General features: G+C 36.4%; 5 protein-coding genes and 1 pseudogene across 13 annotated transcripts; 1 reads left to right on the top strand and 5 right to left on the bottom strand.

Annotated features, from left to right (window-relative positions):
* Positions 1–7,054: 7,054 nt before the first annotated feature.
* On the top strand, positions 7,055–12,904 carry LOC132182385 (dihydrolipoyllysine-residue succinyltransferase component of 2-oxoglutarate dehydrogenase complex 1, mitochondrial). 3 transcript variants are annotated; one of them, XM_059595616.2, is made up of 15 exons: positions 7,055–7,183; positions 7,548–7,613; positions 7,779–7,862; positions 8,504–8,564; positions 8,679–8,703; positions 9,322–9,392; positions 9,536–9,610; positions 9,764–9,819; positions 9,952–9,996; positions 10,135–10,422; positions 10,538–10,632; positions 10,945–11,035; positions 11,146–11,256; positions 11,917–12,111; positions 12,346–12,904. In XM_059595616.2, exons 2-15 carry the CDS (start codon positions 7,578–7,580, stop codon positions 12,535–12,537), a joined length of 1,425 nt encoding a protein of 474 aa, XP_059451599.2. In that variant the 5' UTR covers positions 7,055–7,183; positions 7,548–7,577; the 3' UTR covers positions 12,538–12,904. The 3 variants fall into 3 exon arrangements, with proteins under 3 accessions (XP_059451599.2, XP_059451601.2, XP_059451602.2); XM_059595618.2 differs by having other exon boundaries at positions 7,555–7,613; XM_059595619.2 differs by having other exon boundaries at positions 7,560–7,613.
* A 1,233-nt stretch (positions 12,905–14,137) lies between these two features.
* LOC132181471 (ATP-dependent helicase rhp16) lies at positions 14,138–22,605 on the bottom strand. 3 transcript variants are annotated; one of them, XM_059594706.2, is made up of 16 exons: positions 22,450–22,605; positions 21,847–21,942; positions 20,249–21,492; positions 19,868–19,990; positions 19,706–19,779; positions 19,045–19,108; positions 18,796–18,942; positions 18,624–18,709; positions 17,919–17,988; positions 17,343–17,468; positions 16,778–17,008; positions 15,659–15,763; positions 15,420–15,572; positions 14,791–14,879; positions 14,618–14,698; positions 14,138–14,516 (listed from the first exon to the last, which is right to left on the bottom strand). In XM_059594706.2, exons 1-16 carry the CDS (start codon positions 22,493–22,495, stop codon positions 14,444–14,446), a joined length of 2,808 nt encoding a protein of 935 aa, XP_059450689.2. In that variant the 5' UTR covers positions 22,496–22,605; the 3' UTR covers positions 14,138–14,443. The 3 variants fall into 3 exon arrangements, with proteins under 3 accessions (XP_059450689.2, XP_059450688.2, XP_059450690.2); XM_059594705.2 differs by having other exon boundaries at positions 21,847–21,945; XM_059594707.2 differs by lacking the exons at positions 14,138–14,516; positions 14,618–14,698 and having other exon boundaries at positions 15,420–15,547; positions 21,847–21,945.
* A 6,410-nt stretch (positions 22,606–29,015) lies between these two features.
* On the bottom strand, positions 29,016–48,390 carry LOC132181473 (DNA repair protein RAD16). Of its 5 annotated transcripts, XM_059594709.2 has the most exons (17): positions 48,310–48,390; positions 47,996–48,049; positions 47,534–47,632; positions 45,962–47,205; positions 44,871–44,993; positions 44,710–44,783; positions 41,169–41,229; positions 40,921–41,055; positions 40,748–40,833; positions 40,318–40,387; positions 39,816–39,941; positions 37,899–38,126; positions 34,726–34,830; positions 34,493–34,645; positions 29,928–30,016; positions 29,757–29,837; positions 29,016–29,368 (listed from the first exon to the last, which is right to left on the bottom strand). In XM_059594709.2, the coding sequence occupies exons 2-17, from the start codon at positions 48,045–48,047 to the stop codon at positions 29,296–29,298; spliced, it is 2,799 nt and encodes a 932-aa protein (XP_059450692.2). In that variant the 5' UTR covers positions 48,048–48,049; positions 48,310–48,390; the 3' UTR covers positions 29,016–29,295. The 5 variants fall into 5 exon arrangements, with proteins under 5 accessions (XP_059450692.2, XP_059450691.2, XP_059450695.2 ...); XM_059594708.2 differs by lacking the exon at positions 48,310–48,390 and having other exon boundaries at positions 47,996–48,146; XM_059594712.2 differs by lacking the exons at positions 47,534–47,632; positions 47,996–48,049; positions 48,310–48,390 and adding an exon at positions 47,356–47,428.
* Positions 48,391–48,459: 69 nt separating this feature from the next.
* On the bottom strand, positions 48,460–50,240 carry LOC132181567 (F-box/kelch-repeat protein At3g06240). Its single transcript, XM_088516378.1, is given in 3 exon segments — positions 48,460–48,752; positions 48,754–49,610; positions 50,235–50,240. Coding segments are annotated over 3 exon segments (1,143 nt in total). The 3' UTR covers positions 48,460–48,472.
* Positions 50,241–50,981: 741 nt separating this feature from the next.
* LOC132181475 (uncharacterized) lies at positions 50,982–52,246 on the bottom strand (annotated as a pseudogene).
* Positions 52,247–57,196: 4,950 nt separating this feature from the next.
* LOC132183096 (uncharacterized) lies at positions 57,197–58,453 on the bottom strand. Its single transcript, XM_059596493.2, has one exon. It carries the CDS (start codon positions 58,304–58,306, stop codon positions 57,329–57,331), a length of 978 nt encoding a protein of 325 aa, XP_059452476.2. The 5' UTR covers positions 58,307–58,453; the 3' UTR covers positions 57,197–57,328.
* Positions 58,454–64,000: the final 5,547 nt, after the last annotated feature.

Consider the following 64,000-nt stretch of genomic DNA (forward strand, 5'->3'; position numbering starts at 1 on the left):
CAACAACATTCTGCCGACCAGTGAAAATCTGTTTAAAAGGAAAATTATTGACAGCCCTCTATGCCCTTTATGCCAGACGGAGGTGGAAACAGTGGGGCATGCGTTGTGGAGTTGTCCGGCAGCAAAAGATGTTTGGCTGGAAGGAAGTGCCCGACTACAAAAAAGCAGCAGTGATGAGGATGGGTTCAGCAGTATCCTGCAGAAGATGTGGGAGAGGTTGTCGGAGGACGAATTTGATCTAGCTGCTTGTGTGGCTCGGCAGATTTGGCTAAGAAGAAATAAAGTAATCTTCGAGGGTACGTTCACTCATCCGAATCAGGTGTATAAATTAGCCAAAGAACAAATGGAGTTTCATCGACTTGTTACAAGTGGTGTGCGTAATGGAACTCAAAAGGAAAATAAGATAGTAGTAGAAAAGTGGAAACCACCACCCAGTGGCAGGTTAAAGTTTAACTGGGATGCGGCTATAGACCTCAAGACAAAGTTGATGGGTGCTGGCGTTGTGGTGCGCGATTGTTCTGGAGGTGTATTGGCAGCCCAGAGTATGACAAAGCCTTATGTGTGCGATCCAGGGATAGCAGAAGCTTTGGCACTAAGGGCTGCGGTAATGCTAACGGGCCAGCCGGGTATTAGGGAGCCAATTCTAGAAGGAGATTCTCTCGAACTGGTGAATGCTATGACGAGAGAAGAACGTAACTGTACCAGATATGGTGTGGTGGTGGAAGAGACTAAGGAGCTGCTAAAGGGGTGTTCTTCATGGGAGATTTGCCATGTTCGGCGCTCTGCAAATGAAGCTGCACACACGTTAGCCAAAATGGCAGTTTCTAAGAATGTAAACCATCTATGGCTCACAACGCTTCCCTCTTGTATTAGGGACATTGTAACGGCCGAATCTTTGTCATCAGTCTAATGAAATCAGTCTTTTTCCCCTCAAAAAAAAAAAAAAAAAAAAAAAGATACTGTAGTTGATGTAAATTGATGTGGAAAAAAAAAAAAAAGTAAAAATATTTAGTATAAAAAGTTGTATGAAAAAATGAAAAAGTTTTGTTTTGTAGTTATTTTGATGTGAAAAAAAGTAAGAATGTTTGATATAAAAAAATGAAAAAGTGGTATGAAAAAGTTAAAAAATTTTGTTTTGTAGTGATTTTTTTATTTGAATAATAATAAAAAGTAAATTATATGATATAAAAAAGTGAAAAAGTTAGAATGTTTTTATGTTGATTTTTTTAAAAAATGATGATAAATAGTAACGAGGGAATTCCCTCAACTGTAACACTCGATAAATTTATTAGGATAGCTAAGAATGCTTTAGTATAAATTGTGATCTTTAAGTTAAATCAAATATATTAGAAAAATGTCTAATTTAATATTCTGAGTTTGAACTGAAAAGTTGACCGTTCGAACTAGGCTCTGATTAGTATTATGAATGATTTGTCATTCAAGATTTACTTAATTATACTTAAAAAAAAATGAATTAGTTTAATATATATATAATTGTTATATATTTGTGAGTAGGTGCAAGACTTTAAAATAATAATATAATTTTTAAAAAAACTGTACAAGTTGGTTCACGCCTATTTCAAATTCTAGGTTCTCAATAGCTATGGCTATGTTTGGCAACAGACTGGGCCGGCACTATAGCTGGAACGGCACTGTTCCAGCGACAATGCCAGCAGCAAAAATTGACTTTTTGTTTAATTTTTTTTTTTTTTTTTTAAAAGCCAGCCACCCCTTTCTCCTCATTTTTTCTTTTTTTTTTTAATATTTTGCTTTTTAAAAAAAAAAAATTAAGCAAAAAGTCAATTTTTGCTGCTGGCACTGTAGCTAGAACAGTGCCGTTCCAGCTACAGTGCCGGCCCGGCCTGTTGCCAAACATAGCCTTTGCCAAGAGAATGGCCCGGCACTGTAGCTGGAACGGCACTGTTCCAGCTACAGTGCCAACTGACACGTGGCAACTTTTTCATCTTAATTAATTATTTTTTTTTTTTTTAAAGCAAAATATTAAAAAAAAAAATGGAAAGATGGGGTGGCTGGAACCACCCCCAGATCGGCCAGGGGGTGGCTGGCCAAAAATGGGGTGGCCGGACCACCCCATTTTGGCCAAGGGGTGGCTGGAACCACCCCTGCGTTTTCCTCCTTTTTTTTTTTTCTTTTTTTTTTTTAATATTTTAATTTTTTTAAAAAATTAATTAAGATAAAAAAATTAATTTTTGCTGTCACGTGTCAAATAACATTGTAGCTAGAACAGTGCTGTTCCAGCTACGGTGCGGAGCTCTTCCCTCGCCAAACGTAGCTAATATTCTCAAATGTTCTCAAAAGCTCTCCATGCCCAAGCTGCAGATTTCGGCGCCCACAATGAAAAACTGCAGCAAAAATATTTTTATATTATTTTACCGTTCATGCTTTATAATATATACCGATTATGTCCCAAAAATTCTGCCTATAGGCTATAAATACCTCACCTCTGTACAGTATTTTTCATTTAAAAAAAAAAAAAAAAAAAACAAATTCGCTCTCCCTCACTCACGTAGTTAAGTGTTCAAAAAGAGAGGAAAAAAATGAGGGGAGAAAGAAAGAAAAGAAAAATAAGTGATAAATAAGTAGTAGAATATATATAGGCTTGGAGCTTCTTCAAGTGGTAGTGCTAGGTATAATTCTTTTATCCCTAATTTATGTCAATTCTAGTTATTAAAATTTAAATTATGTTGTTATGATGTCTAAATTGCTCGAAAAAGTGTGATTGAATATCTTAAGGAAGGATATTATATTCAATCATCCTTTTTAATACTACAAATGCGTCGTTGTGCCGCCTAAATTTTATTAGATATTTTATAATAGCGTCGTTGTAATGCCCGAGTAATGCTAGAGTTTTTATTAAATATTACATTGATATTGTAGTAATTCCCGTATGAAAATATGAAAAGATATGCTATATAGTTGTTATGATGCCCAAATAGTATTAAGATATTTAGATATATCATTATGATGCCCAATTGATACCAAGATATTGTAAACATGTCGTTATGCTGTCCAAATTTTTAGGATAAGGGCAAAGCATGAAAATAATGTTTCTCGAGGTATTTCAAGGATCCTAGGATTTAAAATGAGTCTTGGGAATAAAATAAAATAAATACATGCTAAAGTGAAAAGTAGAATATTAATGCAAAAAATGTACAAAGGAAACTACGTATAAGGAACTTTAAGCTCAAAAGGTGAGTTCAAACTTACTGACCCTGCATTATTTTACAAAAGCATGTTAAGTATATTTTATTGAGCCTAGCTATTATAATTACACGTATGAATATATTTTGAAATGTTTTACATGAAAATGTGTTTCCAAAAGAAATGATTTATGAAATGAAGTTGAGTTTTGGAAGGGAAACGAGATTTGTGAAAAGAATAATGATATGAAAAATATGATGTTATGTATGAATGCATGTAAAGCCCAACGGTCAGGGGGGGATTATGCGCCTGACACCCCGATGTTAGGAACTCATAGGAAGGGGGAAACAAAGTTGTCTAACAGCCTAGCGGTTGAGTAGGGTTACACGCTCAACACCTCAAAGCTGTGAGAGAGATAAATTATTAGTAACCTTGCGATTAAGTGGGATAACACTTAGCAAACTTCAGGAAATAAGTGGGAGTATAAATTCACTTATGATGTTATGTATGTTATGATATGCTATGTTATGCAAAGATATGTACATAAATTATGATGACTTTTAATGACGTTTTACTCATTATGTTATGAATTGTTTTACTACTTCATATTATGAAATGTGAAGTTAATTATGTAATAAGAAAATACAAGAAAATATTATTATGATTTATTACTATGTATCAAATTATTTATCATTTGGTTTACCATTTAGCCATACGTTTATTAAAACTCATTTGTGAAAACCCTGCATACATGGCTATTTAGTAAACATTGGGGATAAAATTGATTTTCAAATAAACATGGGCTCATATTATAAATTGTCAGTTTGCTTAAACTTACTGAGCCGTAGACTCACGCTTCTACTTGTAAAACCATAATGATTCTACAGATGTCACTATAAAGACTGTCGCTGAGGATCCGTACGCCTGATTAGACTTCTACCTCTGAGGCTTGCAGGAGGTTTCTGCTTTTGAAGAGCAATATTTCCATAAGTTAGTATGGTTAGTTTAGTTATATTTATAACGTCTATGACTCATTATATTGAGGATAAAGTTGTGATATCATAATGATGTATAATAGAAGCTCTGGTATGTATTTATTAGCGAGTTGGTTATAAAAAGAAAAGAAAATTTTACTACAAGTTTTCCGCTGTGTTATTTAGTAAGGAAAAAGTAGTAGTGTCACGTAAGAATTTAGATAATTTCACTTATGGCTTGCCTGGAAAAGTCGGAGCATTACAGTAGCTCCCAATTCGTCGTGGACTTTGTAGGAACCACTAATGCTGGGCTTTGTAGCTTGTCCACATTTTCAAATTCTTCCATCTAGTTTTGTGCTTTCTAAATAACCACCGTAGGGGAAACCATAGCTCCCCCCAAAACCACAACATTCCAGCGAAACCAGATTTGCCTCGCTATGGCCGCAAATAGTTGCACCTCCTCTACCTCCAACTTTTCGATAAGCATACCAAAAATAAGAGAGAAATCATCTTCCGCACTGATACACTTCTGTAGTTTCTTGGAACATTCTAACCACATGTCTTGTGCCCCTAGGCAGCTCTAGAGAGCATGCCTAGTTGTTTCCTCCTCTCTCTCACAGATTAGACAAACAGGATCCAAAGCAATATGACATCTGTATATATTGCTTTTTGTAGGGAGAGTGTTGTGGCAGGCCTTCCATAAACACATTTGCACAACCCTTGGCATTTGCACATTCCACACATGCCTCCATAATTCTTCTTTGCATCCCACATTTGAACACGATCCCTTATCCAGATCCACAAGGGTCTTAGCTAGGTGGTATGCACTCCGGACAGAAAAATTTTCATCTCTAGGACATACCCACTCCAATTTATCCTCCATCCGTGTAGGGCAAATGACCATCTTACTGATGGTGATAGCTTCATCTTTCATGAATATTTCTTGAACCAGGTTAACATCCCACCAGTGCTTATCTCTATCAATTAGGGCACTCACCCGAGCATCTTGGGGAAGAATACGAACAGGGGACTGGACAGAATACAGCGTTGGGGTAGGCAACCATTGATCACCCCATATCTTAATTGACTTACCATTGCCAACTCTCTATATTACACCGGCCTGCAACAACTTTTTTGAAGACCATATGCTTCGCCTAGCGTATGAGGGTCGATTCCCCAATTTTGAACTGAGAAACTCACCACTGGGGAAGTATTTTGCCCTCATTACTTGAGCCACCAGCGAACCAGGCTATTGGAGCAGCCTCCATCCCTGCTTAGCCAAAAGTGCAAGATTAAAGCTTTTGATGTCTCTATAGCCTAGGGTTGGATATTACTATACAGACAATAAGTTGAAATTGAATGACCATTCATATTCTTTGGTCATGTGGCAATACATGAATGACAGTTTCTCTCACTTCAATTGAATTAAATTTTATAAAATACCCTAACTTTAAAAACCATTATATATATACACACATTCTCTTATTTGTTTTTTTAGTAAATGCATTTATATTTTTACGGAAGTTGTCTATGTTAATATGAAGTGAGTCTTATGAGTATGAATTAGGATTTTCTTTCGTTCAAATAAACTTAAGACTTAAGAGTATGTCATTAGTTATATTTTAAAGACATTTTTGTTTCTAAAAAGTGAAAAGGCAAAATTATCTCTTAAATATAATTAAGTAAATACTCTTCTGTTCATTTAAATCGAAGAAAATTATGTACCTACGGTCCTACATGTACAATTGGTTCGCAAATCAATATATAATTTTTTTTTTTCTAAGCAGTCAATAAACATAAGAATAATTCGGAAAAAAAAAGTCGAAACATAAGAACGTGCATAGAGATTAGGAGTAGAATTATTGCTTTCCAGAAACAATATTTAAATAATTATTGTCTCACATAACAACGTTACCAGGCATGGTTGGTTGCACAATAATCAGAACAAGTCCGACACGACTCCTTCAGGTCAAACACTCACGTGGACGGTTCTGGAAAAATGCCACGCGGTAACCCGCGACTCCCACGGAACATTCTACTACATTCCTAATTTTCTAAATTCTAGAATTTAGAAATTATATTTTAATTGGAAAAAAAAAACTTTATCATCTTAACATATATTAATTACAAAGAATCTAACTTTTTTTTTTTTTTTTTTTTTTTTTTTCAATTACTCTTTTAACTTTATATGCTGATAAATACATACAATAATTATCTAATAAGTTTTTTCAAATCCTTTCCAAAAAAAAAAAAAAAAAAAGTCTTTTCAAATCACAATTTATTTTTTCAATGAAATAATTCATAAATTAATCATAAATATTTATTATCAATAAATACAATAAATTAATAAAAATAAAATGTTATCCATATGAGTTTGAGTTTGTGACTCAACAATCACAAATGCACTCACAATAATTTTTCTTTTACTTGTTCAACTCCGCCTTATTTGTTAATTTTTTGACATTTTTCAAGAGTGTCCTGCATTAAGAGTTGTCCCAAGCTCAAAAGTTAAAGCTTAAAGTTGAGTCCACTTTAATATATTAATACCTTTATTTTATTTGATATTTTCTCAAGGTGAGACTTAATTATGATAAGTGCACTGCTCTTGTATTAGTCTAATGACTCTAATAATCTAAATTGAAAAAATTTACATGAACCCAATTTGAAAAAATGCTTGTTCTTCTAAGGTTTTCTTCTAAATTATTTAAGAATTGTTTTATAAGATTTAGAAGATCCTACTCCTATGTCTTACAAAAAAAAAAAATCCTACTCCTATGGTAATATATTAGTATATTAATATAGATATGATAATCTCTTTTTTTTTTTTTTTTTAATCATGACGTGGGCTGCTCTTATTGGCCACCACCCAATAACCCTCCAAAAAAACAGAAAGTAAATCCCAAAATTTGAAACGCACATTTGATGGTCGTAGTCTCGTAGAGAAAGTTGGCACTAAAAGCTCTCGTTCGCCGCTTCGAATTTATACTTTTTCTTCATAGTCGTCGAAGTCTCTGATTCTGTTCTAACTCTTTGTAATCTTCTACCAGGTACCAGTTTCTCTTCTAATTCTTATTTTGTTCAATAAGATCTATGAATTTGGTTTAATTTGTTTTATATTAAATTGAAGATTTTCAATTCGGTGTCGCATTTATTTTTCTTTTGTCCGCCGTTTGGTTACCGAGAAAATGAAAAGAAAAGAAAAAGTAGATGCCTTGGAATTCAGCTGAACTGAAGTTTTTTGTGCTGATTAAAGTGATTACAGCGGCAGAGTCGATTTTTTTTTTTTTTTTTTTTTTGCTTTGATTTTCTTTTTCTGCTAAAATTTTCTTGGCAACCAAACAGTGACCATGAGATGGTGTTGTTTTTTGAGTTATTATCTATGGTTAATTTGGACCGGATTTGATATCGTAGTGATCAGGTCAGCTCGCAAGTGTCGAAGAAATGATTTGGGAGATAATTCGCCGCAAAGTTGCTTCGGTATCAATTATAATTTTGCTATAAAATTTTCTTTTTGTTTATTATAGATGGCGTTATCTTTGTTTCTGCGTCTTTTTCTAATGTAATGGTTGAGGTTTTGTTTCGATTTATTGGAGTGATTATGTTTCCAATGGATGGTTTTGTTGTGCATGTGTTAATCGGTAGCCGAAGACGTTAGGAGAGGCAGTGCAGAGGATTAGGCCTTCAGTGTTGTCAGGGGCAAGATGTTACAGGACAACTCGGAAAGAGGTACCAATGAATTATTGTTTTTAGTTGCTCTTGTAAGTTTCTGGGTGGATTTTCCGTGTAAATAATTGGAGATCTCATTGTAATATTGGTGAAATGGTTTCAATCTCTTTTCCTGAACGGCATCATATGATCATAATATATATAAGAAATGTGGATGTTGCAAGCGAATATATGTGGGTTTAGCAAAAATATTTGGTCAGTGGAATGTGGATTGAGTATGTTAAACAATGTGAAAAATTGCTCCATAAGAGTCATTGGTTTGACTGTGAATTGATGGTTATAAGCACAGAACTTGGTAAAGCTTTTCTTTATTACTATTTTTTTTTCCCCGTGATAGTCATTTGGCTGAAATTGATAAGCTGTGAGGGTCCCATACTTAAGCAGCATTTACAAAAAAAAAAAAAAAAGGGGGAAAAACTGTCTGAGCAATATCTAGGCTTAAATTCTGATAGAATATAGCTTTACAAAGCAGCTTGTGTTCATCAAAGTAAAAGAAAAGAGAAAAAAAATAATAATAATAAAATTCTTTCCACCTATTAGCTTGTGTTTGAAATTGAGAAAAATTTCTTCTCCCTTGTATATCTTGTCCTTGCCCCAATATTGTAGAAAGTTTCCAATATTATGGCTGTTGATCTGTGCAGGCTTTGCTCGCTGGGACAGGATTTGAGCATGTCCAGAGCTCTAGTTACCACACTTTTTTAGGTGATCTTTTGGAAAAATTTATTGAATGAATGTGCTACCTGCTGGGAACTTATTTACATGTGTGATTTTGTTTTCTTTTGCTGTGATTGATTTATTCAAATTCCTTTGTTATAGGAGGTCATGCCCATTCAAAGCCGAGGTCAGTGAGCTCTCATCTTTTATCTTTTCTGCCTCCCCCTCCCCCCACCTGAAAAAAAAAAAAAAAAAAAAAAAAAAAAAGAAGAAGAAGAGCTGTTTCCGACTGTACTTTCTTGTCCCCTTTTTTTTTTTGGTTAAATCCTTTCTTGAGAGAGGCGGTAAAGGTGGGTGGAGGGTGGTTTCACAGACCAACATTTTTGGCTCCAAATTTCGAGCATGTCTTAAACACCATAATTGGAAATATATGAGATATCAGACGAATCTGACTTAAGAGATTGTAAACTGACAGTCTTGGACCACTTTATTTGAAAAGCCCCTTTTGGAATTTATCACCATATTAACCATGTCATATAACATGAGAAAGCAGGTGGTCCAATACATCTGATTGTACTATGCCACACCTTTTACTTCTATAAAACTTAGGATTCTTCTTGATGTTTGCAAACTTGATCTCTTCTAGAATGAAAACCCTTTTCTGTTTTCTACCGCTTACATCCTTAATCTGGGAAGAGAATCCGATTCTTCCAAGCTAGGAATGATTGAAACATAAAAAAGGGTTCTACTCGTGAATTCCTCTGGTTTCTTGTTCATTTTGCGCCCTTTTTCTTTTTTTATGCAGGGAAGTTACAACACTATTTCAAGCTGAGCCCTTTGTTCGATTGAGGAATAGATCATTTTCTTCGGACAATGGTAATTTATAGTTTATGTGCTTGTGAGGATCCCTTATCTTAGTTTGATTTTTTCGTATGCTTTTATGTGTTTATGTTTGTGTATGCTCACGTGTTCACATTACTGGAGTTGCCTAGCTTTAACTGTTCCATCGTGCATTGTAGGAGACCTGGTTGAGGCTGTTGTTCCTTTCATGGGTGAATCTATAACTGATGGCACTCTAGCAAATTTCCTAAAGAGTATGTTATTCTCCAGCTGTGTTGTGAATTGTGATGCTTTTCATTCCTTAAGAATTTTATCGCATAATTGCATATGCTTGAACTTATATACATTCTGACATACATATGCATGAATTGAATACCTTCTGAGACTCATCTTTACACTATGAGCAGAACCTGGGGACAGAGTTGCAGTTGATGAACCTATTGCTCAAATTGAAACTGATAAGGTAAACTGCAGAGAAGTTTTTTTTTTTTTTTTTTAAATAATTGATAGATCTTTTAATTTTGAAGTATCAAGAAGAGTCATCGCTAATATTATTTACCATTGATATGGTTGATTTTTTTTTTTTCCCAACAAGGTGACAATCGATGTAGTTAGTCCTGAAGCTGGCATCATTCAAAAGGTAATATTTCAGTAATATGGCAATATGAAATAGTTGAATGTTCATTCAGCACCACTTTTTTCTGCTTAAAGTGGATTGAGTTATATTGTAGTGGTGATCCCTTTCTTTTTCCTTTTTTGCAAATGCATTTGGTTCTAGTTTGTGGCCAAGGAAGGTGATACTGTGGAACCAGGTACCAAGATTGCTGTCATCTCAAAATCAGGTGAAGATGTGACACAAGCTCCATCAGAACAGGTTGCTGCTCATCCACCACCTCCTGAACAGAAGGAAAGTGCAGAGAAGCAAATCCCCAAAGCAGAGGCCGCCCCTATCAAGGAGAAGATTAAAGAACCATCTCCATCACAACCCAAGGCAAAAGGACCTTCTCCAGCTCCTAAACACACAGCTTCAGAACCCCAGCTTCCTCCCAAGGATAGGGAAAGACGAGTAAGTTTGAGAGTTTCTTCTTCATGGAAGAAAAATACATCTTTGTATCTTTATTATGTATTCTCCTCCAATGGTAAGGAAATACTAAAGTATTATCTTGTCTTATCCTGTCTAGGTTCCCATGACAAGACTCAGGAAACGGGTTGCAACACGCTTGAAAGATTCTCAGAATACATTTGCTTTGCTGAGCACATTTAATGAGGTTGATATGTAAGTGTGAATCATCTTTCCTTTCCACATTTAAGGATCAACCATGTCTAATTTCATAAAATTTTCTTTCTTTTAAAAGTCTTCGTAATCTGATTATCAGGCTTTTCCCGTTTACACTGAATTTGACAACTGTCCTATTTTTACTGAATGTAATGCCATGCCTCAAGGAGAAAGGAAAAGACGATAAACTAATGAATATCATAATTATGGATTTCGAAGTGCTACTTCACTATGTCATTTTTTCCTTTTTGTTCCTGAAACGACTGTTATATGGCTCTCTTTCTCACTTGGTTAATTTTTTGTATAATGCAGGACAAACTTGATGAAGCTCCGGTCAGATTATAAAGATGCCTTTGTTGAAAAGCATGGAGTTAAATTAGGACTTATGTCAGGCTTCGTGAAAGTATGTACAAAGTAGTATGTCATATGTTTGAAGTGCCTTCACATATTTGATGATCTTGGAAAATGTGTACTGTTTGCGCATGTTCTTAATCTCATTCTAATTTGGTTCAGGCTGCTGTTACTGCGCTTCAGAGTCAGCCAGTTGTCAATGCTGTCATTGATGGTGATGATATCATATATCGAGATTACATTGATATTAGCATTGCTGTTGGGACTCCTAAGGTATGGCCGAATTCCATCGATTCAGTTTTGTATTTTTTCAGACTTTCTGAAACTTACCTGAAAAATGAGTTCCATTAAGTTGTCAAATCCTGAGATTAATAACTTTTGCCTTTTAAAATTCTGAACAAGTAGAAGTTTTCATTGCTTAAGATACAGAAGACATAGATGGATTTAATTGAATTGGCAGTTTAAGGCTTTTAATATTTTTTGTTCACAATTAATTGACTAGTGCCCCCAGAATTATCAAGAACCAAATTCAGTTTGTGTAGACTGTCATCTTCAATGTTATCATTTTATTTGTCGCTATTTTTTAAGAACTAGTCCTGGACCCACAGGAGGATAAAGGAAATGATTCTTTGATATCTATTACCAAATATGCTTCCGCAGATTTAATTGACAAAGCCTTATTCTTAGCTTTGATGAAGTTCAAGATACTAGCTGAAGTTATAACTACATTATATAGATAATCAAAATTTTCACGTGGTACTGAAGGATGATAAACCTTATTCTTAGCTGTTGCTAATATGCAGCGTTCAACTTACTTGAGCTGTTCTTCAACCACATGACATGAGCTTTTAGTCAGATGAATTGCAGCTTCACATCAAATTAATTATCTATATATGTTCAGCTAACAACGACGAAATTCCTTTCTTATTCAAGGGCCTCGTTGTTCCAGTTATCCGCAATTCTGAGAAGATGAACTTTGCCGATATAGAGAAGGAAATAAATACTCTAGCTAAGAAGGCAAATGATGGTTCTATATCAATTGATGAAATGGCTGGAGGTACATTCACAATATCAAACGGTGGTGTCTATGGAAGTCTTTTGAGTACACCAATCATCAACCCACCACAGGTAATGCTCATGCAATTGTCTTGGTTGCTGATTTTTTTTTACATTATTCTTTGAACACAATCCTTTCCATTTCAAGTGAAATAGAAAGGAGTTATTTAATGGTTAGGATTTACTGTTGTTGCATGCATTTAATAGTGTAAATGATGTCACATCATTTCATTTTGTTTGTTTTTTAATAGTATTCTTGTTATTGGCCGAAGTTCCACCAATTCACCCCATTGCTTATTTTGGCAGTCGGCTATATTAGGCATGCACTCAATAGTTAGCCGTCCAATGGTTGTTGGGGGTAATATTGTTCCTAGGCCAATGATGTATATTGCGTTGACATACGATCATCGGCTGATTGACGGGAGGGAGGCTGTGTTTTTCTTGCGCCGCATCAAAGATGTTGTAGAGGACCCTCGCAGGCTTCTCCTTGATATATGAAGTTTCTCTCGAATTCCCAAATTGCTGGTAATTCAATTTTAGCCAGAATAACATCTCAGCTCTAAAATTTTGTAGAGATGTCTTTTTTGATCTGCGATGCCATAAAGTTCTGAAACTACTTTAGTTCACGTGTTTACAAGAAAGAACCATGTCATGTTTTCATGCTATGGGTTCTGGATTTGCATACCAAAGTACTTTCATGTGTTCAAATTGTAGATGTCCTTTTGACTGGACAATCAATTCTTTTCAATATCATGTATAAGCCTTGAGTCTGTATAATACAAGATCCTTCAATGAAGGATTGACACAGTATATGTATAACAATGTTATTTATCTGTTGGCTGGAGTTGTTACAACTCCGTTTTTATCTTGTTTTATTGTTTTGCCTCTTCGTTTTTCCTAGGCAATGTCTAGAATTGAACAGAGTTGGCCCATTTGAACAATTAAACCCACTCCACTAAAGAAGGCACTTCCTCAAAATGACAAAGTACCATCTTTGGAAATTGGCGTGGGCATCGGAAATGGAGGTGAAAATGGGTTTTCCGCTTTCTGTACTCACCTCTGTTGGAAAGTCAAGGTCACCTCCGTTTTCCAGTGGAGGCAATTTCTGCCCTACTCCACCTCCGAAATGTCGAAAGAAGAGTTGGGCAAGGGCGATGGAAGACAAATTCATCATAGATCTTGGTCTTTGTCTCAACGCCTACTATGGCGACGCTTGGCTCTTTGGTTTATACCAATCAATACTTTTTCAGTCCTTAAAAAGAGAGAGAACATAGAAGATGATCTTTTCAATGCAACCAAACACGCAGAGAGCATAAAGAATGAAACCATTGCATAAAAGAATGAAACCATTGAGTTTCTCATGCCCAATAAAACTTGGCTCTTGCAGGACAAAATTTTCCTCCAAACTAAGTGGAAAAAACTTCTTCCAACTTGGTCTATAAAAATGGTGTATCTTGAACATGTAAAAATCACAAAGACAGTTGAAATAACTGAACATGTAAAAATCGCAAAGACAGTTGAAATAACTTTATAAAAAAATATGTGTATTTCACATATTATTAAAAAAATGAACACGTCATTTTTATATAGTGAGTTGATAAAAAATTCCTCCAACTCGGTAAAAAAGCTGTCCGCTCCAGCAGAGGGGGAGGGAGTTTTATGATAACCTGTCCTCTCTATTTCTCAGTAAACGGTTCTCTTAGTACAGTTCGAAGCCATGGTATTACAGTTCTGCTATGCCAATTCCGAAAATCTTCCGTATTTTATGTCGGACATCATAGCAGACTTGAAAGTATATATGACCATTTTGTGGTAACCGCATTGAACCCTCGGGAGAGTGGCTATTTTACCCATTTATTCACCTTTCCAGCTGGGATATCCATTTATTCACCTCTGCGAGCAGTGGAGTCTAAGCCTGTGTATGGATCTGGTTTTAACCGGATTTACATCAATCGTAATACGAAATGGTAAGAAAAACTCCAAAACGATGCGTTATAATATCAGTATATCTGTTGGAGACATACCTAAATCTCCAACTCATCGCCATATCCAGTCATTCAGATATCCAATCCAAATCTCATGTTTTACAACAAAAAACTAAGATCAACACTCTTTATTCAATATAACTAGAGTTGATTGACACGTAAAATTTTCTTTAATTGGAAAATAGGAATTTGCAAAAATATCACTAAATGTAACCCAAAATCAATCCATAACAGGATTGCTTACCTTTTGATGCCGGCTCATCTCCTACACGAAGGAACAAACATACACCAGGTAGTAATACACTTGGCTGGAAGATGATGATAATTTAATGTTAGGCTTAAAGCGAGCATCCATAAACAAGAGGAAGCAGTTGAGGCTTAGAACTGGAATTTGCTTTTCATCTAGTGGATAATCCTGCTCAGGTAACAAATAGAAATCTCAAGTCTTCTTCAGTTAATTTTCCGAGGGCCTCTGAAGAGCCACCTATGGTCCTGCAAAACACAATTATTGGGAAGAAAGGTTAGTATTGCAACAAAAACGGGTGAAAACGACTAGAATAATACATCCTCACCGCCAGACAAATGACACTTACCCTTCAAACACTAATTCCTTCTTTTCTTGCAGCTTCAGAATCCTCTCCTCAATTGTATTCTCAATAACAAATCTCACAATTCTGTAAATGTAGAGAGAAAGTCAGAATCCGCATAGAAAAGGCTAACAATTGTAAGAACTCAGGATATTGGAGTTGGGAGCAAAAAGCAGCACCTGATTGGTTTAAACTGCCCTATTCGGTGGATTCTATCTTGTGCTTGCCGCTCCACAGCTGGGTTCCACCAAGGATCCATCAAGAAGACCTAGACACAGGTACAACACAAGAAGCATACCAAGACACAATAAATAAAGAAGCTAAGGGTTTATCTATATCTTTTGGAGGCAGAGGCCACGTAAAAAGAGGCTTGGTTTAGCTAAGAGTTGAAAGAAAATCAAATTAACAACTAAAACCCAAGAACGAAAAATAAAATCTACAAATATAATTTGAAGGTAACTGGCCTGGCTCATTTTTGCAAATGCAGGCAGAAGGACATCAGTGGTAAAATCTAGAGAAGACAAAAAAGGAATAAAGCATAAAAAATTCTCAAAAATGCTTCTCAAATGCCATGAGATCTATTTTCCCAATACACAAATCAATCAATAGTCTTGAACCTGTCTAACAGAAGAAGACTCCTCATTATATAGAGCCTAAGGAAAATTATCATGGACTTTTACTTTATGAAAAATCAGCTCAAGAAATGATAAACTTAATTAATTTTTAAAAAACATGTAAAAATGCATGCAATGAAGCCTGAAGAAAATTAGATATTAAATTTAAAAAGACCAAGAAAGGAATTGCTCACTTGTGATGCAACTGTAAGATTCAGAGCAACACCGCCAGCTTTCAAGCTCATAAGGAAAATCTTGCAATCTGGGTCTTCAGTAAACCTCTTGATAGCCGCATCTCTTGCAGGCAAGGACATGCTTCCAACTAATTGAACACAATTTATACCGGACTGCAACAGGTTAAATGCATTACTTTCTCTCCTTCCATAAATTGACAAAAAAAAAGGGGGGGATAAAAATGCAGATTTTAAACTACCTTGTGAAGGGAATAATTTATAAGATCCAAGAATGATGTGAACTGGCTGAAAACAATCCCTTTTGCGGAACCATCCCTTTCAACCATGGACCTAATTTCTTCCCTCTAGAACCATTCAAACTCAGTCATACAGCATGTGCAAAACTACAACAATTAAGATAGATATGGACACACAAGAAAACATATAGGAAAATCAACAAAAAAAGAAACATTAATTTACCATAGCCAAAAAAGTTTAGATCAGGTTTTTTTTTTTTTTTTTTGGCAAAACCAATTTCTTAAAATCCTTGGAAAAGAATTTTGCCAGAGAGGGAAGTTACGGCCATATGATGCAGGAACGTAATTATTATCAAATGGTCACAAGATTATTTTAACATCATCCAATTGATGGTTTAGCAAGAAGTAGAAAAATAGAAAACCCATGCAATAAAAAAGGACACCAGAAAACGAAGAAGAAAATCAACAGAAAAATATTACTATTTTTTTTCTTTGCCCAAAAAATAATATCAATTTTGTCCTTAACACCTTATTTTTTTTTAAAAATTTGGCTGGCCTATTTGCCAGTAAGAAGATGGTTTTTGATCATATTGAAGCACGAAACAGATTTTTTAGATGATGAAAGACTATACTATCCTAGCTCCATCAATTAATGGTTTAGCAGTCTCTGAAGTTTGATTAGGCAACCTCCTAGATCAAAAGCTTTCTATTTCAGGCCTGAGAAACCTGCAACTTCTACTTCACCATTTTGCCTTTTCATGGACATAATGAATAATGACTTGCTCCTAGGGCTGATTCATTCATCACATTTGCTTTGCTATTTGAAATGTAATTTGACCACTGCTGTAGCATTTGAAGTGGTTTCTTGCAGAACCATATTTAAAAGGTTTTCTTAATTTAGAAGAATGAGCACAAAGGAAAATGACTTTCACAATTGCCTTCAAAGACCTCTATTTGTTCTCAATCATATTTATATACAAATAAAGACATTACGAGGTAGCAAAATCATGTTAAGAAATATATACTATCCAGTGGAGCTTTTATAGAATTATCAAGGTTGCAATCTGAAAGGGATGTGTGTGGAAGGAGCACATAACATTTAAAAGTTTTGTATACACATACCAAAGCCTCTATTTTTGTGCTTGTCTGAAAATCGTCAAGTTGAATTCTGTTCAGAATACTTGAGGATCTGAACCCCTTGATGGTTGTTTTAGAAGTCTGATCTCCATCATCCACATTTCTAGTCAAATCAACAGTAAGTAATTTCGAACATGAAGGGCATGAGGCTTGTCCCAAGGAAGCACAAAAATCAATCAAACAAGTCTTACAGAAAACATGCTCACAAGCAGAGACCTGTAACAATAAAAAAAGTTTCATTTATTATTATTATTTTATGAATAATAATTTATTAGAAGAAGAAAAAAAGCTCATGTATACGAAAACCTATTGGGGTTGAAAATCTAAAAAGTTATAAAATCTACAAGATTAGAGGAAAAGAAATTATGAACAAGTTTCATCTATTATCAGTATCAACTTAGTCAGATTTTATTTTATTCACTATATTATCCATCAAGAATTTTATTGAAAAGCTTTACACCCACCAAAAAAAATGGTGATTATCAATGTTTGTGCCAAAATTCCATACTAGCGAAAAGAACAATTGCAAAAACTAAATAGATGAACTTACCCTAGGATCTTCAGCTGGATGGTGACAAATACCACAAACGCGTTCACTATTGTCATTATTAACCATGTTTCCACTTCTTAGTGCAGCAGTTCTAGAATATACTACAAGGTAAGGATGATCCACTGCCTGTAGTTATACACAAAAATAGAAATTAGAGGCCTTGGCAAATGAGATTTGTCTATAGCACTAGCAGATTATTAACAGTTTTTACTTTTGAATCCACAGCACTCAGATGATTTACAGTTTTCTACTTCTGTAAATTTCAATCTTCTGCTGCTGAGTTGATATGCAAACTACTCTCTAAGAGAAGACCCATATAGATTAGTGGACCTCTAGACTTGGCCAGTCAAGCCTAACCCATCAAAGAATTCTGGAAAAAATTTCATAATCAAGAGCTAAATTTTTCTTCTGATTAAAAATGCTTGAACCTCACAAATGAGGGATCAAATTTTCCAATCAAAAGGGCACACACGATTAACGCAAGGCCCTCTCTTAGTAAATTGTTGTCCACAGAAGATATACTTTTAAAAGGTTAAAAAAGAGCTACTTTAGTTTTACAGTACAATTATCATTCACCTGCCGCAAGCGTGTGAGAAGCTCAAATATGTGAGCGTAGTTATTCATTATGGTTCCGTCCTGAACATATCTGTAAAGTATAAAGGCACATATGTGAGCGTAGTTATTCATTATGGTTCCTGCCTGAACATATTGGTAAAGTATAAAAGCACATTTATACAGACACGCTGAATTAATCTCATAAGACAGATGAAATAATTATGTGTGGTTTACGTGCGCATGCATTTACAAGTATGAACTTTGAACGAAACAACTTTTTGCCATGTAAAATTGTAGATGGCTTTCAAGAGGGGGGAAAAAAACACTCATTAGAATCACAGTTTCTCTCTTGCATTTGTTTTTCTTTTTTTGGCCCCCCCGGGGGGGCGGGAGGAAAAGCAAGGAAGATACTAGGCCCCCCAAAAATCCTGAACTTCCAGAAAAATTAATTTGAAACTTTAGCATCTAATGATGTTCATGGTAACATTTTTTTTATAAGTAATCAACAAATTTTATTAAAAGCATGACGCACCCATATGTACACAAGAAGTATACAAAAGTAAACACCTAACTAAAACAAGCAAACCCCCCCCCCCCGCGAAAAACCCCAAGGCAGGTTCCAATTGAACCAACTGACCACCAACTAACAATGACCCCACCCTAATCCATCAATATGTGGAATTTCAAAACTGAAGCACAAAGCAAAAGAGATTGTGGGTGACATACGTATTGAACTGTGCCTGACTGTCATTGTACACTGATTCATAATAATCTTGTTCTTTGATATCCAAAGTATCCCGCCTCAATGAAACCTGCAGAAAGATTTTGGGAAGAATTTAAAGATGCAAAGGAAAGAAACCCGTGGGTGGGGGGTTAGCCATAAATCACTAACACTTACAATTCTAGGGGGAAGTGCCAGGTCAGCAGCCCTGCCTTTTTTTGTGCGTCTTAGCACTATGTTCTTTAAAATTCTGTGTTTGAGCAAAATCATGGCTCTTCGTCCCCCATCACCATTTCCATATATTTGTATTGGTGTAGCCACATACTTAAAAGGATCAGCATTGAATTATATGTTAGCAAGGAGTATTAAGAAAGATGCCTCATAAACAACAAAAACAAAATGAGAGCAATGACTTTCAGGACTCACTTTATTCCACCAACAAAAATGCCTCACCGAACTATGAGAACAGTTCGAACATTCTTTTGAAGAACTGCAGGTGGCCATCAGAGAAACAAAAATATAAATAACAATTACACCAAAATTGACGAAAAAGTAATCCCAATTAATGTTCCATAACTATTAAGAATGAATAACAAAACAACATGACAACATGAGAAGAATTAAGATAAATCTAAGTAAAAGAAAACTATTTTTTATTAACAGCTACAGATTCTTGACGTTATTTCTTTTTTGCCACCTCATTTAAGCAAGATATGAACTATATAACACAGTCCACTCCATTGTTGGCTGGTACTTATATCATTGTAAACCAATTACAGACCCTAGTGTAGCACAAAGGAGAATAAGATCCAAAAATGTTCCTGAAACCTCCCAACAGTAAGAAGTTTTCAGTACAAGAAACATAAAGACATTTAAAACATTCGCTCACGGTTCTAACATATCAACTAAAACAATGATTATCCAATTCTTCAATTTGCATACAAGAAAAAATCATACCAGTTCAGATTTCTCAATTAAGCCACAACCAATTGTATGTAGTCAATCAACTCTAGACCATAGCCAATGTACACTATTACTTCTTACTTATATATTGCAGTCATAAAGAATGTTGAATTTCAAAACATACCTATGATCAAGTGTTCTGCAATCACAGTCTTTACACAAGTAATAAGAGTACGGAATTATTCGCAGGAACCGAACCTGTGCAAACAACATATTAACTATATAAGCTTGCCTGAGAAAGTTGCCTGATTATATAGCATATTTTTCGTAAATGCATTAAACTTACCAAAGAGTAAAGTTCTCCAACACGGTTCTGAAGGGGAGTACCACTTAAAGCCCATTTGTATGAAGACTCTAAAGCAAGAACAGCTTTTGCCGTATTACAATGTCTAGCTTTTATATAATGTGCCTATTTTCACAAAAAAATAAAAAAACAAAAAAAAAGGATGGTCAAACTACTTCTCAAAAGCATACTCCTAGTAGAAATTGACATTTAATCCATAACTACAACAATGGGAGGCAACAAAAAAAACTGAACAAAAACTGATCCATGTAGGACAACACTGATTGTGAGTGCGTGAGCAGATGCTTGTTCACATGGACAGAGAAAGAGAGCAAGAGACCATAAAGATAATTCCCTTATTGCAAATAATTTGTGCCAACTTACCTCATCCAGAATTACACGTTCCCATTTCACAGCATGCAAAAAGGATTTCCCTCTGGAAGAACCTTCGACACCATCTGAATTTTCATTTCCAAATCTAATTCCCATATCCTTCTCTTTGCTTTGCTGGTATGATGTCTTCTTAAAAGCTCCCTTCCTTTTCTTGCCATCACATTCATTCATCTTGTCTTCAGCAGATTCCATTTTCTGATTTGACATTACACTTTTCCCTTTTTTCCTGGCTTGTTTAGATTGCTTCTCTGTTCTAACAGCATCAGGCCCACAAAAATATTTCAAGTGCATTGACAGCTTCCTATCATAAAATGACCTGCCACAGTAAAGGCACTTCTTCTTGGGAGGCATCATGTGCTTTCTGTACTCAGCCTCAACAATAGAGTATGTTGTTATGACAAAATCATAATCTCTGAAGTGTTTAGAATTCTTCCCTCTATTGGCCCCATGATAAACAAGCACCTTGGTGCTTCCCTCTGAAGTAAACCGATCAATCTCACTCACCCACTGGCTCACAGCAACCACAGGACAAATTACAAGGGTGGCTTTAATTCCAGGCAAACCTTCGGATGGACCTGGTAATGTAGAGGGTTTATCAGGTTCACAAATCCTGTGGATTTCCCGTCTGGCAAGGACAAGTGCAATTGCTTGAATGGTCTTCCCCATCCCCATCTCGTCCGCAAGAATTCCCCCTCCTGTTGCAGACTTTTCCTGTTTCAAAGCCCAAGCCAACCATTCCTTTTGGTATCTTAGCAAGGGCATGATCAATTCAGGCGGAGCCTCAGCAGTTTCAATTATCACTTCATTCTGACAACCCAAATCAAAATCTTTCGTCAAATTTTCATCAATCCATCTCTCGTGCTCTTCTTCCCATAGATTCCACATAAGGATTGGCTTTGAACCATTTTTTGTCCTCTTTTTGTATGTCTTCTTCTTGCTCAGCCCAAGGAAATCAATTTCGACAGCTCCTTGCTGAGTAAATTCGTTACCATCTACACCTCCATGATGCACTGCATTATCTTCCCGAACCTGTTCTCCATGCTCCACCAAGTTCCCTTCCCAACTCGGTCCTCCACGCTCCACTGTTTTCTTCTCTCCCCCTTTCTTCCTCCTTTTTCTTGAAGGCTCATCATAATTCTCAAATCCATAACCATTATCTTCCCAATCATCAACTTTGGTTGTAGCTTTTGGTTTCTGGTTCAAGTCCAAATCACCTCTCCCGCCATAGTCTTCATCTATATTTTACATATCAACACTTCTCACTTATATATAAACAAGAAGTAAAATTGCTAAAATACACTACAAGATTCCATCTGGCAGACTAGTTTGTTTCATGTAAAAATATCTCCTTGAGAACACTTTTCTATAATTTTTTCTTTTTTTCTTTTTTTTTTCATTAAAAATTTAACTTACATCTATCTAGTTACCTACTTCAAATACATAAATCCTCAAGCTGAAAATACTTCACCAGCATACATTGTGCCAAGAAATTTTCCAGAACAAAGTCGGTAGTTGGATAATTCAAAATCCACAATTTTTGTAACTGAAATAAAAAATAATCCCACAAAAAAAACAAAAAACAAAAGTACCTTCATCACTGGTATCGGACGGCACAAAAATTTCGGAATCAGAGCCCGATTCGTTAGAGCTATCATCACTAAGCTGTAGTATTTCCACATCGCTTGCTTCTAGTTTAGCAAAAATAATAATAATAAAATTAATAAAGAAAACAAACAGATAAAAATACTCATTTTAGTATGAGTTTTCAAGTCATACTGATTTCGAAGTTCTGAACCTTATATCCCGTTCCCATAACAATCCAAAACCTAATGTTCAAAACTTTAATTCCTTTTCTTCTCCTTCTTCGCAGTAAGCACACATAGCTCCTTTTCACAATAATGTGCATAAATAAATAAACAAGACGAAAACATTTGAGCTTTTTCGTTATACTAATTAATCCAAATCCTAACGTCCAAAATTTCAGTTTCATTATGGTATTTCACACCTTCTTAGTAACCAAACAGGTTTAACTCGAAGGAAAAAAAAAAAAACAGTGAAAGAGATTCATACTAATCTAAAACCTTACCAACTTTTACCACACTTTCTCAGTAACCACACAGCGATAAAAACTCTCAACAACATAAATCAATAATAATAAAAAATAAAAATAAAAATTGAGTCTCAGACATTACCATCGATAGGAGATTTGGAGATTCGCCTTCGAGGACGAAGCTCCATTGCTTATTCAACAAATTAATATTTTAAAAATAAAAAATAAAAAAGTTAGGGCTTTTTAAGGCTCGGTGGAAGAAGTAGAAGACCGTTCTAATTCTGAGAGAGAGAGAGAGAGAGAGGTTTTAGAACGTGGGAAGGAAACGACGACGGTGAAGCCGCATTATATAGTGCCAAGTGGCGGGAACCACGTCAGCTTCTCCTAGCAAGTCCAACATATCACAGCCGTTTCTAGGTTGGCTTCAATGAGTCCCACTAGAAAGTCAGTTAGGGGTGAAAAGATGATTATAGCATAACCGCTAATCGTAACCATCTAAGTGGTTAGGGAAATTTATTAACGGCCTCCGCTAACTGCCTATACAGTTAACCGATGCTTAACGGTTAATAACTTTAATAACCGTTAACTGTTTTTTAAAGAAAAAATTTAAAAAAGTTTAAAGCTTAAAAAAAAAATAAAAAATTGTTTTTATGGTAATATGATAATACCTTATTACATATAACATCATTTCTAGATTTTTATATATTTAAACACAAAAACAATGGCGTTTTATGTATATATATATATATATATATATATATATATATATAAAGGCCATTAGCAATTAATGGTTAGGGTTTTGAATAGCGGTTAGCGGTTTTTTAAAAACCGTAACCACTAATGGTAACCGTTCCTAACTGCCTTCAAAAGTGGTTAGCGGTTAGTGCGGTTAATGGCAGGGGCAGATCTATGTGTTGGGTTGGGTTGAAAATGTTTAAAATTATTCATAAAATATCTATATTTTAAGAATTCACTCCCCAAAATGATATTTTTGTCCCCCAAAACATATTATAAGTTATTTTGTTTGTGTTTTTTTTTTCTTAGCCTTCTTCCCCATATCTTATTTTTCCTTGCATTTATTTTATTTGGAGTAAAAGTGTAGAATAGGATGAAAATATATGTTTATTTTATTTTATTTTAGCTTATTTTACTAATTATTTATATTATTGTGTGTTTGTGATGTCATGCAATTAAATTTAAGACTTTTATGCTTATTGTGTGTTTATGTATCTATATGTTTTTGTATTTATATAAGTTTGTGTCCCAAATATATATATATATATATATATATATATATATATATATATATATATATATATATATATATATATCATCCCCCCACACGAAAAATCCTGATTCCACCCCTGGTTAGCGGTTAACCGTGCCCGTCTTTTCACCCCTAAAGTCATATTTATGTGGACGGTGTAGATCTTAAGAAGTTTGTGAACAGACATAAATTTTAAATTTTTTTTTTTTTTCAACCTACTTTAATAAATGTCAAGTTTTTTCTAGTAGGTTTGACCGTTTGAGTGAGTGAAACTTTTCACTCTCTTTTGATTTTATATATTTAAGTTTTATAATTATCTTTTTTAATTGGAAATAGTAAGGTTGTACAATTCTGAATTCTCTAAAGTATTAATAAATCTATTTTTATTTGTGTTTGGCCAATTTATACTTTCCTTTTCTTTTTCAAGTGAAAGTACGAAATTTTGCTCATTAACTCATATGCTTAAATGCGATTTTCGTTTTTATATAAACTAGTCTATAATCCGTGTTATGTGTGGGGTTTTCATTATAATTTAATTTAATTATTTTTTTGAACGCCTTATAAAAAATAGTAAAAAGTATAAAGAATAATAATAATGAAAAAATTAACAAAAAAAAAGGATGTAGATAGATTCATTAAATACAAACAACCGTTGATCTGGCGTATGGTGAATGTTGGGTGAATCCAATTAAACCAACAATAAACAACAAAAAATAGTCATAAAATATAGTTTGTAACATACTTTTTTTTTTTTTTTTTTCTAATTTAAAAGCCAAGAAGGGGCGACTAGTGTAATTTTCCCCTTGGGCGTGACCATCGGGGTTTTCACCCGCTGTAAAATGTTATGTTTGAGCCATAGCTATTGTTTGGGAAGGCGAGTCCGTCACCACAGTATCACCAAAGTGCAAGTTGGTAAAGCCCCTTTTTAGTAGTATTTGGTTCACAGACTAGCTACTACAAGCGGGTTCGAACTCGTGATCAAATAAGAAGAAAGGAAGGGAAAATTGAACCCTATCCTCTGTTGTTTTACCAACTCAACTACCACCTTGGTGTAGTTTGTAACATACTTAACCACCCTATAATTTTATATTTTAAATTTTGGTTCCTTTTCAACCTACTTTGTTTGTTTTTTTTTTTTAAAAAAAAAAGAATTGTAGTAACTTTGTTTTTTTGTTTTGTTTTGTTTTGTTTTTTGTTTTTTTTTTGAAAAGAATTGTAGTAATTTCATTAATATCAAATAGGGATTACAGGTTGCTCATAAACAATGAGTTCATTGAATCAAAAAGGAGGATCAGAAAACTACACAGTATCTATACTTTGTTTCATTGCCATTCTAGCCAGCTCGTGAGCTACCTGGTTTGCCTCCCTGCCAACATGAGTAAACGTCTAGCGAGAAAACAGCCATGTGTTTGATTGTATAGCATCAGTAATATGCAATTGTTAGTGAATTTTTTTTTTTGCAGAGTTATTAAACATGCATATTACTAGGGGTGAAATAGCGAGCGGTTCTAACCGCATAAACTGCTAACCTCTAACCATACTAACTGCTAACCGCATATATATATAGAAACGATGTCGTATGTAGTATGATATTATGGTGTTACCATAGAAATGACATTGTTTTGATTTTTTTTATTAAAAAAAAATTTTAATTTTAATTTTTTTCTTTTATAAAGTGGTTATCCTCGACCCAAAGGCTAGGATAAAAACTTTCACCCCAAAGATCGCTCATGAAAGTAGATCTAAGGAGAAGTCAAATCCTAATTAAAAAAAAACAACAAAAATGCAATAAAAAATCAGCAAACAGCTACAACAACTAAGGCGAAGGAGACGAAAAGCTCAACTGATTTCAGGGAAGTGAAGAGCGGCGCAGCATGGTGGAGGTCGGACGGAGGCAGCACAATACAAGCAAAGGGATGGCTGGAGCAACTGAAGTGGTTGAAAAAACAAAAAAAAAAAATTAAAAAAAAAAGGGGAGGGGGAGGAAAGAAGAGGGGAGTAGGGGGGAGGGGAAAGGAGGAGGGAGTAGGTCTAGAAGCCTGATTCAATTTTAAATATGCTTCTTTCATATTTTTAAATTGCCACTTGTTGCAATTCTAAGCTATACTCTTGAATGCTTATGCTATCATATACAAAAATATATGATTCATCAATATGATTTGATTTGTATTTATTTGTTTTCTTATTTGATTTGGATATTAATAACACTTGACCTACTATATTATTTTTATGCACAAAGAATAGAATATTTATCTTTTAATGGATATATGAAGAGGTTTGATGAACATGTATACATTACTATTATTGTATAAATAGTAGATAATATTATTTTTAAGGAAAATTATAGTTTACCTCCCTAAAGTTGACAACGTTTTTCAATTCGAACATCAAAGTTTCAATTTTTGCAATCCACCCCCACAAAGTTCCAATTTTTTTCAATTCGACCAATATTATCTCAAAATTTCCATATTGCCCCCTGATTTTTATTTTTATTATTTTTATTTTTTATAAAAAAAAAAATTGGGGGTGCAAAAATGGCCAGATTGCCAAAGGACCACGAAATATATATATATATATATATATATAGGAGGGTAAACTGTAATTTTCTCTTATTTTTAATAGCATATCTATTAAAAGATTGACAAAAATTTCCTCCAAATTGGTCCGGATGAAATATCTTATAACACATTTAAAATAGTGCCAAATGTCTATAAACATTTAAAAAGCACATTAAATTTAGTTTAAGGGTGCGTTTGTGATTGCGATTTTGCTAGAATAATTTACATTTTTAAAATATATCACAAAACGTAAGACGTTTGACATTGCGATTTAAAAAGCACTTATTTTAAAATAGGAAAAAAATCTGCGATTTCTATAGGCTGACTAGAGGGTGCTTATTTAAAAAATGCAAATTTAAACCAAAATCACGATTTTACATAACAAATATTTGATTAAAAAGTATTTTTTAATATGTTTTACCAAACGTCTTTGCAATTTTAAAAAGTAGCGATTTAAAAAACGCAATTTTTAAAATCGCACTTATTGAAACCGCAATCCCAAAAGGTTCCTAAGTTAGTAAGCTGTTATTAATAACGTTAAGAATTTAATGGGCTTTTTAAATGTTTATAGACACTTAAATGGGTTTAATACTATTTTAAATGGGTTTAGAGAATATGTCCTTAAAAGATTTATTAAGTGGAAAAAGATTGTTAAAAATTTATAACACCCAAATCCAAACTTCATGAAATACGTTCAATCAACTAGAACTACCCGATCAAGAAACTCTTTGAGCAAGTTACTCATACCCTAAAATACTAGTTACATCTAAATCAAATATTTTTGTAGTTGTTCTGAATTGGTCAAAATCATTATTGAAAAATAACCTAGTTAACTTATGTGACTGAGAACTACACAATGCATTTGTAATCTGTCTCTATGCGGCCCTAGTGTCATGACAGGATCGAGATCCCCCACAATTGGGGATTTGTGAAATTTCTCTCGTACTTAAAATCAAGCAGAGTTGTGAGAGGCCCATGGGCCGCTCGACCAAGTTGCTCGAACAGGAGACCCCTCTCTCACAACTCACAATTTCCCTAACTCCAACACTCTAGGCAAAGAATCGTAGGGAATCCAAATCCCCATGAAGTCTGATTTTGTAATGCTTTCTCATAAATGGCTTGCCTCAACATGCATGCATTTGGCATAGAAAAAGAAAAACAATGGTAAAATAACATATAAACAAGAATAAACCTCCTATGCGGTCGGGTTGCAAAACCCAACTTTTGCAGCCCCCAATCATCTAATGCCACCTAAGCTAAGTGCACAAGCTTAGCTTACAACCCAATACACCCGATAAACAAACACTAGATAAAAAAAAAAAAAAAAAGAGAGAAAGAAGGAGAAAGAAGAAAAGATAGAAAGAAGTGGCGTGGGTCTGGCAGAGAAGAGAAAGAACAAATGGCCATGGGTAACTAAGTAACTTTTCTCTCTTTCTTCTTTGGATTTTTCTTATGGGTCTGGTTTTTTCTAATCATTTGAGTTCAAAATCATTTCTGATCAGTTTTTTTTTTTTTTGCTTGATGGGTTTTTTCTGATGGGTCTTCCCAGCCACTGAAATGGCGCCAGTGAAGGGGTCTGGTCGTGGGTCTCACAGCTCCGGTTGGATTTTGAAGCATTAGTTTCTAAGGGTTAACCTTTCCCTCTAAGTTTTAATTTTAACCCAAAAACTAGTTTTGAAGCATTATAATCGATTTTTGTGGCATTATAATCGATTCTTGAGGCTGAATTCGACAAGAAAGTCGCCGGAGAGGGTGACCCAAAATCGTCGAAGAGGTGGCCCACGGCTGGGTCACGGCCAGATCCAGCCGTGGGTCACGCAAAACCCACGCCATGGGTCTGGCAAGACCCACGGCTGGGTCTCGCCTGACCCGTGCCGTGGGTTTGGCGAGATCCACCGGCCATTTCTTCTTTCTCTACCAGACCCACGACATTGCTTCTTTCCCCTTCTTTCTCTCTTTCTCTTGTTTTCATCCGGTGTATTTGGTTGTAAGTTATGTTTGTGCACTTCGCTTAGGTGGCAGTAGTTGATTGGAGGCTACAAAAGTTGGGTTTTGCACCTGACCGCATAGTAAGGGCTCTCTATAAACAATTTTGTTTCTAGTTTTTGATAAGAAGACCTTTGTTATCTTCCTGCCCACTAGAAGTAAGGGAAACTTTAATTAACCCCCTAAAATTTCAACACTTTTGCAATCATTTTCCTAAACTTAAAAAATTCTCAATTTAATGTATTCAACTTTAAAAAGTTTGCAATAATACCCATCCAATACTCAAAATACCCTTGTTTACAAACTAACACATGGCCAAGTCATGGGTTCCGTGTTTTTGTTTATAATTTTAATTATTTAAAAATTAAATAATTTATAAGAGTAAAAGAGACATTTCACCTATATTCCACCCGAATTAACCTCAATCCTAACAGTAGAGATGACATTACAAACTTTTTGAAGTTGACTACACTAAATTAAAATTTTTTTAAATTTAGAAGGATGATTGCAAAAATACTGAAAATTCATAAGGGTTAAATGAAATTTTCCCTTTAAAATATATTTCTAGTAAATTCAAGTGTAAGAAAACTCCAATATATGAGAGAGAATATTGCTTTAGAAAGCAAGTACCTCAATGAATGTGCATAATTTTATGCTTTACTTTAGCACATATGAAGATTTGCTTTTCTTGTGTTGATTAATATATTTTTCAAATATGGTTTTAATAGAATAGATAAACCGTTTTATTAAAGACCATATCTCAAAAAGTCAGTTGCAAAGAAAATAGTATGATCTCAGATGATCAATCGGATGTAAATCTAAGAACTCTAATAAAAAATAAAAATAAAAACCTATATTATTCCAAATGTTGATTCTTTACAATTTTTTTTTTTAAATAAATAAATAAATAAAACTTTCTTTAAATGTAAACTAGGTATTAGCCAAAATATCACCAAATATCACCCAAAATCAATCCATAGCCGGATTGCTTACCTTTTGATGCCAGCTCATCTCCTAAAGGAAATATTTACCAGGTGGCAATCTCCAAAAAAGAAGTAGCAGGTACTAGGTTGGAAGATGATGATTTAATGTTTAGGCTTAAATCACACATCCATAACCTAGAGGAGGCAGTTGATGTTTAGAACTGACACTAGCCTCATCTTGTGGATAATCCTGCTCAGATAACAAATAGAAATCTCAAGTCTTCTTCAGTTAATTTTCCGAGGGCCTCTGAAGAGCCACCTATAGTCCTGCAAAACACAATATTGGCTAGGTCAGTATTGCACTGTTAGGAAATCCTAGAGATTTTTATTTCCTTAATAAGCTGTATCAGCATATTTTGATTTTATTTCTCTAATGGGCCATTTCCTAATAAGCTAAACCAAAGATTTTCTTACCTAAATAAGTCTCGCTTTATTCTAGAAATTCAGTGCAGATGCCGTATGGCAATAGAATGAAGAAGAAACCTAATTTTGTTAAGGCAATTGGAGGTTGATCCTGTTGAATCCCCTCGAAGTGATCGATTTCTCTTTTTTTTTTTTACTTCTTTCTTTTCTTTTATGTTTTTCAATCAATAGAAGCCAACCGGTGGAAACGACTTGAATAATACATTCTCAGTACCAGGCAAATGACACTTACCCTTCAAACACTAATTCCTTCTTTTCTTGCAGCTTCAGAATCCTCTCCTCAATTGTATTCTCAATAACAAATCTCACGATTCTGCAAATGTAGAGACTACGTTATAATCCTTATAGAAAGCATAACATTATAAGAACTCAGGATATTAGAGTTGTGAGCAAAATAAAGCACCTGGTTGGTTTATGCTGCCCTATTCGGTGGATTCTATCTTGTGCTTGCCGCTCCACAGCTGGGTTCCACCAAGGATCCATCAAGAAGACCTAGACACAGGCACAGTACAAGAAGGATACCAAACCTTAAGAAACTAGCAAGGAATTACATTCAGGCATCCACAATAAATGAAGAAGCTCAAGGGTGCGTCCATATTTTTGGAGGTATAAGCCACATAAAAGAGGATTGGTGTAACACAGAGGTACAAGGAAATCAAATTAACAACTAAAACCCAGGAACGAAAAAACGCAATCTACAAATATAATTTGAAGGTATCTGACCTGGCTCATGTTTGCAAATGCATGCAGAAGGACATCAGTGGTAAAATCATTAAAAAAAAAAAGGGGAGGGGTGGGGGTGGGGGTGGGTTGGGAGAAGGGGGGGGGGGGGGGGGGGAGAGAGAATAAAAGCATAGAAAATACTGTCCCAGAAATGCTTCTCAAATATCACAAGATCTATTTTCCCAATACAAAAATCAATAAAACATGAGTCTAACAGAAGAGGACTTCCCTCGAATCATATGGAGCCTAAGGAAGATTATCACAAACTTTTTCTTTATGAAAAACCAGCTCAGGAAATGAAAACTTAGTTATTCAGAACAATACGATTGGCGGCCTAGGTTAGACGACCTTGCTTTCGAATCTATGGACGCGGAGGAGTCTTCCCGTCTTGAGTTTCCGTTTGAGGAAAGGGAGGTCTTTGAGGTGGTAAAAGGTATGAATAGAAATAAGGCTCCAGGCCTGGACGGGTTCTCTATGGCTTTCTTCCAAAACTGCTGAGATCTGATTAAGGCCGACATTATGGGGTATTCTCAGACTTCCACACTTGTGGTAAGTTCAAAAAAAGCCTTAACGCTACCTTTATTGCTCTAATTCTGAAGAAGCTTGGGGTGTCGAATCTAAAGGACTTCCATCCTATTAGTCTTGTGAGGGGGTTTTTTTTTTTTTTTTGATAAGTAATGATGATATAAAAAGAGCGCAGAGGGGCGCAACCCCTATACACGAGAAGTATAACAAGAGAGCGCCTAAGAGGGAGAGAAATGAAAAAGGAAGTCAGAAAAGCTAATCACTAACGGAGCTAGCCAGGCGGCCGTCCAAGAGTACAGAGTGAATAAAAAGAAATGAATAAGTTCCTCTAAAGACCTAGAGGAGTTCTCAAAACATCTAACATTTCTTTTGCTCCATACACACCACATAAAACAGAGAGGGATCATCTTCCACACAACTGCACTACGAGAACGCCCTCCCGTCCACCAACAATCGAACAAGTCCCTTACCCTGCTAGGCATAACCCAAAGCAACCCGAACCGACTAAAGATAGTGTGCCAGAGAGCTCTTGCAATCTCACAGTGAAGAAGAAGATGATCAACAGACTCTCCGTTCTTCTTACACATACAACACCAATCCATAACCACAAGGTTCCTCCTTCGCAAATTATCGAGAGTCAGAATTTTGCCGAGGGCTGCAGTCCATCCGAAAAAAGCCACCCGCGAAGGCACTTTCGTGCACCAGATACTCTTCCAAGGAAACGCCTCATGATCAGTGTTGGACAAGGCCTTAAAGAACAACTTCACCTCGAACTTACCCTTCTTGGACGAGGCCCATCGAATATGATCCACAGAGCCAACGATTATCTTACAAGAATACAACCGATCAAAGAAAGCAATGACCATATCCATCTCCCAATCTTGGACGGGCCGCACAAAAATGACATTCCACTCGACAACCCCATTTCTCCAAGAAAAATTGTCCTTCATCCAAGCTTCTTTAAATCTAGCGATATTGAACAAGGAAGGGAAGGTATGCTTCAACGGTTGATCCCCACACCAAATATCATGCCAGAATCGAACTCTCGAGCCCGCCCCTACCTCAAAACGAATACCTTTGGCAAAAAAGTTCCAACCTTGCCGGATATGCTTCCATAGACCCACTCCATGAGAGCCCGAAACCTCCTTAGTGCACCACTCACCCTCCTGGTCTTCGTACTTAGCTTTTATAATCTTATGCCAAAGAGCCTCATTCTCATTCGCATACCTCCAAAGCCATTTCCCCAATAGAGCTTGGTTAAACTGATGCAACTTCCGAATGCCGAGACCACTGGAACGAAGAGGACGACAGACTTGATTCCAACTTACAAGGTGCAACTTAGGCTCATCTCCCATCCCTCCCCACAAGAAGTCTCTTTGGACTTTCTCCAGCCTTTTTGCAACACTCATAGGAATAGGGAACAAAGACAAAAAGTAAGTCGGAAGACAAATAGTCTTGTGAGCGGGGTTTACAAGATCATTGCTAAAGTTCTTGCCAATAGAATGAGAAGGATTGTGGAGAAGATCATTTCAAAGCCTCAGAATGCTTTTGTTAAAGGCAGTCAAATTTTGGATTATGTTCTTATAGCTAACGAATGCTTGGATAGTCGCATCAAGTCTGGTGAACCAGGGGTGCTCTACAGGTTGGATATGGAGAAGGCCTATGATCACATTAGTTGGAACTTCTTGTTGTATTTGCTGAAAAGATGTGGTTTTGGAGAGAAATGGTGCTCTTGGATAGCACATTGCATTTTGTCGGTGCATTTTTCCGTCTTGGTTAATGGCTCTTCGTCCGGATTTTTCAGTAGCTCTCGTGGGGTCAAGTAGGGAGATCTTTTGTCTTCCTTTCCGTTCATTATTGTCATGGAGGCTCTTAGTAGAATGATTACCGCTACTATTGACAACGGCTTTCTCTCAGGCTTTTCTATGAGGTTTAGACCCTTCGAGATGGTTAATATTTCTTACTTGTTTGCGGATAATACTTTGGTCTTCTGTGGAGCCAATTCCGACCATATTCACTCCTTGCGAGCATTGTTCGTTTGTTTTGAAGCTCTTTCTGGTTTAAAGGTGAATATGGCCAAGTCGGTGCTGGTTCTTGTGGGAAATGTGGATAATGTGGTTGAGCTGGCTGGCATCCTAGATTGTGGGACGTCCTCTCTACCTTTGAAGTGCCTTGGCCTTCCCCTTGGGGCTCATTTTAAGGACAAGTCTATTTGGGATGGCATTGTATAAAAAATTGAACGTCGGTTGGCTAGTTGGAAAAGGATATACTTGTCAAAGGGTTACCCTCATTAAAAGCACAATTTCCAACTTACCTACATTTTTCTTGTCTCTTTTTCCAATTCTTCTTGTTGTGGCAAACCGAATAGAGAAGCTTTAACGAGATTTCTTATGGGGTGGATTAGGTGAAGAATTTAAATATCACCTAGTTGGCTGGCTCAAGGTTTGCTCTCCCATCTCTGAAGGAGGCCTAGGGATTTGCAACTTGAGACTGTCTAATCAAGCCCTTTTAGGACAATAACTGGTGTTGTGCGAATGAAAGCAAGGCTTGGTGGAAAACTATCGTGGATGCCAAATACGATTGCAATTGGGGTAGGTGGTGCTTCCCGCAGGTCGCATGGCGTGGGATTTGGAAGTTCATTAGAAGGGGGTGGAGGCTTTTTTCGAGTCATACCAGATTTGATTTAGGTGATGGATCGAAGATCAGATTTTGGGATGATGTGTGGTGTGGTGAGGTGAGCCTCAAGGTAGCTTTTCCAGCTTTATATAACATTGATTGTGCGAAGGATGCACCTATGGCTACTAATATGGATTATTTGAGTAGCTCCTTTCAGTGGAACGTTAGCTTTGCTCGCTTGGCTCACGATTGGGAAGTGGATGTCCTGGCCTCTTTCTATTCCCTTTTGTACTCCAATAGAGGGAGAAGATGAGAGGGGAGGACAAGCTCTGGTGGATCCTGTCTCGTAAAGGGATATTTGACGTCAAATCTTTTTATAAGATCCTAGCATGCAAAGACAATCCCTCTTTCCCTTGGAAGAGTATTTGGCGGACCAAGACTCCCTTAAAAGTGGCTTTCTTTGCATGGTTGGCGGCTCTAGGGAAGATTCTTACCATGGATAATCTAAAGGAAAGACATCTCATCCTGGTTAATATATACTGTTTGTGTAAACTGAATGGGGAATCTGTTGATCATCTCCTCCTCCATTGTGAGGTCGCCAACGCCTTATGGAATGCCATCTTCAGTCGCTTTGGGCTATCTTGGGTTATGCCTAATAGGGTGGCGGATTCGTTCGCCTGCCGGTGGTCGGGAGGTAACTCTCAGAGACCGGCCATCTGGAAGATGATGTCTCTTGCCTCATGTGGAGCTTGTGGAGGGAAAGAAATTATAGGAATTTCAAAAACCAAGAGAAGACTATAGAGAAGCTCAAGTCCTTTTTCTTCTTTTTTTTCCCAATTTACTTGGACAGCAACTTATTAGGTCCCCTAGTAATTAGCTTTTCCGATTTTCTTGTTCTCTTTTCTCTTTCGTCTTAAGCATTCTCTTGTATACTTCCGGTGTACTAGGGTTGCCCCTTTGTGCTTTTGGATATATACAACATTACTGATTAAAAAAAAAAAAAAAAAAAAAAACTAGTTTAAGAAAAACAGGTAAAAATGCATGCCATGAAGCCTGAAGGAAATTAGAAATTAAATTTAACAAGACTACAAAGGAATTGCTCACATGTGATGCAACTGTAAGATTCAGAGCAACACCACCAGCTTTCAAGCTCATAAGGAAAATCTTGCAATCTGGGTCCTCATTAAACCTCTTGATAGCAGCATCTCTAGCAGACATGGACATGGTTCCATCTAATTGAACACAATTGACACCAGACTGCAACAGGTTCAGTGCATTACTTTCTCAACTTCCACAAAGTGAGAAAAGAAAAGATCAAAATGCAGATTTTAAAGTACCTTGTGGAGGGAATAATTTATAAGATCCAAGAATGATGTGAACTGGCTGAAAACAATTCCTTTTGCAGAACCATCCCTTTCAACCATGAACCTAATTTCTTCCCTCTAGAACCATTCAAACTCAGTCAACACCAAGTGCATAAATATAACAATTACGGTAGATATGGACACGCCAGAAAACATAGAGGCAAATCAATAAAAAATCATTAAATTACCATAGCCCAAAAAAAAAAAAAAAAAAAAAAAGACCAGTTTTTCTCTTGGAACAGATTTTTGATAGAGAGGGAAGATAATATTCATAAGGCCACATGATGCAGCAAACATAATTATCAAATGATCACAGGTTATCTTAAAACCAATTAATTGTTTTGTGGCAAGTGGAAAAATATAAAACCCCTGTAATATATAAGGACACACGAGAAAATATTTCTTTTTATAAGTGATTAAAATATTATTGAAAAACACAAAAGGCGCAAACTAAGTACACAAGATAAATACCTTGCTAGAAAGAGAAAACAAGTAAAACAATTCATGGAAACTTAGAAAATTAAGATCTAAGGCAGTTGTCATGATAAAGAGTTTGGAAGAAGAAATAATTTAATTTCAGCTCTGTCCTCTAGCAATCTTCAAAACTTCAATCAATTTTTTTTTTTTTTTTTCTACTCCAAAGACACCACGAAAGGCAAAACAGAACTAACTTAAACACAACTGCACATTGAGAACTACCTCCCAACCCTCTCCAACAAGTGAAAAGGACTACTACTCTTCTAGGCATAACCGAAGCTAACCAAGACGACTAAAGATAGCACTCCACAAAGCACCAGCAATCTTATAATGGAGAAGAAGATGATCCACAATCTCCCCACTCCTCTTACACATACAATAGCAGTTAACCACAATGACACATCGTTTCCTTAAGTTATCCATAGGGAAAATCTTCCCTAGAGTGGTTGTCCAAGAAAAAAACATCTCTCTTAGAAGAACATTATGCCGCCAAAGATTCTTCCAAGGGAAAGAGGCACTCTCATGAGGTACAAGGACCTCAAAGAAAGATCTAACATCAAACATCCATCTCTTGAACAAGACCCAATGTAGCTTGTTTTTACCTCCCAGTCTCAATCTTAAAGAATATAACAAATTAAAAAGACATCCACTTTTCAATCATGAGCCGCTCTGATAAAGCATACATTATACTGAGAACCACTAGATAACTCCAAGTAATCTGCCACTGAAGCATCATTTATGTGAGCAATACTTACAAAACCGGGAAAGTTTCCTTAAGGGCCTAATCCCCACACTACAAGTGATGCCATAATCTAATCTTGATCCATCTCCCACCTCAATCCTTGTATGACTGGAAAACTCCCACCAACCCCTCCTATTTTTTTATAACCCCACCTCATACGATCCATGAACCTCGTTAGAACACTACCCGCCCCATGAGCTGCCATATTTGGTGTCCATTACAACTCTTCATAAGGCCTCTCTCGTGCAAATAGCGCCAAAGCCATTTCCCCAAAAGATCACATTTGAACAAAAGCAAGATTCTTACCCTCAACCCTCCCTCAAAAATCAAAGACCAAACCTTGGACCAACTGATAAGGTGAAATTTGAACTTATCATCTAGCCCACCCCATAAGAAGTCTCGTTGTAACTTCTTTATGCGATTGGCAACACCAACAAGGGGAAAGAAAGACATAAAATACGTACGCAAATTGGAAAGGGTACTCTTGATTAAGGTAATCCTTCCACCCTTAGACAAATACATCCTTTTCCATCCCACCAAACAACGCTCAAGCTTCCATCCCATATCGAGAGAAGGTCAAGATACTTCAAACGCAAAGAAGACATCCCACAACCTAGAATATTGGCCAATCCATCAACATTATTGACACTACCTACAGAAACAAATTCTGACTTAGCCAGATTAATGTTCAAACCGGATATAGAAAAATATTACTTTTTTCACTTTGCCCAAAAAATGATATCAATTTGTTCCTTGACACCTTTTTTTTCTTCTTCTTTTAATTCTAGGGATGGCTATTTGCCCGGAAGAACCTTTTTTATCATATTGTAGCAAGAAAAAGATTTTTTAGATGATCAAAGAATATCCTGGCTCCATCAATTAATGGTTTAGCAATCTCTGAAGTTTGTTTAGGCAACTTCCAAAAAAAGCTTCCAATTTTGGGCCTGAAAAATCTGCAACTTAAGCTTCACTATGTGACGTATATTATTTGTCTTTGACAAGTCTTGAAGTGGGCCCCATGGCATAACCTTTTTACTTTGTTGACTTGGTTTTATAGAAACTAATTCTGAACAAATTTGGACTCCTAAGGTTAGCCAACTTTCATTCCTTTCCTATTTGATCTTGGATTCAAGCTCGTCGATTTCTGCTCTTAAAAAAAGGAGATCTCACAGTGTGACAAACAGCAAGAGAGGAAGAGACTTGGCGCTGCTCACAAGTTTTCTCAGAGTCTTGTGCCACACGAGCACTAAGAAAAAAACAGAGTTTTCTCTTTTGTGTAAAAGTGAGATTTTGGTGTATTGAGGCTTTGGGTTTTAAGTGGTTTTTTCCCTACTACTCTCTTTGTACTCCATCTTTTGATAGTAAATTTCTCTTGGTTGTCTCCGCTTGTAAATGTAGGCTTGTTAAGCCGAACCATGTTAAATTTTGGTGTCCTGTGTAATTGAGTTATTTTCATTATGTTCTTTTTTTGCTTCTTGGGGATCCTCAATTATTGTCACAACACACTATTTCCCCTTTTCATGGACATAATAAAAAACAATTTGCTCTTAAAACTGATTCTTTCTTCACCTGTGCTTTGCTATTTGCAATATAATTTGACCACTGTTGTGGCATTTGAAGCAGTTTCTTGCAAGACTAAATGTTAAAGGTTTTCTTAGTTTAAAAGAATGAGCATAAAAGGAAATCACTTCCACAATTGCCTTCAAGGAACTCTATTTGTTCTCTATCCTACTCATAGAAAAATATAGACATTACAAGCTAGAAAAAATCATGTCAAGAAATATCATGAGAAGCGGTACACAAGATATGCTATTGAAATCATTGGAGCTTCTTTTATAGAATTATCAAGGTTGCAATCTGAATGGCAAAAAAAATAATAATAATAAACAAAGAACATGTAATATTTAACAATTTCGAGTACACATACCAAAGCCTCTATTTTTGTGCTTGTCTGAAAATCGTCAAGTTGAATTCTGTTCAGAATACTTGAGGATCTGAACCCCTTGATGGTAGTTTTAGAAGCATGATCTCCATCCCCATTTTTAGGTGAATCAACAGTAAATAAATTTGAACATGAAGAGCAAAAGGCTTGTCCCAAGGAAGCATAGACACCAATTAAAACAGCATTTAATAAAAAATGCTCAGAAGCAGTATCCTAAACAATAAGAAAAAGCTTTTAGATGGAAAAATCAACCAAGGACTAGGTGTAAACGAAGTTAAATATACAAAGCAATACATAGGGTATTCAGAAAGCAAGTGCATTCTTTCAGGGCAAAAAGAAAAAGCAGAGAATACATGTCTGCTTGGCCTATTACTACCCAACAGAAAGTTGTTAAATAATACATTGCAAAATTGATGAAAAATACATTAGAGATATGTCTCCAAACCAGGGTACTGTATTAAAGGCAAAATAACAAATTTGAATACCCGAAAAACCAAGTTAAAGCATAAATCCATGTTCTCCAGCATTACATAGCCTTCATGCAGTTTCAATTTGCATCTAGATGTCAACTCCAATAGTTGACTTTTTTTTTTTTTTGACAGTCAACTCTAATAGTTAACTATGGATGTGATCCTTCATCTCATTAACAAAATGCTGGTCAACCACATATTCAGCAATGGACACACAACACTTTTTGTAGGTGGCTTGAGTTTGTGTTGCCACCACAATTTCATGTATTTTTCCATAAGATGGTCAACTTTTCCAGCTGACAGCTGGCAAGCTCATAGTTTTTCCTCTATGCCAAGGATTGTGACGTGATCCTTCTTGCCGCATTCATAGTAGCCAACGTGACCACTTTTTAGGTTTGCAGCTTCAGTTTCCTGCCGCCCAGCCAACTGTGGTGAACCAATTAATCAACCAAGTTTCATCAGTGGGTTTTCTCTTGGTGTGGGTAAAGCAGCCGACTGAATTTTCTGTCCTTTTTAATTACATCTTCATGTATTTTTCCATAAGATGGTCAACTTTTCCAGCTGGCAGCTGGCAAGCTCATAGTTTTTCCTCTTTGACAAGGATTGTGACTTGATCCTTCTTGCCGCATTCATAGTAGCCAACTTAAGTGACCACCGGTGAACCAATTAATCAGCCAAGTTTCTCTTGGTGTGGGTAAAGCAGCTGACCGGGTTTTATGTCCTCTTTAATTAGAGAGGTTAGTGATAGACCTAATTAGAGAATTAGGATAACAGAAAATTCTCTCTGAGAATGAGCGAGGCTTTGGGTCTAATGGGGGTTTGAGGTTTTAAGATCTCTCACCACCTTTTGTACTCTATATTTTATTAGTGAATTTCATCTCTGCCTGTGGTCATTATATAGGCTATTATGCCGAACCACATAGAATTATGTATCTTGTGTGTAATTGTAATATTAATCTTCTTCTATTTCTCTAATTGTTTGCCATCCAAAATATTAATTTGTTACAACAACTTTATTTGATAGGGAGTCTTGATACAACAAAGGTGCAATAAATGTATTCATTCAAACTTCCTAAGTGTCATATCTTCAAGTGTTCAACTAAGATGGAAAATGAGCTGGTCGCCAATGATGCAAGTGTTCAACTAAACTGATAAAAGAACCAAAGATGTGATTCATGGTTAAGTTACGTACCCTAATAAGATTGATGTAATAATTGATCAGTTGCATTAACTTAATCAGATTTTATTTTATTCACATATCTTCCATCAAGAATTATATTGAAAAGCTTTATACCCAAAAAATTAGGTAGATTTAGAGGAACTCACTTCAAAGTATAAAGGAAAAAAAAATGTTGGCGATTATCAATGTTTGTGCCAAAATTCCATACTACAAAAAGAAAAAAAATGCAAAAACAAAAAATGATGAACTTACCCTAGGATCTTCAGCTGGATGGTGACAAATACCACAAACTCGTTCACTATTGTCATTATTAACCATGTTTCCACTTCTTAGTGCAGCAGTTCTAGAATATACTACGAGGTAAGGATGATCCACTGCCTGTAGTTTTACACAAAATAGAAATTAGAGGCATTGGCAAATGAGATTTGTCTACAGCAATAGTAGATGAGTAACAGTTTTTACTTTCTGTCAATTTCACTCTTCTGCTGCTGCCTTGATATGCAAACTAAAAATAATAATAATAAAGATGGGTGGACTGTAAACTTGGTCGGTCAAGCCTAACTCGTGAGGAATTCTTGAAAAACTCTCATAATCAAGAGCTAAATTCTTTTTCTAATTAAAAAAAATCAAAGGTCCAAATAAGGAGGGGTCAGATTTCCCAATCATAAGGGTACACATGATTAACACAGGCCCCTTCTGAGTTTTAAAGGGTAACCAAATGCTAGTTTAAGTTCATAGTATAACTATCATTCACCTGCCGCAAGCGTGTCAGAAGCTCAAATATGTGAGCGTAGTTATTCATCAAAGTTCCCGCCTGAACATATCTGTAAAGAATAAAGGCAAATTTGAACAAACACGCTGAATTCATTTCAGAAAGATGAAATAATTATTTGTGCAGTTTATGTGCACATGTGTGTTTACAAGTATAAAAATAGAATGGAAATAACTTTTGCCATGTAAAATTGTAGAGGGAATTTCAAGAGAACAAAAAAAAAAAATCATTCAAATGACAATTTTTCTCTTGCAAAATTGATGAAAGAAAAAGATGTTGAACTTCCAGAAAATTGAACATGAACCTTTAGCATCTAGATCAAGAGGAAATGGTGTTTGTGATAACATATACATAAATATGGTGGAATTTCAAAACCAAAACACAAAGCAAAAGAGATTTAAAGTTGACATACGTATTAAACTGTGCCTGACTTTCATTGTATATTGCTTCGTAATAATCTTGTTCTTTGATATCCAAGGTATCCCACCTCAATGAAACCTGCACAAAGAATATGGAAGGATTGAAAGGCGCAAAGAAAAGCAAGATTGATAGAGAAAACTTAGCCATAAGACAATAAAACCTTACAATTCTAGGAGGAAGTGCGAGATCAGCTTTCGTGCGTCTTAGCACTATGTTCTTTAAAATTTTGCGCGTGAGCAAAACCATAGCTCTTCGTCCCCCATCACCATTTCCATATCTTTGTATTGGTGTAGCCACATACTTAAAAGAATCAAGGATTCAATGATACGTCAGCAAAGAGTATTTCTATGAAAAAAAAAAATGCCTCATAAACAACAAAAACAAACATGAGAGCGATAACTTTCAGGACTCACTTTATTCCACCAACAAAAATGTCTCACAGAACTATGAGAACAGTTTGAACAGTCTTTTGAACTGCGGCGGCCATCAGAAAAAAGTAATCAATTATGATTGCATAATTAGAAGAATGGATAGTAAAAAAAACATAAGAATAATAAGATAAAATCTACGTAAAAGAAACTAAAAGTCCATTATTCAGTCACTGATTCTTAACAACAATTCCTTGTTACCATGTAACAAAGTAAAGTAAAGATTCACTAAAACATTTCCTTATTATGTACATTTTTTTAAAGAAATAATTGAGATATCATTAAAAAGCGCAAAAGGCACAGCAAAGGTACACATGAAGCATACAAGAAATACACATAGCTAGTAAGGCAACTATCCAGTGGTAAAGAGTTTTGAAAAAGAAAGACTTTAGTTCTACCGTTGTCATCTTCTGCCCTTTAATACTTCTGTCATTTATTTCCCTCCAAAGACACCACAAACGACAAGACGAAGCTATCTTCCAAACTGCTGCACTCTGAGGACTGCTGTACAACCCTCTCCAACAAGAGAGAAGGTCTTCCACTTGTCTAGGCATAACCCAAGCTAATCCAACAGTCCATAAGGCACTAGAAATCTCACAATGGAGTAAAAGATGATCTACATACTCTCCACTTCTCTTACACATACAACACAAATCAACCACAATGATATTTTGCTTCCTTAGGTTATCCATGATGAGGATCTTCCCTATAGCAGCCAACCAAGCCAAAAAAGCCTCTCTCATGGGGAGCTTATTCCTTCAAATACTCTTTCAAGGGAATTGAGTACTATCATGAGGAACAAGGATGTTACAAAAGAATCCAATGTCGAAAAGCCCTCCGTTAGAAGGGGTTCAACAAAGCCTGTATTCACTTCCTTATTTCAATCTAAAGGAGTGCACAAGTTGAGAAACCAAAAAAAGACATCCACATACTAATCATGAGCCGCTCTATTAAAGCGTACATTCCACTAATGAGAGTCACTACATAACTCCAATTGTTTTGCTATAGACGCATCCTTAGCACGAGCAATACTATACAAATTTGGAAAAGCTTCCGTAAAGGCCCAATCCCCAGACCACTTGTCATGCATGAACCTAATCTTGGAGCCATCTCCCACATCAAATTTGGTATGACTAGAAAGCTCTCACAGCCGTCTCCCACCTCAAATCTGGTATGACTAGAAAACTCTCCCTAACCTCTCCTGATATTTTTACATAGTCCCACCCCATATGAGCCATGAACCTCATTTGAATACCACCCACCCCATGAATTACCATATTTAGAGTCCACTATGACTCTCCATAAGACCTCTCTCTCATGCAAATAGTGCCAAAGTCACTTCCCAAGAATAACATGGTTGAACAAGAGAAAGTTCCGAATTCCCGACCTTCCCTAAAAAATCTTGATGTAACTTCTCTATGCGATTGACAACACCAGCAGGGAGGGAAAAAAGAGACATGAAATACGTAGAATTGGATAGGGTTCCCTGGATCAAGGTAATCCTTCCACCTGTACATCATCTTCTAGCTAAGCATACGGCGCTCGATCTTCTCATTACCACCATCCCAAACAGATTTGGACTTAAAAGAAGCTTCCAACGAAAGACCAAGATATTTTAAAAGCAAAGAAGAAACCTTGCAGCCCAGAATACTAGCCAATCCAGCAACATTATTGGCCACATGAACCAATTCTAACTTAGCCAGATTAATTTTCAAACTAGATACAGTTTCCAAGGATAAGAATAAGGCACGCATATAGCAGAGGTGGTCTGGGTTTTCCTCGCAAAATATTAAGGTTCCATTCGCAAACAGAAGGTGGGACATGTTAAGCACACCAATGTTCCTATACCCCATAGAAAAAGCCTGGAAGAAAAGCCCCCATCTACAGTTGCAAATAGAATTTTACTTAAAGCCTCCATGACAATGACAAACAACAAAGGAAACAAAGGACTCCCTGTCTCAGACATGGGAGCTACTGAAGAATCTGAACGAAGTGCCATTCACTAAAATAGAAAAGCGCACCAAAGAGATACAATGCGCTAGGTACACAATTTCTCTCAAAAACCGCACCTCCTCAACAAATATAATAAGAATTCCCAATTGACATGATCGTAGGCCATCTAAATATCCAACTTGGAAAGCACACTTGGCTCACTAGATATGATCCCACTATCCAAGCATTCATTCTCTATAAGAACAGGGTCTAGGATTTGCCTACCACTGACAAACGGGTTCTAGTTCTTTGAAATAATCTTCTCTAAAACCATTCTCAACCTATTTGCTAGGATTTTGGCAATAATCTCATAAACTCCACTCGCTAGACTAATACGTCAAAAATCCTTAAAAATCATCAGCCCCAAATTTCTTCGGAATGAAAACAATGAAAGTGGCATTAAGGCCTTTTTCAAACTTATTTTTGGCATGAAAATCATGCAACACCCTCATAATATCTTCTTTAATCACATCCAAACAAGCTTGGAAGAAAGCCACAATAACACTATCTGGGCCTCGCACCTTATCATTGTCCATACATTTCACCACTTCAAGGACCTCACTCTCCTCAAACAGTTTCTCTAACCAAAAGGCATCTTCCTCATCAATGGAATCAAAAGCAAGTCCATTCAACTTGGGTCACCAACGAAATTGTTTGGTAAACAAACAATGTGTTCCCTGATCTCAGTTTGATCAGAAGTAAGTTAAGTAACTGAGTTATTTACCAAAAACATCTCAATGGAGTTGTTTTTCCTATTTGAGTTAGCAGCTCGATGGAAAAACTTTGTGCGTTTGTCACTTTCTCTTAAACCAAAGCATCCTCGACTTCTGCCTCCAACTCATCTCCGACAATAAGGTAGCCCTCTCTAAATCACTCATAACTTTATCTTTCCTCAACTTCTCTTCATCACATAAAGCTTCTCTTCCTCCAAACCATCAAGAACTCGTAATTAATCCAAGAGAACTTTTTCTGGTTCTCCACATTACCAAACACCTACTCGTTCCAAACTCTTAAATCAGGCTTTCAAGGCTTTAAGTTTGCGAACCAAAATGAAGCTTAGGAAGCCTTGAAAATGATAAGAATCACACTGTTGTTTGTACATAACTAGAAAGAGAAAACAAATTGGAACACCTCATTTAAGCAAGGTATGAACTCAATACACTGTCCACTCCATTGTTGGCAGGTACCTACATCATTGTAAACCAATTACAGACCCTCATTTAACACAAAGGAAAAGAAGGTCCAAAAATATCCCCAAAACCTCCCACAATAAGAAGTTGGCAGTACAAGAAGAATAAAGACATAAAACATTCTATCTCAGGGAAAGACAGAAAAAGGCTTTGCTCATGGTTGAAGTGTACCAAATGAAAGAATGATTATCAAATTCTTCAATTTTCATACTAGAAAAAAGCATTCCTAATTGTATGTCATGTTAATAGATTATGTCAATCAACTATAGAGCACAGCCAAATGTACACAATTATTTCATACTTATAGACTGCAGTCATAAACAATGCTGAATCTCAAAGCATACCTATGATCTAGAATTCTGCAATCACAGTCCTTACACAAGTAATAAGAATATGGAATTATTTGCAGGAAGCGAACCTGTGTAAACAGCATAGCAACTATATAAGTTTGCCAGAGAAAGTTGCTTGATTTATAGCAAATTTTTCTAACATGCATCAAACTTACCAAAGAGTAAAGTTCTCCAATATGGTTCTGAAGGGGAGTGCCACTTAAAGCCCATTTGTATGAAGACTCTAAAGCAAAAACGGCTTTTGCAGTATGACAATGTCTAGCTTTTATATAATGGGCCTATTTTCAAATGAAAGAATAGAACGCTGGTGAAACTACTTCTCAAAAGCATAACCCAGGTAGTAATTGATGTTTTAATCCATCATTTAATAACAAAAGACGAAAATAAACAAGACAAACAAATACTAGATTTGGCATATGGGCATTACAGAACAAAAGCAACTTCAAATTGTTATTAAGAATGTTATCAGATTTTTTTTTTTTTTCTTTTTTCAAATATTTCTCTGCCTATGAACATGATTAAATAGAAAAAAGCAGCTTCTACTTATGATTAAGAATATGATCAAGCTTTTCCTTTTTTGGCTGATTATTTGATTTAGAAGAAACATGGAAGCCCACATTTCCCACAACAATGGAGTTAAGAGGAAATAATTAAACAATTTGGCAGCAATAAGAAAACAACATCTATCACAAACATTAATCTTTATAGAAGCAAGACAATAAACAGAAATGAAATTCCAGCAGCCATTTCAACCAACAAGAACTTTAAAGGATTTATACATTGAAACGTTTTTTATACTTTAGCTGGCTCTGTTCAAAATTCCCAATCATAAGAGATTGGGCTACCCGCAGATATTCATATTAAGGTCATATTACTTCACTTTATGCTTAGATGTAATGGGAAGCCTGGAACCGAGGTGAATCACTGTTTTCAATTACCTACTGGATCATGAAAATAAGTCGGCCATACATGAGGTTACATGAATGGCTTTTAACGATTGACAAAAAATCCATAGAATGTACAACTGTCAAGTCCTAGGCATTGTAACTCTAAATGTTTTCTTCATACTAACATAAAGGGGGAAAAACTTATCCATGTTGGAAAACAGAGTGTGAGTGTGCATGCAGATGTTTGTTCATGTCAAGAGAGAAAGAGGGTAAGAGACCATAAAATATTTGTTAGCAAATTCAAAGAAAACCAAGAAGAATGGTAATTCCCTCATTGCAAATAATTTATGCCAACTTACCTCATCCAGAATTACACGTTCCCATTTCACAGCATGCAAAGGTGACTTCACTCTGGATGAACCTTCAACGCCGTCTGAATTTTCATTTCCAAATCTAATTCCCATATCCTTCTCTTTGCTTTGCTGGTATGATGTCTTCTTAAAAGTTCCCTCTCCCTTCTTGCCATCACATTCATTCATCTTATCTTCAGCAGATTCCATTTTCGGATTTGACATTACAGTTTTCCATTTTTTCCTTGCTTGTTGAGACTGCTTCTTTGTTCTAACAGCATCAGGCCCACAATATTTCAAGTGAACTGACAGCTCACTATCATAAAATGATTTGCGACAGTAAGGGCACTTCTTTTTGGGAGGCATCATGCACTTTCTGTACTCAGTCCCAACAATATAGTATGTTGTTATGACAAAATCATATTCTCTGAATTGTTCAGAATTCTTCTCTCTATTGGCCCCATGATAAACAAGCACCTTGGTGCTTCCCTCTGAAGTAAACTGACCAATCTCACTCTTCCACTGGCTCACAGCAACTGGAGGACAAATTACAAGGGTGGCTTTAATTCCAGGCAAGCCTTTGGATGGACCTGGTAATACTGAGGGTTCATCTGGTTCACAAATCATCCTGTGGACTTGCCGTTTGGCAAGGATAAGTGCAATTGCTTGAATTGTCTTCCCCATTCCCATCTCATCCGCAAGAATTCCCCCTTTAGTTGAAGAGTTTTCCTGTTTCAAAGCCCAGGCCAACCATTCCTTTTGGTGCTTGTACAATGCCTTGATCAATTCAGGCGGTGCCTCAGCAGTTTCACGAATCACTTCATTCGGGTGATCCAAATCAAAATCTTTCGTCAAATTTTCATCAATCCATCTCTCGTGCTCTTCTTCCCACTGATTCCACATTAGCATTGGCTTTGCACCGCTTGTCCTCTCTTCACATTTTTTCATCTCGCTCAGCCTGAGGAAATCAATTTCAACAACACCTTCTTGAGTAAACTGATTTCCATCTATACCCCCACAATGCACGGCATTCTCTTCCCAAACCGGTCCTCCGTACTCCGCCATATTCTCTTCACAACTCGGTTCTCCATGCTCCACCACTGTTTTCATATCTGGTCCTGCCTTCCTATTTTTTGTCCAAGGCTTATCATAATCCTTGAAATTATAATCACCATCTTCCCCATCATTAACCTCCATTATATCTTTTGGTTTCTGGTTCAAGTCCAAATCCATTTCCCCCCCATATTCTTCATCTACATTTATACATCATCGTATGTCACTATAGATAAGCCACCACTGAAATAGCTAAAACAGACTACAATATTCCATTTTGCAGGCTAAGAACACTTGCCCATAATTTTTTACATTTTCATTTAAATTTAAACCCCACTTATATTACCTACTTCAAATGCATAAATCTTCAAGCTTTCAACTTGTTATATTTCTCCGGCAAACACCGTCCCGGATTTTTTTAAAGCAAAGCTGGTAGTGGGATAATTCAAAATTAACAATTTTTTTTTTTTAATGACTGAAAACTTAACCGAAATCACAAATAATCCAATAAAGAAAAATCAAAAGTACCTCCATCACGAGCATTCGACGGCACATAAATTTCCAAATCAGAGCCCTCTTCGTCAGAGCTATCATCACTAATCTGAAGCACTTCCACACTGGTTGCTCCTGGTTTAGACAATTAAAATTAAAGAAATAAGAAAGAAAACAAATATAAATATAAATTCTCATTTTCACAGTAAGCACACACACAGAGCTCCTTTTTATAAATATGTACATAAATCAATAAATAAATAAATAAAAGGAATATTTGAGCTAGTTTCCTTATGGGTTTTATATTTTCTCCGTAACCCAACAGGCTTAATTCGTAGGAAAACAACAATAAAAAAGAGAGAGAGAGAGAGAGAAAGAGAGAGAACTACTCAACTTTTCCCACTCTTACACTTTCTCGGTAATCACACACAGGGATAAAAATCCTCAAGAAAATAAATCAAAAAAGAAAAGAAAAAATAATTGAGTCTGAGACTTTACCATCGAAAGGAGCGTTAGATATTCGTCTACGACTACAAGGACGAGGCTCCATTGCTTATTGAAGAAAAGAAAAGAAAAGAAAGAAACAAAATATATCAAAATTCTGGGCTGTCTTTTTGCGTTCTTGTTATGTCTCTGGAAAAGGAAAGAAAAGAAAAACAGTGGAAGATGGAATATGGAAATGGAGTGAGTCTCCGCACGTAAAGTTCAGCGTCAGCAACAATTACTTCTTCGTAAAGTAAAGCACGCATATAATTAAAGAATACAATATCCACACGTACCACATATCTATTCATGTCATCCCACGTGCGTACCTCTATTTTCAACGGCCACTGGAAGTGGAAGGCCCCCCAAAAAATACAGAGGATTTCGTCTCACATTTTTTTAATCCTAAAATGCAGTCTATATTAGTCACAAGAGCCATCACAATCAGATTAAAAAAAACACCTTTTCAATTACTACACGCCAAACGCGGTATTATATTTCTTCCCGAAACTGATCAGTCTCCTGCATTAAGTAAGAACAAGGCTCTCCATATAAGTATCCAAAGAAAACGACTGTTATAGCATCACCGATATGAAGATCCAATGCTCGTTGGCTGTTTGGTTCGTAGGAAGACAAGTTGTCATCGTAGTCGCCCACTAGAACTTCACCATTCTTTGTAAATCCTATCATCTTGACCAACATTTTGTCAATGCAAATATCAAATAGCTTTGTCCAAGATTCCGCTACTCCATACTCTTTCATCACCCACACGGAGCGGGTATTCGTCGATTAGATGCCCCCAATAGTTACAACAAGGGACAATTGCAAGCAACCCATCAACTACCGCCAGATTAACGTTCATGTATTCCAACCCTTCGAAACTCTTGGGCATGGCCATTTCGCCAAATGTCTCATCTTCCATATTCAATGACACGATCACATTGCGAAAAGCGCCCTGGCCCCGTGGAGTGTGTACGCGCCAGTGGAACGCCACATTCAGGAAAACCAACATGAAGCCCTTTTCAGTGACGTAGGGAGGAGCTGGGGCCATAACAGTGCGCCATGCGCCCGTTCGAAGCGTATAAATCTCAACCGGCAGACGATGAAGAGTAGTATAAGCAGGGTCTCGAAGATACAGAACCTTCACCAATTTGTAATCATCTGTCTTGGGGTCATACCCAAAGCCAAGAGAACGAATAATTGAACAGTTTGAGGTAAATCCTCCAAAGTTTGCTCCAATGTTAGGGTCCGGAAGTAATATAACTTTTTGAATAGAAGGATTCCAGAGAAGACATACCCCCGAGTTCTTAGGAAAAATATTATCCGCGAGACAAACAACACCATTAGATGAACCACCTACCTGCAAGAAATTTTCCATTTCCCTTTCCATGTCATATTCTTCTATTTCTTGGTCGAGAGAAAGCTCGCGGATGTGGGAGCCAAGGATGCTGTCTTGGAAACGCAGATGAATCTGATGAGCGACTTCACGGGCAGTGCCGAGAGGATTTCGATGATCACCTCGTTTGGGAGATAGTCTGACATCTGTTTCGCGCGTAGAAGGAGCGGCTCCGATGCAGAAAAATGGGAAAACCCTCGCCGAGTTTTTGAGGAAAGGAGAACAGTAAAGAGACTATTTGTCAGGTGACAGGCTATAGGGTTCACATTTATAAGCTGGCCTGTAGGGGAGGTCTAGCCCGTTTAACAAAATGGATTGTACGTATCCGGATAGTTATATTAGTTATAACGAGAAAATATTTTTATTTTATTAAATAAAATAAAATAACAAAAATAAAAATACTTCTTAAATATAACTAATCGAATATTTATTAAAAAAAAAATTAAAAGAAAAGAAATGAACCTAATAAAACTCATCAACTTTTAAAAATAAAGTTGGGCCTAGATGTTGGACTTAAGCCCAATTGGGCTTAGAGAGATACTTTAGCCCAAAAAAGAAAAAGAATATTAAAGAACAAAAGTGCCATTGGGAGTGCGATTACGGAAGCTAGAATGAAATTTTGAATCCAATTGCAAAAAAAATATATTGTTTGGAAGTATGTTATTTTAAAATTGGGATTTAAAAACATATTTTGAAAGCTAAACTACGGTTTTAATGGCCAAATCATCATTTTACTGAACACTTAATTTCATTTTTTAAATTATGGTTTCAAATCCATGCCTTTTAAAATCGTAATTTTTGAAACTATAAACCCAAACCGACCTTAAGCTTGATTAGGTGGATTTAAATTTAACTAACAGCCATGTCACATTAGCCCCTTGTACAAAAACCTTAATCCTCACTTGGTGGTATTCTTCCCAAATTGCATTATTTTCTTCAATTCTAATCTTTTTAATATATATATATATATAATTCTTCTAAAAAATAGAAAGAAAAAAAAAATGTTAGGGAATTCTTTTTTATTGAAAATTGAGAATAAAGAACATAAACCTGTGGCCAAATGCTGATAAAAGCCAGGATTGCGGTGTAGCAGAATAATTTGGAAACTTTCCTTCCGTTCTTTTTTATTTTACTTTGTTAAAAGTTCTTATGATAAAGCAGTTTGAAAGAAAAATGCCGCACAAATTAAGGAAATTTTAAAGTGCTTGGATATGTATTAGGCAATCATATTAGTATTAATTTTTTTGGGTCCCACTGATGTCTTTATGAAACTAGTTCAAGCTATAGCTTAATCGGACGATTCGGACTTAAAGAAACGCTTGTGGTTCGTATTGTTTTAGGCTCTTTTTGTGCGGTTCTTAGTGGGGTAGGTGGTAGTATGGTCACGTCAATAAAATAACTATAATTTGTCTCTTCTGTCTGACCTTTTAATTAAAAAAAAAAAAAAAATCTACATACACTCTCCTCCCAAACTCTCTAAATTACCTTTTAAAATAATAGTTAGATCAAAATTTAAAAATAATTCAGCCAAAATACAACGGTTAGATTGATTTCATTCCTGCAATCCAAGGCCACCAACATTTGATATTTAGGATGATAGAAAGAAGAGCGGAAGAAAATTGATAATATTATGACCTCATTTGAGAGATGGAAGCTTCACCTCTTGATTACAGAAAAATCATTAGGAAATTACCATCTTCAGACGACCGTAAGCTTTCTCACAAAAGCTGTTACATTGTTTAAGCTACGTCCTCATGCATAACAAGACGATTGACTCAAATGTATATAAGGATTGCAGCTTAAAAACTTCTTTCTACTATGTTTTAACGTCCACCACCGCCGCCACTGCCAGACCCACTTCCGGATCCCTCTCCTGCTCCAGCACCAGCTCCAACACCAACTCCAACGCCTATCCCAACTCCAATCCCAAATCCTCCATCATGTCCGCCACCAATACCACCTCCTGCCCCACCACCACCAATGCCTCCACCAGTGCCACCTCCAACACCACCACCTGCACCAAATCCACCACCATGGCCTGACCCTCCACCTACACCACCCCCACCCCCACCCCCACCTCCACCTCTCGCTCCTCCTCCACCTCCAATACCGCCACCAGCTCCAACTCCTACTCCGCCACCTGCACCAAATCCACCACCATGGCCTGACCCTCCACCTACACCACCCCCACCCCCACCTCCCGCTCCTCCTCCACCTCCAATACCGCCACCAGCACCACCTCCTACTCCGCCACCTGCACCAAACCCACCACCATGACCTGATCCTCCCCCTACACCACCACCGCTGCCACCTCCCGCTCATCCTCCACCTCCAACACTGCCACCAGCTCCACCTCCTATTCCACCACCTGCACCAAACCCACCCCCATGGCCGGATCCTCCACCCAAACCACCACCACCACCTCCTCCTCCTCCACCACCTCCACCACCTCCCCCTCCTGCACCCCCACCAACTCCACCTCCTACACCACCTCCAGCTCCAAAGCCTCTACCATGCCCTGAACCTCCACCACCTCCTTCACCACCTCCACCTCCACCACCAGCACCAATTCCTCCTCCTGCTCCACCACCTACACCTCCCCCAACTCCAAAACCTCCTCCATGACCCTATCCACCTCCAACACCACCTCCTCCTCCTCCACCAAAGCCGCCACCACCACCAAAACCTCCTCCAATGCCACCACGTCTACGACCACCACATCCTCTTCGGCCCCCAAATCCACAACCATCATCTCCAAATCTAGTTTTGTCAAGCTTGTTATCTCCAAGAGTACTGATTGCGCTCAAATGGAGGACAATGCAGAGGACAAGAACACTCAAAGAGAGCCATTTCGAAGAGACACCCATGGCTCCTTGATACCGAAGCTTATAATTTGCTATCAATTTGCATGAAAGCTCTCGTTATATAGGCTTCGCCCTCTTTCCAAATCTAAGCAGCCCAACTAAACAGTAATTAATGAGTGCAAAATGGTCATGAAACGCGTTGGGACAGTTAGGGGATTGGCTGGAACATTAATTGACAAAATGGAAGTCAAACAACACTCAATTTAATTAATTTGTTGCTCGTAGGACTGATCGATCACATTTTTTTTTAAAAGAAAAAAAAAAAAAAAAATTCTAAAGTACACGTACTTACATTCTTGGTTCTCATGTCACTCTATTTAGCACTCACTACACCAAAAAAATCACAAATAGTGAATTGCGAGAGATGATGTTTCAAGCCCAAAAATCGTCATTATTCATTTAGTGACATTTGAATTAATAGTGATATTTGGTAAAAGACTCTAAAAATATATGGTCTAAATTCAAAGATAGTATCGTTTTACAGTACAAATGACACTAAATAGTGTCTCTTTAGGCCAAACGTCACTTTTTGAATTTTGAAAGGCCAGTGCAACAACTTGATTATTTGCTTTTGATAATAATATTGGTAATTCATTACGTGATATCATACATATATAAATGATATTTGCAGCATAAAGTTAATTAATATCTATGTCCTTATACAGGCACATATATATTTAATTAAATTCTTATCCAAGTGCACTAGTAAAAAATATTACAAAGGTGAGTAGGTTTGAAGTACAACAAAAAAAAAAAAAAACCTCTAAGTAAAAGTATAATCTAAATGTCAAACATATATTGCAACCACAAAAGAGAACATATGTTTTTGTCCTCCATTTTCTCTCAAAAAGATTAAAATGCCCATAAAAAAATAAAAATAAAAAGTAAGAAAAAAACTACGCCCACTCTTACCCAAAGCATTCTTGATCAGACAGTTTTGTAATCAAAATAACATGAGGAGTTGATGCATTTTGCTAGATTAATGTGACCACCCCATTTTGCTTTCCTTGACAATGATGAAACATGCTTTCAAACAGTTTTTTACTTTATTTTTCTGATCCTGCTTTCAAAGAGGTTAACCAACGGTATTAATTGCAAGGAGATTGTGACCATGCATATGCAATAATTTAGTATTATCCAATATTATCTTTATGTATAGAAGTCAGTCAACTCTACCGACACCACTCAACAAATCCTACATACTCATCGGTCTATCGTTCTTTTCCAAGACTATCCGCATGTCGGCGATGGAAACTCGATCTACAGATTTGCATATATGTGATATATTTATGCACATAACTGATCATATTCCCCAATAATTCATAATTCATAATTCTTGGCAGTCTTTTATGAAATGAAATTCATCAATTATCATTTTTTAGTGGAATTCTTAGTAATTTTTTTTTTTCAATATAAACTACCAAATGATCTACCTAAAACTCATCTTCTATTTTAGTATGTAATCTAATTTTTACAAGTTTCATGCTAGAAAAAGCATGTTCAATATTGGCAATAGAAACAGAGAGAATCAACATTAAACGAATCAACTAGTCGATCAAACGATAGATCATTGAATTTTCCAAAATTGTTAATCCACTCCATAACTTAGATAAAGTAAACACATTTTGAAAATCTAGATGTTTTGGCATATCAAGCTCATAATGCTGCAATTAAAATCTCAAATACGTTTTTTCTTACTCGGTGAAATCTTGAGGATTAAACTTCTTAACTAAGATAAATAGTTTGTATTTATCTTTAAAGCTTACATCAACCCTAAAAGTAAGAAGTTTCACTACATGCTTACTCGCCTAAACTTCATTGCTTATATGTGAACATTGATTTTATGGAGAAGTACTAAAAAAAAAAAAAAAAATTGGAAAAGCAACTAGTGTATATATCTTTCTCATTGCGCAATTAGTTCACTTAGACATTTCAGGCACGATAAATGCAAGGGCAAGGCCTTTTGGTTCTAAATCTTGGAAAACCGTTGTGTGTGAAACATAATTTGTTTTTGAATTGGATCAATTCTTTCATTTGATTGAGCATAAATAAAGGATTCATAGATAAAGAGTACTACATGGATTCATCTCAATGCCAAACACTACCTTAGCTTTGTTGGGCCCAGCCGCGCGCACCATGAGCATCAAGCACACAAGAAATATCACTATTGTCTACATAAATAGATAAATAATTAGTTTATAAGATAAATCTGAATGACTTATAAGAGGATTGTTAAAGAGCCAAACAAATGAACCCAAATTTTTTTTCAAACTGATGTGACAAACCGTGAGTGGCAGACAAGGTAGAGAAAATTGCATTTTTTAATTTAAAAATTCTTGCCACATCAATTTGATAAATTTTCTAGGTTTATTTGCTTCGCTCCCTAACACTAGCCGACTTATAAATAGTCTTCATATATACAATGTATAAATAATTAATGGAAAACAATAAAATGTTGCCTACTAGGCTTTATATATGCCATTCATAGCATAGATTATAATGGTCATGCTTGCGGTCGAATATACATGCCCCCTTAGTATTAACCTTCCAAAGGCGCGCAATCAAAACCCGATCTATTATCCCCCGTCGATCCCACTACCTAACGCGCCTCTCCACCTTTCTCAGCGGCTCCCCAACTTCCTTCCTTGACTCCATCGCCAGCCGATCCTAGCTCGCTCAACCATCCACGCGCCGGTGCGTGAATCCCACGCACCCATCGGTCTCCTCCAACGGCCTCTCCTCCACCGGTGCAGCTGTCTTGTGTGGTTATTTTTATGTTGTAGTTTTTTTTATGCTTTTTTGTATTTTCTATTGGTTTTTGTTGTATTTGTTATTTTATGTGGGTTATAATCTCCCTGTACTGAAGTGGTTTAATCTTGTGGGGGAGATTTTTGACGCTGGTAGTCATCCTTCAATGGCTCAAATTCGGTTTTCTGTGGTGCCTACCCTGCAACAACCATTTAATAATGGTTGTTGCCTTTACTGCAACGCACTTTTCACTGAGTTCTTTTGTAATTTGTTACCACCTTATGCGACCCTGAAAAATGCCCGACTTGTTTATGGTTTTTCTGGGACCATTGACAAAATATTTGCCTGCTGTTTAGTCATTTTGGACCTACTCCTAAATTTGTACATTTGCCATTTGGGCTTTGTTGTTGGGATGGCCATCACTTTTGTGGTTGTTTAATCCTATAACCCGCTTTCCCTTATTTGAATTTTTTTTAAAAAAAAATAATAAAAAAAAAGAGCTGCTTCCAAAGGCACTCACGACACATATCTCTACTAAATTATTGTTTTAGGTTTATGTTGTTAAGGTTCTTTTATTTGCGCAGCAGCAAATGTAGCTTGAGGATAATTCTGAATCATTTTCGCTCCATATATTTAGCATAATAATTATTTTGTATGCTAACATCATGGTCACCAATCTTGTCAACTAGCTCCAATAGTTATTGGGGTCAAATGGAGGACATTAATGAAGAGGACAAGAACACTCGAAGAGACACACCCATGGCTTCTTGATACTGAAGCTTAATTTGCTATCCGTTGCATGAAAGCTCATACATCCACTTTCCAAATCTAAGCAGCCCAACTAATTAAACAGTAATAATTAATGGGTGCAATATGGTCATGAAACGCGTTGGGACGGTTAGGGGATTAATTGGCTGGAACATTAATTGAGAAAATGGAAGTCAAACAACACTCAATTTGTTGCTCGTAGAACATTATTGAATTGGTTGACCGATGAGTTGACCTTGATTAGTTGAAAAAGAGAAAGTCTAAATAGAAACAACAAAAAAAAATCAAGCACACACTACAAAAAAGGACTAGGATGGTGACACATTTCTTAGTGTCGTTTTAACAAAACAACACTTATCGACGTATTTTCACTGCTCAAATAATACCTCTCACAAAGAAAAGTGACATTTGAACAGTGCATGTTACCTTATGAAAAGTGATGTTCGTCACCTTTCATGCGGTGTTGTTTGAACAGTGACGACACTATTATTGATTCTTAACCCCATGTGTACTGTTGGTTAGCAAGCATCACTAAATGAATGGTTACATTTTTTGGGATTAAAACATTACTTTTCACTCGTCACTAAATGGGGTTTTTTTTTGTAGTGACAGTTGCATGGTTCTTAATTTGCTTAGATAAGTGAAACGATTGTTTAGTCCTTTGGGAGTGCGGTGGTTTGGTTTCTATGGGGAACAACAACACCACAATTGTCACTTTATACGCTAAATCTCACATGCTTCTCCTCTATACGACTGTACTCACTTCTTAAAAGTCACACAAGCTTGCTCGCTTGCAGGGTCAGTCGCACTCTTCCTCCTCTACCCTCCAAGCTGTCTCTGGTTATCCCTGCAAGAAGAATCCAAGAAATGAAAATGCATTACAATAACTTAGTGTTGGTTTGGCCGGGGTTGAAGGTGAGCCAATTGCCACATTAAGAAGTGTGCATTTGATTTGAGAGTGTCAAAGTAAATGTGTGTATAACATTTCTCAAAACAAAAATATCAGTTTTTGTTTAAGGTTTTTCAAGAACTCTGAGTACGTATAAAAATAGAAAATAACGACATATGAGAGAGAATAAGAAAGGGAAAAAAAAAAAAAACATACATCAAAAGTTTAATGAAATAGTTTTGTATTTGGTTATGTATTTAAGATCTTTGTTTTTATTTCATCTAACTTCTGGAGGTTGAAGTTATGAGTAGAGTAGGTGGTCAATTAATGGTCCATCTATTAACGTACGGCTTAAAGTGCTGAACAGTGGCCAATTGCCATAGATATATACATATCCTATTTTCCGCTGACCTTTATTTATTTTATGTCGTTCGTACTGCGTCAAGTCCTATTTACGAGCTTCCCTACAGAGTTTTTATCTAGTTCATTTTAATGCTTGTAATCGTAGAAAAAATGAAACGGAAACCGAGTAATTGTATTTTGATTGAAAAGAGGGAATTTAATTATAATATTATGACATTTCTCATTTGATTACGGAATTACAATCTTCAGTAGTACTGCCCATAAGCTTTCCCATAACAAGACAACTCGACTCTAAGACTGATTTTGAGGGACAAAATGTTTTAACGTCCACCACCTCCACCACTCCCAGACCCGCTTCCGGATCCGTTACCTGCACCAGAACCAGCTCCAACTCCAATTCCGATGCCAATTCCAATTCCAAACCCTCCTCCATGGCCGCCACCACCCCCTGCGCCTCCACCAGCACCGCCTCCAACACCTCCACCTGCACCAAACCCACCGCCGTGACCTGACCCTCCACCTATACCACCACCGCCACCACCTCCAGCTCCTCCTCCACCTCCTACACCACCTCCAGCTCCTCCTCCGACTCCACCACCTGCACCAAACCCACCACCATGACCTGACCCTCCACCTACACCACCACCGCCACCACCTCCAGCTCCTCCTCCACCTCCAACACCACCGCCAGCTCCACCTCCTACTCCACCACCTGCACCAAATCCGCCCCCATGGCCGGATCCTCCCCCCAAACCACCACCACCACCACCTCCTCCTCCCCCTCCACCTCCTCCTCCAGCACCCCCACCAACGCCACCTCCTACACCACCTCCCGCTCCAAAGCCTCCACCATGGCCTGAACCTCCACCGACTCCTCCTCCACCACCACCTGCACCACCTCCACCTCCACCACCAATGCCCCCTCCTGCTCCACCACCTACACCTCCCCCAGCTCCAAAACCTCCTCCATGACCTGACCCACCTCCAACACCACCTCCTCCCCCTCCGCCAAAACCACCACCACCACCAACACCGCCTCCAGCTCCACCACCAACACCTCCTCCACCACCAAAACCGCCGCCACCTCCACGAGGACCATGACCATAAGGCCCACGACCATAAGGTCGACGACCACCCCACCTGCCACCACATCCTCGTCGGCCCCCATATCCACAGTCATGGTCACCGAATCTAGTTTTGTCAAGCTTGTCATCTCCAAGAGTAGTGATTGAGCTCAATTGGAGGACAATGCAGAGGACAAGAAGACTCAAAGAGAGCCATTTCGAAGAGGCACCCATGGCTCCTTGATATTACAGCTTAATTTGCTATCCGTTTGCATGAAAGCTCTCCTTATATAGGCTTCACCCACTTGCCAAACCGATGCATCTCAACTAAACTCAGTAATGGGAGCAATATGGTCATGGAACGCGTTGGACAGTTGGGGGAGTTTGGGGGGAACATTAATTGAGAAAATGGAAGTCAGAGAAGACTCAATTAGTAGCACGTAGGACTTGTTTAAAGTGCACTCCTTAGTACTTCTGAAATATGAATTAGCAGCATAATTTTCTTTTTTTTTTATTTAAAAAAAAAAGAAAAAAGAAAAAGAAAAGAAAGAACGAAAGGTGAATTGAAGTGAAGAAAAGAATTAGATAGAGGACTTAAATTTTATCTGTAAAAATAGTGAATGAGAGTTTGGCTTTCACAAGAGTGTAACTGTTGAAAAAAGAAGAGCGTCGCTAGGGATATTATAACTATAAAATCTATTCTTTTACAAATTGAAGTGACAATTAATAATTGGTAAAATGATTAAGTAAACCTTTGACCAGTTAATTTAATTAATTAGGAGTTTACTTGTTGTCAATTATGAACTGTCACATCAGTTTATAAGATAATTATAATAAAAGCTATAGTACTTCAAATATTTTTTTAAGAAAATCATCTACATAAACAAAGAATAAGGTTGGTTGAGTTGAATGTATACTGCGTTTTTAACAAACATCTTGTCAAAGTTTCTCACAACAAATTTGATTGTGGATGTAAAATAAGAGAATTTAGGAATCAAAATTGTTAGCATTTTTGTTGGCTCAATTCGATTCCAAAATGCAGATACTACTATTTATGGGCTCAAACACTGATATAAAATGCTCATGATCAAATCTCCACTGTTCATAAAGTAGATTCATGTGTCATGAACGTTTCTGCAAAGTTTCAGTTTAATCGGACTACAAACACCCATCGATCGAAACTGTTGATCTAGGACCGACGGAATTTCCAAATTGCTGATGATTGCTTATTTTCACCCTTTGTAGTCCCTGTCCGGACAGGCCCTCTCCTTGTCCGGACAACAGTTCCAGAAACTCTGTTTCTGCTCTACAAGGCCCTATCCAGACAGCCTATTAACCTGTCCGGACACCACATACCTATTATGCCCAAAAACGTGTTTTTAGTGAGCCCAAGTCTAGGGTTTGATGAGAGGCATGGATTTTAGAACCTTAGAATTCGTGTGAGGCTGTGCTTAAATGATTATTTTGTTGTGAGTCAAATTGATTCCTCTTATAGGATTTTTGTTAGTTTTGATTGTATGCTTAATTGAAGTCTATCGGAATGGTCCGATAAAAGAGAATCACGTTAAAGAAGATTGTGAGCAAAGAGACAAGTTGGAGGCTTGTCAATCTTACAGAGCAAAAGTCTTGCAAAATGTTATAAGTGTTCATAGTGTCTGTAATCTCTGGATAATCTTTTGATAGTAATTTTCTGGGTTTAGCTACCCTGGAGAGGTTTTACTTTTAGAACGTTTTCTAAAATGTTTCATCTTCATCACTAAAATTTTTGTTTTTTTGTTTTACTTGTTTTTAGTGATTGTTTGCTTAGATTTCAATTTCCGTTAATTCTGCATAAAATTGTGATATTTAAACTTATTAAGCGTTTTTCAATTGGTATCAAAGCGGGTTCACTCTGTTTGGATTAAATTCCTGAGTGAAATCTTTTGACTTCTTGTTTACTATGAATATTTCTCAAATGGAATATGAACTTATAAACTCCTTCAACAATTTGTTGAAAAAATTCACATTTTTGAGACATAAATGCACAAATTGTTTGGAGGGTTTTCAAGATCTTAAACATGTGAAAGAATCTTTAGTAACTAAATTATCTGAATCACATGTCTTAATTGATTCTTTAAGATTTGAAAATTATGTTCAAGTTTCTAAAGTTGACTTGTTAGAGAATAAATTTAAAGAGTCAAAAACTCAATTGAAAAAATTCTCTAGCAATTCCTTTGGGAAAATAATGCATACTCAGACTTCTGATGGTGATAATTCTGGGATTTCTATGATTGTTGATAATGTTGGTAGCTCTACTTCACATGCTTCTAAATCTGACAGAAATTCATTGTTTGTTAAGCCTATGAATGTTAAAGAAGTTAAGGCTAATATAGTCTGTTTGGATAATGACAAAACTTCTTGTTTGAATAATTGTGTGAAGCCCAAATCCAAGACTTCTTCTAAGAAACAAACTCAAGCTAAGTTTGTTCTTACCTGCCACTATTGTGGGATTATTGGTCACATCAGACCAAACTGTTTTCAGTTTAAATCTCAAAGACTTTGGAAAAACTCGGCTTCTCCTAAGAAAGAAAAATGTGATATAGAGTCGTGTTTACCTATATCAAAGTCTAAATATATTCCTCCTCATAATTGTTCCACCAGTTATCATTGTAGCAAAATTGGTCATATTCGACCAAATTGTTTTAAATTGAAACCTCATGTGCATATAAATGAAAATTCATATTCCATGAACGAAAGTGAGAGTTTGGTCATAATGACGAGATAAGTGTTATCTAGGCTAGATAAGTTTGAGCAAAATCACAAGTCTAGACCTAAGATTTCTCAAATGTGGGTTAGAAATAATGATATCATTCACCCCTTGAGGGGGAGGGATAGTGATCTCACCTTATGATAGGTGAGTCACCCACATGCCTATGATTGATTTTCTTGCATATCTTTGCATATCTTAGAGCATGTTGTTTTTCTTTTTTCTTTTTTTGCATTGCATTTTTGTTTTATTTATTTTGCAATTGTTTTTCGTTTGTGTGCATTTCTTTTGTGAAAAATAACAAAAAGACAAATATTTTACTTTGGTTGTTGTTATTTTCTTTATTTTGTCTTATGCACCTAGATAGTCCATTAATTTCTCATGTTACTTTTATGGATTTAATTCTTTACATCTTGGAATGTTCTTAATATGCATGAAATGAAAATTTGTGTCAATAGACTTGTTTTTGTGGTTACCTAAAGTCTGAGCTTATATGGTATATTTTGCCTATGCTTTATCCCTTGTGCACATTTAAGCTTAAATTGAGGTTTTGTTTCACTTTATTTGTAAGGTCTGTTAGGTAACCATATGAAGTTTTTGACTAGTCATATTTTTCAAATTGACTATATGCTAGTTGAACCTAAGGTTTATAAATTCATGCTTTCTCTTTTGTGATCAGTATCACAAGTTTATGGACACTTTCTCATAGAGAAAAATAAATAAAATAGTGAAAAAAAAAAAAAAAAAATCAAGAGATCATATTCCAAAAGGAATTTATTTTACTGTGTCAAGCTTGTGCAAATTGTTTTACAAAGAGAAATGTATAAAATGAGAGTGACTAGGCCCTAGTATGACAATGTTTGACTTTTGATTTGATATACTTGTCAAAATCTTATGGTGGTAAAACTTTCTCCTCATTTTGTATGTTGACAATTTTTCTTTTTGAATGGCTTACACATACACACCACACAAGCATGGGTTGAATGGAACATTTTTCTTTGCTTGTGTTAAGCAATATGAGTTTCTTGCCATTTCTAGTCTCATATATATATTTTGCATATTTGGAACATGTTTGGGATAGTCATTGTACGATACATGAGTCGTTGATGTGTGTATCATGTGTGTTCATTGGACTTTTGAGAGGGAGAAGTCTTGTTCATTTCAAGTTTCTTGTTGTTATTAAGTCATGCATTGAGGGGGAGTTTTGTTTATGTATTTCATGATCTTGCATTTTATACTTCTTGTATTTTTGTTAAGTTTTGATTATGAGTATATTTGTGTTGGTGACATTCTTATTCCTGTTCTCCATATGTTTGATATGTTTTGTGAAGTGTTTGAGGAATCATTTTGTCAATTTGTGACAAAAAGGGGGAGAAAACTAGATTGACAACAAATGTTTATCATGTATATCCTACATTTTGGTTGTCTTTGGACTCTGCTAGGTTTTATCACCGAATTGCCAAAGGGAGAGTTTGTTAGTATTTTTATTGGCTCAATTTGGTTCCAAAATGCAGAGGCTACTGTTCACAGGCTTAAACACTTATATAAAATGCTCAGAATCAAATCTCAACCGTTTATAATATAGATTCGTGTGTCATGAACGTCTTTACAAAGTTTCATCTCAATTGGACCACAAACACCCATCGATCGAAATTGTTGATCAAGGACCGACATAATTTCCAAATTGCTGATCATTGCTGATTTTCACCCTCTGTAGTCCCTATCCGTATAGGCCCTCCCACTGTCCGGACAGCAGTTCCAGAAACTCTGTTTCTGCTCCGCAAGGCCTTGTTCGAACAGCCCATTAACCTGTCTGGACACCCCGTATCTATTATGCCCAAAAATGTATTTTTAGTGGGCCTAGGTCTAGGGTTTGATGTACTGATATATATACATCATTATAGAAGAGAGATGCACGAATTTTAGAACCATAGAATTCGTGTGAGGCTATGCTTGAATGATTATTTTATTGTGAACCAAATTGATTCCTCTTAGATGATTTTTGTTAGTTTTGATTGTGTGCTTAATTGAAATTTATCGGAATAGTCCGATAAAAGAGAATCACGTTGAAGAAGATTGTGAGCGAGGAGACAAATTGGAGGCTTGTCGATCTTACATAGCCAGGTCTTGCAAATGGTTGTAAATGTTCCTAGTGTTTGTAATCTCTGGATAATCTTTTGATAGTAATTTCTTCGGTTTGGCTGCCCTGGAGAGGTTTTATTTTTAGAATGTTTTCTAAAAAGTTTCATCTCCGTCACCAAAATCTTTGTGTTTGATTTTACTTGTTTTTTGTGATTGCTTGTTTAGATTTAAATATCTGTTAATTCTACATAAAATTGTGATATTTAAACATGTTAAGCATTTTTTAAAAATAATCTTTAATTTGCATGTTCATCAAATAAATGCTGATCATGAACTCATTGCATTAGTGTGAATTTTGATTCATTGATCTATATTCATTGGTGTTTTTTTTTTTTTGAAAATATTGAGGAAACATGTTTTCAATGAGTTTTACCAACTGTATTAATTACTTCGACTTTGGGACCAATATGCAATAAGTATTGTCCAACATCTCTACGTTTGCCATACCTACATGTATAAAGAGTCAGTCAACTCGTCTCTACCGACACTCCGAATCCAACTTTTCTAGAAGTACTATCCGCAGTGGGGAAACTAAGTGCATGAGATTTTTTATTTGTACTCCCATACTGCGTATTATTATTGATCTTCATGCATGTTATTATATATATATATATATAGCGACATGATTTTAAGGAAAGAAAAAAAAGAAAAAGTGTTGTTACCGTGCACAATAATTAATGAACAATATAAAATCGAAAAAAAAAAAAAAAAAGATTAAGAGATAGAGTCAAAACATAGATTTAACGTAGTTCGGTAATTTGCATACGTCCACAGAGAGGCGGCTATATTTTTACTTTTAATAATTCAGGGTTACATCATACATATATATAGAAAAACCCTAAACCCTAGTTGTACGGACTTATTAATTATGCCCATAGGCCAGTATACTCCCGCTCCGTGAACGTCGCTATCACAATGTTCACTCAGCTCCCGTCTACTTGGCCTTCCATTGGTATTAATATGAGCCACTAGTTCCAACAAAAAGTGATGAAGAAGGTAAAGTGCTCATGATTCCATGACCTAAAAGCTTAGTCTCAGCA

The sequence above is a fragment of the Corylus avellana genome, chromosome 5 (genome assembly GCF_965113065.1).
Source record: "Corylus avellana chromosome 5, dhCorAvel1.hap1.2, whole genome shotgun sequence".
Taxonomy (NCBI): domain Eukaryota; kingdom Viridiplantae; phylum Streptophyta; class Magnoliopsida; order Fagales; family Betulaceae; genus Corylus; species Corylus avellana.

Bases quoted from the DNA above. Each gene is read 5' to 3' on its own strand.
- LOC132182385 (XM_059595616.2), top strand. From the start codon at position 7,578: ATGATTTGGGAGATAATTCGCCGCAAAGTTGCTTCG. The intron at 7,614-7,778 runs GTATCAATTATA...GTTAATCGGTAG, and splicing joins TTCGCCGCAAAGTTGCTTCG to CCGAAGACGTTAGGAGAGGC. The intron at 10,633-10,944 runs GTAAGTGTGAAT...TGTATAATGCAG, and splicing joins ACATTTAATGAGGTTGATAT to GACAAACTTGATGAAGCTCC.
- LOC132181471 (XM_059594705.2), bottom strand. From the start codon at position 22,495: ATGGAGCTTCGTCCTCGAAGGCGAATCTCCAAATCTCCTATCGATG. The intron at 19,991-20,248 runs GTAAGTTGGCAC...TTGTGAAAATAG, and splicing joins AACGTGTAATTCTGGATGAG to GCACATTATATAAAAGCTAG. The intron at 19,780-19,867 runs GTAAGTTTAATG...TTGTTTGCACAG, and splicing joins TTGGAGAACTTTACTCTTTG to GTTCGGTTCCTGCGAATAAT.
- LOC132181473 (XM_059594709.2), bottom strand. From the start codon at position 48,047: ATGGAGCCTCGTCCTTGTAGTCGTAGACGAATATCTAACGCTCCTTTC. The intron at 41,056-41,168 runs GTGAGTCCTGAA...GATTCTTTTAAG, and splicing joins ATTTTTGTTGGTGGAATAAA to TATGTGGCTACACCAATACA. The intron at 34,831-37,898 runs GTATGTGTACTC...GAATGGTTCTAG, and splicing joins GCACAAAAATAGAGGCTTTG to AGGGAAGAAATTAGGTTCAT.
- LOC132183096 (XM_059596493.2), bottom strand. From the start codon at position 58,306: ATGGGTGCCTCTTCGAAATGGCTCTCTTTGAGTCTTCTTGTCCTCTGC.